Raw genomic sequence first — 72089 nt, 5'->3', positions numbered from 1 at the left:
ACAGCCTGGGTAACAAGAGTGAAACTCCGACTAAAAAAAAGACGACAACAACAACAACAGTAACAACAACAAAAACACAAACTCAAACTCCAGCCCTTTTTTTTTTTTTTTTTCTTTTTTAAGAGATAGATAGGGAATTCCTGTGTTGTTCAGCCTACAGTGCAGTGGTATAATCATAGCCCACTGCAGCCTCTTACTCCCAGGATCAAGCAGTCCTCCCACCTTAGCCTCCTGAGTAGCTGGGATTACAGGTGAATGCTACCATGCCCAACTAATATTTGTGTGTGTGTGTGTGGAGATGGGGTCTCACCATGTTGGCCAGGCTGGCCTCAAACTCTGAGCTTCAAGTGATCCTCCCATCTCAGCCTTCCAAAGTCCTGGGATTACAGGTATGAGCCTCTGCTCCTGGCCAAAACCTAATTACACATTCGGGAATGACAGAGAGCATGAGCTTCTGTGTCCTTTAACAATGAAATGCAAAATCCATCGGTATGCTGCATCCAGACCCATCTCACATGCAGGGATACACAAAGACTCAACATAAATGGATGGAGAAAGAATTACCAACCAACTTGAGAGCAAAAATAAGTTAATTAATAAAAAGCAGGAGTTGCAAATCTCGCCTCTGATAAAATAAACTTTAAAGCAACAAAGATCAAAAGAGGCAAAGAAGGACATTACATAATGGTCAAAGGATCAATGCAACGAGAAGAGCTAACGATCCTAAATATATACGCACCCAATACAGGAACACCCAGATTACGTAAGACTTATAAAGAGACAGACTCCCACACAATAATAGGGGGAGACTTCAACATCAATATTAGACAGATCAGCGAGACAGAAAATTAACAAGGATATCCAGGACTTGAACTCACATCCGGAACAAGTAAACTTAATAAACATTTATAGAACTCTCCATTTTAAATACACAAAAATATACACTCTTATCAGTACCACATCATACCTACTTACAGGTTTAAATGAATTATTGGTTGGCTGCTTGTTTGTTATTTTCTTTCCTCATTTTTTTCCTGTCTCCATTATTAAGCAAAACTACTGGCATAAAAGACGTTTTCAATACCCGTTTTTAGACTGCATTCTAGCCTGGGCAATAAAGCAACACTCCCGTTCTCTCTTCCTCTTCCTCTTTCTTCCTCTCCTTCATTCTTTTTAATTATTCTTTTTTCTTTCTTTCTTTCCTTTTTTTTTTTCCTTAAAAACAACAACAACGGCCGGGCGTGGTGTCTCAAGCCTGTAATCTCAGCACTTTGGGAGGCTGAGGCGGGTGGATCACGAGGTCAAGAGATCCAGACCATCCTGGTCAACATGGTGAAATCCCCTCTCTACTAAAAATACAAAAAATTAGCTGGGCATGGTGGTGCGTGCCTGTAATCCCAGCTACTGAGGAGGCTGAGGCAGGATAATTGCCTGAACCCAGGAGGCAGAGGTTGCGGTGAGCCGAGATCGTGCCATTGCACTCCAGCCTGGGTAACAAGAGCGAAACTCCGTTTCAAAAACAACAATAACCACAACCACAACAACAACAACAACAACAACAACAACAACAATGAAATGGATTATTCGTTGGATATAACTTTGCTGGGGATGCTGTAACAAAGTGCCACCAACTAAGTGGCTTAGAATAAGACAAATTTATTGTCTCAGGCCAGATGCCGTGGCTCATGTCTGTAATCCCTGTACTTTGGGAGCATGAGTGAGAGGATAACTTCAGGTCAGGAGTTCAATACCAGCCAGGCCAACAGGATGAAACCCCACCTGTACTAAAAACAATACAGCCGGGAGTGGTGGCTCACACCTGTAATCCTAGCACTTTGGGAGGCTGAGGTTGGCAGATCAAGAGGTCAGGAGTTTGAGACCAGCATAGCCAACATGGTGAAACCCCATCTCTACTAAAAATATAAAAATTAGCTGGCTGTGGTGGTGCACGCCTGCCATCCTAGCTACTCAGGAGGCTGAGGCAGGAGAACTGCTTGAACCCAGAGGTGGAGGTTGCAGTGAGCTGAGATTGCACCACTGCACTCCAGACTGGAGGAAAGAGCAAGAATCCATCTCGGGAAAAAAAAAAAAAAAAGCCAGGTATGGTTGCATGTACCTGTGTTCCCAAGCTACTCAGGAGGCTGAGGTTGGAGGATTGCTTGAGTCAGGGAGGATGAGGCTGCAGTGAGCTGAGATCACACCACTTCACTCCAGCCTGGGTGACAGAACAAGACCTGTCTCAAGGAAAAAATATTTTATTCTTTCTTTTTCTTTCACAGGCAACAAATTTTTCTTTTAGTAAGGACAACAGTTATATAGCATCAGGGCCCCACATTCATGACCCATTTTAACTTGATGACCTCTGTAATGACCCAGTCTCCAAATAAGTTCATGCTTGTAATTCCAGCACTTTGGAAGGCTGAAGCGGGAGGATTACTTGAGGCCAGAGCTCGAGACCAGCCTGAGCAACATAATGAGACTTCACCTCTACAAAACCAATTAAAAAAAAAATTAGCTGGGTATAGGAATATGCACCTGTAGTCCCAGCTCCTTGGGAGGCAGGAGCACAGAGCCAGTCCAGGAGGTCGAGGCTGCAGTCATCTGTGATTGTGTCACTGTACACCAGCTTGGGCAGCAGCAAGACCTAGTCTGTCTCAAGAGGGAAAAAAAAAAAAAAAAAAAGTTTGCTGATCCAATTTGGGGTAATTTTTAAAAACTTTAACTCTGTATTTTTTCATATTGCTTAGCTTTTCTACATGAACTCTGTGATTATAACCAGAAAATAGCAGTCGCATTACTTGTTTTTGTTTGTTTTTTGAGATGGAGTTCTGATCTTGTTGCCCAAGCTGGACTGCAGTGGCATGATCTCTTTTCACTGCAACCTCTGCCTCCTGGGTTAAGTGATTCTCCTGCCTCAGCCTCCTGAGTAGCTGGGACTGCAGGCGCACACCAGCCCACGTGGCTCATTTTTGTAGTTTTAGTAGAGAGGGGGATTCACCGTGTTGGTCAGGCTGGTCTCGAACTTCTGGCTTCCAGTGATGTTCCCGCCTCAGCCTCTCAAAGTGCTGGAATTACAGGCCTGAGCCACTACCCCTGGCCATACTTATCTTTTTGTCCACAAAAATGACCAGCATTTCAATTTTTGTTTTGTTTTTCTTAGATGAAAAAAACTGGTAGTTATAATTGGGGAGGACAATTTGCATTATGGGAATCTGGGCATCATGCCAAGTTCCATAATCTAAGTTGGTAAAAAGAAACTGGGGTTATAGGCTGGTGGGGTGGCACATGCCTATAATCCCAGCACTTTGGGAGGCCGAGGTGGATGGATTACGTGAGGTCAGGAGTCTGAGATCAGCCTGGCCAACATGGTGAAACCCCATCTGTACTAAAAATACAAAAATTAGCTGGGCCTAGTTGTGGGTACCTTTAATCCCAGTTACTCATGAGACTGAGCAGGAGAATCACTTGAGCCTGGGAGTGGGAGTGAGACTCTGTTTCCAAAAACACAAACAAACAAACAAAAAAAAAAAGCAAAAGAAAAATTGGGGTTATGAATCATTTGGTAAGGAATAATGGTCTTGTTCACAAACTTGTGATCCTTTTTTTTGCAGGCTAGAAATCAACCCAGTTAGTAAAATAGTAGCAACAGCAGCCAAAAGGGAAGAGTATTTAAAATGCAGGAGGTGCTGGTCTAAGCACGTTCATGGATTACATTATTTAGCCTTGAGCATCATCTTACGAGTACATCCTCATATGGTTCCTATTTGACAGGTGGAAAAACTGAGGCACGGAGACCTATGTCATCTGTCCGGACTCACAGTGGTACTAAGTGGTAGTGCACGTGTCACCTGACATTATCTTGTGCACTATGCCTATCTAATTATTGTTTTTGAGACACAGTTTCCTTCTTCTCGTCCATGCAGGAGTGCAATCTTGGCTCACTGCAACCTCCACTTCCCAGGTTCAAGCGATTCTCCTGCCTCAGCCTCCCAAATAGTTGGGATTACAGGCATGTGCCACCATGCTTGGCGAATTTTATATGTTTATTAGAGATGGGGTTTCTGCATGTTGGTCAGGCTGGTCTTGAACTCCTGACCTCAGGTGATCCACCTTCCTCTGCCTCCCAAAATGCTGGGTTTACAGGCATGAGCCACCACATCTGGCATTTTATTTTTTTGAGATGGAGTCTCACTCTGTCGTCCAGACTGGAGTGCCATGGGATGATCTCTGCTCACTACACCCTCCACCTCCCAGGTTCAAGCCATTCTCCTGCCTCAGCTTCCTGAGTAGCTGCGATTGTAGGCACGTGCCACCACGCTAGGCTAATTTTTGTAATTTTAGTGGAGTCAGGGTTTCACCATGGTGGCCAGGATGGTCTTGAACTCCTGACCTCAGGTGATCCACCTGCTTCAGGCTCCCAAAGTGCTGGGATTACAGGCATGAGCCACCTCACCTGGCCACTATGCCTATCTCATTGTATTTCTAAAAGGAAAGGGGAAAAAAATTGTACTTCCATCCTCACAGTAATTCCATGAAGGAGATAATATCATCCACCTTTAACAAATGAGAAAACAAAAGCTCCAGTTTTTTTGTTTTGTTTTGTTTTGTTTTTTCCCTCCTGAGACAGTGTCTCACTTTGAAGCCCAAGCTTGAGGGCAGTGGCATGATCTTGGCTCACTGCAGTCTTGACTTCTGGGACTCAAGTGATCCTCCCACTTTAGCCTCCTGAATAGCTGGGACTACAGGGTGACACCACCACACCGCAATAATTTTTTTGATTTTTTTTTTTGTAGAGATGGGGTCTTGCTATGTTGCCCAGGCTGCTGTCAAACTCCTGGGCTCAAGCAATCCTCCCACGTCGACCTCCCAAAGTGCTGGGATTACAGGCGTGGTTGCTCCAGCTTCTTTGTTTCCCAGAGCCACACTAAGTTGTTAGTGGCTGAGTCAAGAGAGTCCCGGGGGTCTACTTAGCGTTTTTCCAGCTAGACTACAGCCACTGTAATAACTGGAAGTTGTCTGACAGTGAAGTAAGATCGATTATTTGGGTGTGGAGCACAAACAGAGGAACCATCTCTTAGAAAACTTAACTCTCACATTCTGATGCGGCCAGGATGTTTTGTAGGAAGAGATTCCATAGCTCCCATCCACGACCAGTGAATAGGAATTAGGTACAAGGCGTGGTGGCTCATGCCTGCAATCCGAGCACTATCAGAGGCCAAGGTGGGCAGATCACCAGGTCAGTTCAAGACCAGACAGGCCAATATGGTGAAACACCATCTCTGGGCCGGGCACGGTGGCTCAAGCCTGTAATCCCAGCACTTTGGGAGGCCGAGGTGGGCGGATCAAAAAGTCAAGAGATCGAGGCCATCCTGGACAACATGGTGAAACCCCGTCTCTACGAAAAATACAAAAAATTAGCTAAGCATGGTGGCGCATGCCTGTAATCCCAGCTACACGGGAGGCAGAGGAAGGACAATTGCCTGAACCCAGAAGGCAGAGGTTGTGGTGAGCTGAGATCATGACACTGCACTCAAGCCTGGGTAACAAGAGAGAAACTCCGTCTCAAAGAAAAAGAAAAAAAGAAACCCCATCTCTATGAAAAATACAAAAATTAGCTGGGTGTGGTGGCAGGTGCCTGTAATCACAGATACTTGGATGGCTGAGGCAGGAGAATCCCTTGAACCAATGAGGCAGAGGTTGCAGCGAGCTATCATGCCACTGCACCCTAGCCTAGGTGACAGAGCAAGATTCAGTATATATATATATATAAAAAAAAAAAGACCGTTTTAGCTGAGTATTCTGAAAAACTTGTCTAGCATTCAAAGCACGGACAGTTTTAGCTGTGTATTTTCAAAAAGTTCTCTCTAGCTGCCAAAGCTCATGATGTTAAAACGAGTGATCTGTGTCCCCTTGAGTGGAGCAGGCACTGAGCTGGCAGAGGGATCTTTTCCCAGTGGGCGTTAAGGCCCACATAAATCCCTGTGAAGGAATCGGGAATCAGAGACAGAAAGGGACTCGCCTAATTCTTGTCACATGAAAGTGCCTGGCAGACTGACTGGCAGAGGGCTGGAAATCAAATCCAAATCTTCGGACGTGTAATTTCTCAGGGTGCACCGCCTCCCCTAGGCCCAATGTGACACTTCAATGGCTTAACGAGGGCTTGACGGGATGGATGTCAACATGAAAAGACATTCGATTCCATCGGACCTGTCTTTGGCTCATTGTCTCTAAGGAGAATGTGCCTGGTTCAAATTCTCACTTTGCTTCTCACCTGAGAGATGTGACCTCAGTGGTCAATGGGAAATGAGCTGGTTTCAGTCACCAACCTCTCACTCATCACCAAGAAAAATTACTTCAACCATACATAGATTGTGTTTTCAGGAGTGCTGGGCTTCATCCACAGTTCTCAGTAACATGCAAAAAGAGGAAAAAAGATTTGCTGATCAGGAATGGAGACAGAAATACAGACACACACACACAGACACACCTACACACACACACACACACACACACACGAACACGTGACACAAAAAACACCCAAACACAGGCCGCACACACAACTGCTCGTGTTCAGCAAAATACTTAGTGGTATGAGGTGGGCTTTGAACCCGTCCATGCTCCAAAGGAAGACACACCTTTCGCTATTTCACCCGTCTATTCTCGTAGGGAATGTGAATAATTCTTTCAGACATGGCTCATGATGACAGGGACCACTCTCATTTCACCCTCAGAGGCAGACAAGAGGACTGCAAAGGACTCAGGTGTCATCCCTGCTGACTGAAGAGGACTCCCATTTCCCCTCAAACCCAAAGGCACAGCAAAAGCAGCTTTCTCTTTGAAGAGCACACAACTTTTTCAAAATACACAACTAAAACGGTCCCCGCTTTAAGTGCTTTAGCCCTTAAAGCGGGGACCGTTTTAGCTGTGTATTCTGAAAAACATGTCTAGCATTCAAAGCACGGACAGTTTTAGCTGTGTATTTTCAAAAAGTTGTCTCTACCTTCCATAGCTCATGAAGTCAAAATGAGTGATCAGTGTCCCCTTGAGTTGAGCATTCTATTTGTAAGAAAGGATTAAGTTGGATTTGAATTCTGGAAAACGGCTTCTCATCTTGTCAATCAGCTCTCAGTTTGTGCGTTAATTTCTAGCAGAGGTAATAGAGTCAATCCAAAACCAAAGGTGTATTCAAGTCCAGATTGACAAGTCAAACCAAGAAAACAGGCACTGAGCTGGAAGAGGAAACTTTTCCCACTGGGCCTTAAAAACCACATAAATCCCTGTGAAGGAATCAGGAAACAGAGACAGAAAGGGACTCGCCTAAGGCTTGTCACATGAAAGTGCCTAACAGAGTGACTGGCAGAGGCCTGGAAATCAAATCCAAATCTTCGGACGTGTAATTTCACAGGGTGCACCGCCTCCCCCAGGCCCAATGTGACACTTCAATGGCTTAACGAGAGCTTGTCGGGATGGATGTCAACATGAAAAGACATTACATTCCATCGGACCTGTCTTTGGCCCATTGTCTCTAAGGAGAATGTGCCTGGTTCAAATTCTCACTTTGCTTCTCACCTGAGAGATGTGACCTCTTTGGTCAATGGGAAATGAGCTGGTTTCAGTCACCAACCCCTCACTCATCACCAAGAAAAATTCCTTCAACCATACATGGATTGTGTTTTCAGGAGTGCTGGGCTTCATCCACAGTTGTGAGTAACATGCTAAAAGAGGAAAAAAGATTTGCTGCTCAGGAATGGAGACAGAAATACAGACACACACACACAGACACACCCACACACACACATACACACACACACGAACACCTGACACAAAAAAACACCCAAACACAGGCCGCACACACAACTGCTCGTGTTCAGCAAAATACTGAGTGGTATGAGGTGGGCTTTGAACCCGTCCATGCTCCAAAGGAAGACAAACCTTTCGCTATTTCACCCGTCTATTCTCGTAGGGAATGTGAATAATTCTTTCAGACATGGCTCATGATGCCAGGGACCACTCTCATTTCACCCTCAGAGGCAGAAAAGAGGACTGCAAAGGAATCATGTGTCGTCCCTGCTGACTGAAGAGGACTCCCATTTCCGCTCGAACCCAAAGACACAGCAAAAGTAGCTTTCTCTTTGAAGAGCACACAAATATTTCAAAATACACAGCTAAAACGTCTCCGCTTTAAGTAATAAACCACGTAATGCGGGGACCGTTTTAGCTGTGTATTCTGAAAAACATGTCTCCCATTCAAATCACGGACAGTTTTAGCTGTGTATTTTCAAAAAGTTGTCTCTACCTGCCATAGCTCATGAAGTCAAAACGAGTGAGCTGTGCCCCCTTGAGTTGAGCATTCTTTTAGTAAGAAAGGATTAAGTTCAATTTGAATTTTGGAAAACTGCTTCTCATCTTGTCAATCAGCTGTCAGTTTTGTGTGTTAATTTCTAGGAGAGGTAATAGAGTCAATCCAAAACCAAAGGTGTATTCTAGTCCAGATTGACAAGTCAAACCAAGAAAGCAGGCACTGAGCAGGCAGAGGGATGTTTCCCCAGTGGGCGTTAAGGCCCACATAAATCCCTGTGAAGGAATCGGGAAACAGAGACAGAAAGGGACTCGCGTAAAGCTTGTCATATGAAAGTGCCTGGCAGACTGACTGGCAGAGGGCTGGAAATCAAATCCAAATCTTCGGACGTGTAATTTCACAGGGTGCACTGCCTCCCCCAGGCCCAGTGTGACACTTCAATGCCTTAACGAGGGCTTGACGGGATGGATGTCAACATGAAAAGACATTCGATTCCATCGGACCTGTCTTTGGCCCATTGTCTCTAAGGAGAATGTGTCTGGTTCAAATTCTCACTTTGCTTCTCACCTGAGAGATGTGACCTCAGTGGTCAATGGGAAATGAGCTGGTTTCAGTCACCAACCTCTCACTCATCACCAAGAAAATTTCCTTCAACCATACATGGACTATGTTTTCAGGAGTGCTGGGCTTCATCCACAGTTCGGAGTAACATGCTAAAAGAGGAAAAAAGATTTGCTGCTCAGGAATGGAGACAGAAATACAGACACACACACACAGACACAGACACACAAACACACACACACACACACACGACACAAAAAACACCCAAACACAGGCCGCACACACAAATGCTCGTGATCAGCAAAATACTTAGTGGTATGAGGTGGGCTCTGAACACGTCCATGCTCCAAAGGAAGACACACCTTTCGCTATTTCACCCGTCTATTCTCATAGGGAATGTGAATATTTCTTTCAGACATGGCTCATGATGACAGGGACCACTCTCATTTCACCCTCAGAGGCAGACAAGAGGACTGCAAAAGACTCAGGTGTCGTCCCTGCTCACTGAAGAGGACTCCCATTTCCCCTCGAACCCAAAGACACAGCAAAAGTAGCTTTCTCTTTGAAGAGCACACAACTTTTTCAAAATACACAGCTAAAACGGACCCGCTTTAAGTGCTAAAGCGGGGACCGTTTTAGCTGTGTATTCTGAAAAACATGTCTAGCATTCAAAGCACGGACAGTTTTAGCTGTGTATTTTCAAAAAGTTGTCTCTACCTGCCATAGCTCATGAAGTCAAAACGAGTGAGCTGTGTCCCCTTGATTTGAGCAGTCTTTTAGGAAGAAAGGATTAAGTTCAATTTGAATTTTGGAAAACTGCTTCTCATCTTGTCAATCAGCTGTCAGTTTTGTGTGTTAATTTCTAGGAGAGGTAATAGAGTCAATCGAAAACCAAAGGTGTATTCAAGTCCAGAGTGACAAGTCAAACCAAGAAAGCAGGCACTCAGCTGGCAGAGGGATCTTTTCCCAGTGGGCGTTAAGTCCCACATAAATCCCTGTGAAGGAATCGGGAATCAGAGAAAGAAAGGGACTCGCCTAAGGCTTGTCACATGAAAGTGCCTGGCAGACTGACTGGCAGAGGGCTGGAAATCAAATCCAAATCTTCGGACGTGTAATTTCACAGGGTGCACCGCCTCTCGCAGGCCCAATGTGACACTTCAATGGCTTAACGAGGGCTTGACGGGATGGATGTCAACATGAAAAGACATTCGATTCCATCGGACCTGTCTTTGGCCCATTGTCTCTAAGGAGAATGTGCCTGGTTCAAATTCTCACTTTGCTTCTCACCTGAGAGATGTGACCTCATTGGTCAATGGGAAAAGAGCTGGTTTCAGTCACCAACCTCTCACTCATCACCAAGAACATTTCCTTCAACCATACATGGATTGTGTTTTCAGGAGTGCTGGGCTTCATCCACAGTTGTGAGTAACATGCTAAAAGAGGAAAAAAGATTTGCTGCTCAGGAATGGAGACAGAAATACAGACACACACACACACAAACACACACACACACACACGCACATGACACAAAAATCACCCAAACACAGGCCGCACACACAACTGCTCGTGTTCAGCAAAATATTTAGTGGTATGACGTGGGCTTTGAACCCGTCCATGCTCCAAAGGAAGACACACCTTTTGCTATTTTACCCGTCTATTCTCGTAGGGAATGTGAATAATTCTTTAAGACATGGCTCATGATGACAGGGACCACTCTCATTTCACCCTCAGAGGCAGACAGGAGGACTGCAAAGGACTCAGGTGTTATCCCTGCTGACTGAAGAGGACTCCCAATTCCCCTCGAACCCAAAGACACAGCAAAAGTAGCTTTTTCTTTGAAGAGCACACAACTTTTTCAAAATACACAGCTAATAATGCACTTAAAGCGGGGACCGTTTTAGCTGTGTATTCTGAAAAACATGTCTAGCATTCAAAGCACGGACAGTTTTAGCTGTGTATTTTCAAAAAGTTGTCTCTACCTGCCATAGCTCATGAAGTCAAAACGAGTGGGCTGTGTCCCCTTGATTTGAGCATTCTTTTAGTAAGAAAGGATTAAGTTCAATTTGAATTTTGGAAAACTGCTTCTCATCTTGTCAATCAGCTGTCAGTTTTGTGTGTTAATTTCTAGGAGAGGTAATAGAGTCAATCCAAAACCAAAGGTGTATTCAAGTCCAGATTGACAAGTCAAACCAAGAAAGCAGGCACTGAGCTGGCAGAGGGATCTTTTCCCAGTGGGCGTTAAGGCCCACATAAATCCCAGTGAAGGAATCGGGAATCAGAGACAGAAAGGGACTCGCCTAAGGCTTGTCACATGAAAGTGCCTGGCAGACTGACTGGCAGAGGGCTGGAAATCAAATCCAAATCTTCGGACGTGTAATTTCACAGGGTGCACCGCCTCCCCCAGGCCCAATGTGACACTTCAATGGCTTAACGAGGGCTTGACGGGATGGATGTCAACATGAAAAGACATTCGATTCCATCGGACCTGTCTTTGGCCCATTGTCTCTAAGGAGAATGTGCCTGGTTCAAATTCTCACTTTGCTTCTCACCTGAGAGATGTGACCTCAGTGGTCAATGGGAAATGAGCTGGTTTCAGTCACCAACCTCTCACTCATCACCAAGAAAATTTCCTTCAACCATACATGGATTGTGTTTTCAGGAGTGCTGGACTTCATCCACAGTTGTGAGTAACATGCTAAAAGAGGAAAAAAGATTTGCTGCTCAGGAATGGAGACAGAAATACAGACACACACACACAGACACACACACACACACACACACACACGACACAAAAATCACCCAAACACAGGGCGCACACACAACTGCTCGTGTTCAGCAAAATACTTAGTGGTATGAGGTGGGCTTTGAACCCGTCCATGCTCCAAAGGAAGACACAACTTTCGCTATTTCACCCGTCTATTCTCGTAGGGAATGTGAATATTTCTTTCAGACATGGCTCATGATGACAGGGACCACTCTCATTTCACCCTCAGAGGCAGACAAGAGGACTGCAAAAGACTCAGGTGTCGTCCCTGCTCACTGAAGAGGACTCCCATTTCCCCTCGAACCCAAAGACACAGCAAAAGTAGCTTTCTCTTTGAAGAGCACACAACTTTTTCAAAATACACAGCTAACACGGACCCGCTTTAAGTGCTAAAGCGGGGACCGTTTTAGCTGTGTATTCTGAAAAACATGTCTAGCATTCAAAGCACGGACAGTTTTAGCTGTGTATTTTCAAAAAGTTGTCTCTACCTGCCATAGCTCATGAAGTCAAAACGAGTGAGCTGTGTCCCCTTGATTTGAGCATTCTTTTAGTAAGAAAGGATTAAGTTCAATTTGAATTTTGGAAAACTGCTTCTCATCTTGTCAATCAGCTGTCAGTTTTGTGTGTTAATTTCTAGGAGAGGTAATAGAGTCAATCCAAAACCAAAGGTGTATTCAAGTCCAGATTGACAAATCAAACCAAGAAAGCAGGCACTGAGCTGGCAGAGGGATCTTTTCCCAGTTGGCGTTAAGGCCCACATAAATCCCTGTGAAGGAATCGGGAATCAGAGACAGAAAGGGACTCGCCTAAGGCTTGTCACATGAAAGTGCCTGGCAGACTGACTGGCAGAGGGCTGGAAATCAAATCCAAATCTTCGGACGTGTAATTTCACAGGGTGCACCGCCTCCCCCAGGCCCAATGTGACACTTCAATGGCTTAACGAGGGCTTGACGGGATGGATGTCAACATGAAAAGACATTCGATTCCATCGGACCTGTCTTTGGCCCATTGTCTCTAAGGAGAATGTGCCTGGTTCAAATTCTCACTTTGCTTCTCACCTGAGAGATGTGCCCTCAGTGGTCAATGGGAAATGAGCTGGTTTCAGTCACCAATCTCTCACTCATCACCAAGAAAATTTCCTTCAACCATACATGGATTGTGTTTTCAGGAGTGCTGGGCTTCATCCACAGTTGTGAGTAACATGCTAAAAGAGGAAAAAAGATTTGCTGCTCAGGAATGGAGACAGAAATACAGACACACACACACAGACACACACACACACAAACACACACACACACACACGCACATGACACAAAAATCACCCAAACACAGGCCGCACACACAACTGCTCGTCTTCAGCAAAATACTTAGTGGTATGAGGTGGGCTTTGAACCCGTCCATGCTCCAAAGGAAGACACACATTTTGCTATTTCACCCGTCTATTCTCGTAGGGAATGTGAATAATTCTTTCAGACATGGCTCATGATGACAGTGACCACTCTCATTTCACCCTCAGAGGCAGACAAGAGGACTGCAAAGGACTCAGGTGTCATCCCTGCTGACTGAAGAGGACTCCAATTTCCCCTCGAACCCAAAGACACAGCAAAAGTAGCTTTCTCTTTGAAGAGCACACAACTTTTTCAAAATACACAGGTAATAAAGCACTTAAAGCAGGGACCGTTTTAGCTGTGTATTCTGAAAAACATGTCTAGCATTCAAAGCACGGACAGTTTTACCTATGTATTTTCAAAAAGTTGTCTCTACCTGCCATAGCTCATGAAGTCAAAACGAGTGAGCTGTGTCCCCTTGATTTGAGCATTCTTTTAGTAAGAAAGGATTAAGTTCAATTTGAATTTTGGAAAACTGCTTCTCATCTTGTCAATCAGCTGTCAGTTTTGTGTGTTAATTTCTAGGAGAGGTAATAGTGTCAATCCAAAACCAAAGGTGTATTCAAGTCCAGATTGACAAGTCAAACCAAGAAAGCAGGCACTGAGCTGGCAGAGGGATCTTTTCCCAGTGGGCGTTAAGGCCCACATAAATCCCTGTGAAGGAATCGGGAATCAGAGACAGAAAGGGACTCGCCTAAGGCTTGTCACATGGAAGTGCCTGGCAGACTGATGGCAGAGGGCTGGAAATCAAATCCAAATCTTCGGACGTGTAATTTCACAGGGTGCACCGCCTCCCCCAGGCCCAATGTGACACTTCAATGGCTTAACGAGGGCTTGACGGGATGGATGTCAACATCAAAAGACATTCGATTCCATCGGACCTGTCTTTGGCCCATTGTCTCTAAGGAGAATGTGCCTGGTTCAAATTCTCACTTTGCTTCTCACCTGAGAGATGTGACCTCAGTGGTCAATGGGAAATGAGCTGGTTTCAGTCACCAACCTCTCACTCATCACCAAGAAAATTTCCTTCAACCATACATGGATTGTGTTTTCAGGAGTGCTGGGCTTCATCCACAGTTGTGAGTAACATGCTAAAAGAGGAAAAAAGATTTGCTGCTCAGGAATGGAGACAGAAATACAGACACACACACACAGACACACACACACACAAACACACACACACACACACGCACATGACACAAAAATCACCCAAACACAGGCCGCACACACAACTGCTCGTGTTCAGCAAAATACTTAGTGGTATGAGGTGGGCTTTGAACCCGTCCATGCTCCAAAGGAAGACACATCTTTTGCTATTTCACCCGTCTGTTCTCGTAGGGAATGTGAATAATTCTTTCAGACATGGCTCATGATGACAGGGACCACTCTCATTTCACCCTCAGAGGCAGACAAGAGGACTGCAAAGGACTCAGGTGTCGTCCCTGCTGACTGAAGAGGACTCCCATTTCCCCTCGAACCCAAAGACACAGCAAAAGTAGCTTTCTCTTTGAAGAGCACACAACTTTTTCAAAATACACAGCTAATAAAGCACTTAAAGCGGGGACCGTTTTAGCTGTGTATTCTGAAAAACATGTCTAGCATTCAAACACGGACAGTTTTAGCTGTGTATTTTCAAAAAGTTGTCTCTACCTGCCATAGCTCATGAAGTCAAAACGAGTGAGCTGTGTCCCCTTGATTTGAGCATTCTTTTAGTAAGAAAGGATTAAGTTCAATTTGAATTTTGGAAAACTGCTTCTCATCTTGTCAATCAGCTGTCAGTTTTGTGTGTTAATTTCTAGGAGAGGTAATAGAGTCAATCCAAAACCAAAGGTGTATTCAAGTCCAGATTGACAAATCAAACCAAGAAAGCAGGCACTGAGCTGGCAGAGGGATCTTTTCCCAGTTGGCGTTAAGGCCCACATAAATCCCTGTGAAGGAATCGGGAATCAGAGACAGAAAGGGACTCGCCTAAGGCTTGTCACATGAAAGTGCCTGGCAGACTGACTGGCAGAGGGCTGGAAATCAAATCCAAATCTTCGGACGTGTAATTTCACAGGGTGCACCGCCTCCCACAGGCCCAATGTGACACTTCAATGGCTTAACGAGGGCTTGACGGGATGGATGTCAACATGAAAAGACATTCGATTCCATCGGACCTGTCTTTGGCCCATTGTCTCTAAGGAGAATGTGCCTGGTTCAAATTCTCACTTTGCTTCTCACCTGAGAGATGTGCCCTCAGTGGTCAATGGGAAATGAGCTGGTTTCAGTCACCAACCTCTCACTCATCACCAAGAAAATTTCCTTCAACCATACATGGATTGTGTTTTCAGGAGTGCTGGGCTTCATCCACAGTTGTGAGTAACATGCTAAAAGAGGAAAAAAGATTTGCTGCTCAGGAATGGAGACAGAAATACAGACACACACACACAGACACACACACACACAAACACACACACACACACACGCACATGACACAAAAATCACCCAAACACAGGCCGCACACACAACTGCTCGTCTTCAGCAAAATACTTAGTGGTATGAGGTGGGATTTGAACCCGTCCATGCTCCAAAGGAAGACACACCTTTTGCTATTTCACCCGTCTATTCTCGTAGGGAATGTGAATAATTCTTTCAGACATGGCTCATGATGACAGGGACCACTCTCATTTCACCCTCAGAGGCAGACAAGAGGACTGCAAAGGACTCAGGTGTCGTCCCTGCTGACTGAAGAGGACTCCCATTTCCCCTCGAACCCAAAGACACAGCAAAAGTAGCTTTCTCTTTGAGGAGCACACAACTTTTTCAAAATACACAGCTAATAAAGCACTTAAAGCGGGGACCGTTTTAGCTGTGTATTCTGAGAAACTTGTCTAGCATTCAAAGCACGGACAGTTTTAGCTGTGTATTTTCAAAAATTTGTCTCTACCTGCCATAGTTCATGAAGTCAAAACGAGTGAGCTGTGTCCCCTTGATTTGAGCATTCTTTTAGTAAGAAAGGATTAAGTTCAATTTGAATTTTGGAAAACTGCTTCTCATCTTGTCAATCAGCTGTCAGTTTTGTGTGTTAATTTCTAGGAGAGGTAATAGAGTCAATCAAAAACCAAAGGTGTATTCAAGTCCAGATTGACAAGTCAAACCAAGAAAGCAGGCACTGAGCTGGCAGAGGAATCTTTTCCCAGTGGGCGTTAAGGCCCACATAAATCCCTGTGAAGGAATCGGGAATCAGAGACAGAAAGGGACTCGCCTAAGGCTTGTCACATGAAAGTGCCTGGCAGACTGACTGGCAGAGGGCTGGAAATCAAATCCAAATCTTCGGACGTGTATTTTCACAGGGTACACCGGCTCCCCCGGCCCAATGTGACACTTCAATGGCTTAACGAGGGCTTGACGGGATGGATGTCAACATGAAAAGACATTCGATTCCATCGGACCTGTCTTTGGCCCATTGTCTCTAAGGAGAATGTGCCTGGTTCAAATTCTCACTTTGCTTCTCACCTGAGAGATGTGACCTCAGTGGTCAATGGGAAATGAGCTGGTTTCAGTCACCAACCTCTCACTCATCACCAAGAAAATTTCCTTCAACCATACATGGATTGTGTTTTCAGGAGTGCTGGGCTTCATCCACAGTTGTGAGTAACATGCTAAAAGAGGAAAAAAGATTTGCTGCTCAGGAATGGAGACAGAAATACAGACACACACACACAGACACTCACACACACACACACACACACACACACGACACAAAAATCACCCTAACACAGGCCGCACACACAACTGCTCGTGTTCAGCAAAATACTTAGTGGTATGAGGTGGGCTTTGAACCCGTCCATGCTCCAAAGAAAGACACATCTTTTGCTATTTCACCCGTCTATTCTCGTAGGGAATGTGAATAATTCTTTCAGACGTGGCTCATGATGACAGGGAACACTCTCATTTCACCCTCAGAGGCAGACAAGAGGACTGCAAAGGACTCAGGTGTCGTCCCTGCTGACTGAAGAGGACTCCCATTTCCCCTCGAACCCAAAGACACAGCAAAAGTAGCTTTCTCTTTGAAGAGCACACAACTTTTTCAAAATACACAGCTAATAAAGCACTTAAAGCGGGGACCGTTTTAGCTGTGTATTCTGAAAAACATGTCTAGCATTCAAACACGGACAGTTTTAGCTGTGTATTTTCAAAAAGTTGTCTCTACCTGCCATAGCTCATGAAGTCAAAACGAGTGAGCTGTGTCCCCTTGATTTGAGCATTCTTTTAGTAAGAAAGGAATAAGTTCAATTTGAATTTTGGAAAACTGCTTCTCATCTTGTCAATCAGCTGTCAGTTTTGTGTGTTAATTTCTAGGAGAGGTAATAGAGTCAATCCAAAACCAAAGGTGTATTCAAGTCCAGAGTGACAAGTCAAACCAAGAAAGCAGGCACTGAGCTGGCAGAGGGATCTTTTCCCAGTGGGCGTTAAGGCCCACATAAATCCCTGTGAAGGAATCGGGAATCAGAGACAGAAAGGGACTCGCCTAAGGCTTGTCACATGAAAGTGCCTGGCAGACTGACTGGCAGAGGGCTGGAAATCAAATCCAAATCTTCGGACGTGTAATTTCACAGGGTGCACCGCCTCTCGCAGGCCCAATGTGACACTTCAATGGCTTAACGAGGGCTTGACGGGATGGATGTCAACATGAAAAGACATTCGATTCCATCGGACCTGTCTTTGGCCCATTGTCTCTAAGGAGAATGTGCCTGGTTCAAATTCTCACTTTGCTTCTCACCTGAGAGATGTGACCTCAGTGGTCAATGGGAAAAGAGCTGGTTTCAGTCACCAACCTCTCACTCATCACCAAGAAAATTTCCTTCAACCATACATGGATTGTGTTTTCAGGAGTGCTGGGCTTCATCCACAGTTGTGAGTAACATGCTAAAAGAGGAAAAAAGATTTGCTGCTCAGGAATGGAGACAGAAATACAGACACACACACACAGACACACACCCACACAAACACACACACACACACGCACATAACACAAAAATCACCCAAACACAGGCCGCACACACAACTGCTCGTGTTCAGCAAAATATTTAGTGGTATGACGTGGGCTTTGAACCCGTCCATGCTCCAAAGGAAGACACACCTTTTGCTATTTCACCCGTCTATTCTCGTAGGGAATGTGAATAATTCTTTCAGACATGGCTCATGATGACAGGGACCACTCTCATTTCACCCTCAGAGGCAGACAGGAGGACTGCAAAGGACTCAGATGTTATCCCTGCTGACTGAAGAGGACTCCCAATTCCCCTCGAACCCAAAGACACAGCAAAAGTAGCTTTTTCTTTGAAGAGCACACAACTTTTTCAAAATACACAGCTAATAATGCACTTAAAGCGTGGACCGTTTTAGCTGTGTATTCTGAAAAACTTGTCTAGCATTCAAAGCACGGACAGTTTTAGCTGTGTATTTTCAAAAAGTTGTCTCTACCTGCCATAGCTCATGAAGTCAAAACGAGTGGGCTGTGTCCCCTTGATTTGAGCATTCTTTTAGTAAGAAAGTATTAAGTTCAATTTGAATTTTGGAAAACTGCTTCTCATCTTGTCAATCAGCTGTCAGTTTTGTGTGTTAATTTCTAGGAGAGGTAATAGAGTCAATCCAAAACCAAAGGTGTATTCAAGTCCAGATTGACAAGTCAAACCAAGAAAGCAGGCACTGAGCTGGCAGAGGGATCTTTTCCCAGTGGGCGTTAAGGCCCACATAAATCCCAGTGAAGGAATCGGGAATCAGAGACAGAAAGGGACTCGCCTAAGGCTTGTCACATGAAAGTGCCTGGCAGACTGACTGGCAGAGGGCTGGAAATCAAATCCAAATCTTCGGACGTGTAATTTCACAGGGTGCACCGCCTCCCCCAGGCCCAATGTGACACTTCAATGGCTTAACGAGGGCTTGACGGGATGGATGTCAACATGAAAAGACATTCGATTCCATCGGACCTGTCTTTGGCCCATTGTCTCTAAGGAGAATGTGCCTGGTTCAAATTCTCACTTTGCTTCTCACCTGAGAGATGTGACCTCAGTGGTCAATGGGAAATGAGCTGGTTTCAGTCACCAACCTCTCACTCATCACCAAGAAAATTTCCTTCAACCATACATGGATTGTGTTTTCAGGAGTGCTGGGCTTCATCCACAGTTGTGAGTAACATGCTAAAAGAGGAAAAAAGATTTGCTGCTCAGGAATGGAGACAGAAATACAGACACACACACACAGACACACACACACACAAACACACACACACACACACGCACATAACACAAAAATCACCCAAACACAGGCCGCACACGCAACTGCTCGTGTTCAGCAAAATATTTAGTGGTATGAGGTGGGCTTTGAACCCGTCCATGCTCCAAAGGAAGACACACCTTTTGCTATTTCAACCGTCTATTCTCGTAGGGAATGTGAATAATTCTTTCAGACATGGCTCATGATGACAGGGACCACTCTCATTTCACCCTCAGAGGCAGACAGGAGGACTGCAAAGGACTCAGGTGTTATCCCTGCTGACTGAAGAGGACTCCCAATTCCCCTCGAACCCAAAGACACAGCAAAAGTAGCTTTCTCTTTGAAGAGCACACAACTTTTTCAAAATACACAGCTAATAATGCACTTAAAGCGGGGACCGTTTTAGCTGTGTATTCTGAAAAACATGTCTAGCATTCAAAGCACGGACAGTTTTAGCTGTGTATTTTAAAAAGTTGTCTCTACCTGCCATAGCTCATGAAGTCAAAACGAGTGAGCTGTGTCCCCTTGATTTGAGCATTCTTTTAGGAAGAAAGGATTAAGTTCAATTTGAATTTTGGAAAACTGCTTCTCATCTTGTCAATCAGCTGTCAGTTTTGTGTGTTAATTTCTAGGAGAGGTAATAGAGTCAATCCAAAACCAAAGGTGTATTCAAGTCCAGAGTGACAAGTCAAACCAAGAAAGCAGGCACTGAGCTGGCAGAGGGATCTTTTCCCAGTGGGCGTTAAGGCCCACATAAATCCATGTGAAGGAATCGGGAATCAGAGACAGAAAGGGACTCGCCTAAGGCTTGTCACATGAAAGTGCCTGGCAGACTGACTGGCAGAGGGCTGGAAATCAAATCCAAATCTTCGGACGTGTAATTTCACAGGGTGCACCGCCTCCCCCAGGCCCAATGTGACACTTCAATGGCTTAACGAGGGCTTGACGGGATGGATGTCAACATGAAAAGACATTCGATTCCATCGGACCTGTCTTTGGCCCATTGTCTCTAAGGAGAATGTGCCTGGTTCAAATTCTCACTTTGCTTCTCACCTGAGAGATGTGACCTCAGTTGTCAATGGGAAATGAGCTGGTTTCAGTCACCAACCTCTCACTCATCACCAAGAAAATTTCCTTCAACCATACATGGATTGTGTTTTCAGGAGTGCTGGGCTTCATCCACAGTTGTGAGTAACATGCTAAAAGAGGAAAAAAGATTTGCTGCTCAGGAATGGAGACAGAAATACAGACACACACACACAGACACACACACACACAAACACACACACACACACACGCACATAACACAAAAATCACCCAAACACAGGCCGCACACGCAACTGCTCGTGTTCAGCAAAATATTTAGTGGTATGACGTGGGCTTTGAACCCGTCCATGCTCCAAAGGAAGACACACCTTTTGCTATTTCACCCGTCTATTCTCGTAGGGAATGTGAATAATTCTTTCAGACATGGCTCATGATGACAGGGACCACTCTCATTTCACCCTCAGAGGCAGACAGGAGGACTGCAAAGGACTCAGGTGTTATCCCTGCTGACTGAAGAGGACTCCCAATTCCCCTCGAAACCAAAGACACAGCAAAAGTAGATTTCTCTTTGAAGAGCACACAACTTTTTCAAAATACACAGCTAATAATGCACTTAAAGCGGGGACCGTTTTAGCTGTGTATTCTGAAAAACATGTCTAGCATTCAAAGCACGGACAGTTTTAGCTGTGTATTTTCAAAAAGTTGTCTCTACCTGCCATAGCTCATGAAGTCAAAACGAGTGAGCTGTGTCCCCTTGATTTGAGCATTCTTTTAGTAAGAAAGGATTAAGTTCAATTTGAATTTTGGAAAACTGCTTCTCATCTTGTCAATCAGCTGTCAGTTTTGTGTGTTAATTTCTAGGAGAGGTAATAGAGTCAATCCAAAACCAAAGGTGTATTCAAGTCCAGGTTGACAAGTCAAACCAAGAAAGCAGGTACTAAGCTGGCAGAGGGATCTTTTCCCAGTGGGCGTTAAGGCCCACATAAATCCCTGTGAAGGAATCGGGAATCAGAGACAGAAAGGGACTCGCCTAAGGCTTGTCACATGAAAGTGCCTGGCAGACTGACTGGCAGAGGGCTGGAAATCAAATCCAAATCTTCGGACGTGTAATTTCACAGGGTGCACCGCCTCCTTCAGGCCCAATGTGACACTTCAATGGCTTAACGAGGGCTTGACGGAATGGATGTCAACATGAAAAGACATTCGATTCCATCGGACCTGTCTTTGGCCCATTGTCTCTAAGGAGAATGTGCCTGGTTCAAATTCTCACTTTGCTTCTCACCTGAGAGATGTGACCTCAGTGGTCAATGGGAAATGAGCTGGATTCAGTCACCAACCTCTCACTCATCACCAAGAAAATTTCCTTCAACCATACATGGATTGTGTTTTCAGGAGTGCTGGGCTTCATCCACAGTTGTGAGTAACATGCTAAAAGAGGAAAAAAGATTTGCTGCTCAGGAATGGAGATAGAAATACAGACACACACACACAGACACACACACACACAAACACACACACACACGACACAAAAATCACCCAAACACAGGCCGCACACACAACTGCTCGTGTTCAGCAAAGTACTTAGTGGTATGAGGTGGGCTTTGAACCCGTCCATGCTCCAAAGGAAGACACACCTTTTGCTATTTCACCCGTCTATTCTCGTAGGGAATGTGAATAATTCTTTCAGACATGGCTCATGATGACAGGGACCACTCTCATTTCACCCTCAGAGGCAGACAAGAGGACTGCAGAGGACTCAGGTGTCGTCCCTGCTGACTGAAGAGGACTCCCATTTCCCCTCGAACCCAAAGACACAGCAAAAGTAGCTTTCTCTTTGAAGAGCACACAACTTTAAGTGCTTTAACACTTAAAGAGGGGACCGTTTTAGCTGTGTATTCTGAAAAACATGTCTAGCATTCAAAGCACGGACAGTTTTAGCTGTGTATTTTCAAAAAGTTGTCTCTACCTGCCATAGCTCATGAAGTCAAAACGAGTGAACTGTGTCCCCTTGATTTGAGCATTCTTTTAGTCAGAAAGGATTAAGTTCAATTTGAATTTTGGAAAACTGCTTCTCATCTTGTCAATCAGCTGTCAGTTTTGTGTGTTAATTTCTAGGAGAGGTAATAGAGTCAATCCAAAACCAAAGGTGTATTCAAGTCCAGATTGACAAGTCAAACCAAGAAAGCAGGCACTGAGCTGGCAGAGGGATCTTTTCCCAGTGGGTGTTAAGGCCCACATAAATCCCTGTGAAGGAATCGGGAATCAGAGACAGAAAGGGACTCGCCTAAGGCTTGTCACATGAAAGTGCCTGGCAGAGTGACAGGCAGTGGGCTGGAAATCAAATCCAAATCTTCGGACGTGTAATTTCACAGGGTGCACCGCCTCCCCCAGGCCCAATGTGACACTTCAATGGCTTAACGAGGGCTTGACCGGATGGATGTCGACATGAAAAGACATTCGATTCCATCGGACCAGTCTTTGGCCCATTGTCTCTAAGGAGAAGGTGCCTGGTTCAAATTCTCACTTTGCTTCTCACCTGAGAGATGTGACCTCAGTGGTCAATGGGAAATGAGCTGGTTTCAGTCACCAACCTCTCACTCATCACCAAGAAAATTTCCTTCAACCATACATGGATTGTGTTTTCAGGAGTGCTGGGCTTCATCCACAGTTGTGAGTAACATGCTAAAAGAGGAAAAAAGATTTGCTGCTCAGGAATGGAGACAGAAATACAGACACACAAACACAGACACACAGACACACACACACACAAACACACACACACACACAAACATCACACAAAAATCACCCAAACACAGGCCGCACACACAACTGCTCGTGTTCAGCAAAATACTTAGTGGTATGAGGTGGGCTTTGAACCCGTCCATGCTCCAAAGGAAGACACACCTTTTGCTATTTCACCCGTCTATTCTCGTAGGGAATGTGAATAATTCTTTCAGATGTGGCTCATGATGACTGGGACCACTCTCATTTCACCCTCAGAGGCAGACAAGAGGACTGCAAAGGACTCAGGTGTCGTCCCTGCTGACTGAAAAGGACTCCCATTTCCCCTCGAACCCAAAGACACAGCAAAAGTAGCTTTCTCTTTGAAGAGCACACAACTGTTTCAAAATACACAGCTAAAACGGTCCCCGCTTTAAGTGCTAAAGCGGGGACCGTTTTAGCTGTGTATTCTGAAAAACATGTCTAGCATTCAAAGCACGGACAGTTTTAGCTGTGTATTTTAAAAAAGTTGTCTCTACCTGCCATAGCTCATGAAGTCAAAACGAGTGAGCTGTGTCCCCTTGATTTGAGCATTCTTTTAGTAAGAAAGGATTAAGTTCAATTTGAGTTTTGGAAAACTGCTTCTCATCTTGACAATCAGCTCTCAGTTTTGTGTGTTAATTTCTAGGAGAGGTAATAGAGTCAATCCAAAACCAAAGGTGTATTCAAGTCCAGATTGACAAGTCAAACCAAGAAAGCAGGCACTGAGCTGGCAGAGGGATCTTTTCCCAGTGGGCGTTAAGGCCCACATAAATCCCTGTGAAGGAATCGGGAATCAGAGACAGAAAGGGACTCGCCTAAGGCTTGTCACATGAAAGTGCCTGGCAGACTGACTGGCAGAGGTCTGGAAATCAAATCTAAATCTTCGGACGTGTAATTTCAAAGGGTGCACCGCCTCCCCCAGGCCCAATGTGACACTTCAATGGCTTAACGAGGGCTTGACGGGATGGATGTCAACATGAAAAGACATTCGATTCCATCGGACCTGTCTTTGGCCCATTGTCTCTATGGAGAATGTGCCTGGTTCAAATTCTCACTTTGCTTCTCACCTGAGATATGTGACCTCAGTGGTCAATGGGAAATGAGCTGGTTTCAGTCACCAACCTCTCACTCATCACCAAGAAAATTTCCTTCAACCATACATGGATTGTGTTTTCAGGAGTGCTGGGCTTCATCCACAGTTGTGAGTAACATGCTAAAAGAGGAAAAAAGATTTGCTGCTCAGGAATGGAGAAAGAAATACAGACACACACACAGACACACAGACACCCACACACACACACACACACACACACACACGACACAAAAATCACCCAAACACAGGCCGCACACACAACTGCTCGTGTTCAGCAAAATACTTAGTGGTATGAGGTGGGCTTTGAACCCATCCATGCTCCAAAGGAAGACACACCTTTTGCTATTTCACCCGTCTGTTCTCGTAGGGAATGTGAATAATTCTTTCAGACATGGCTCATGATGACAGGGACCACTCTCATTTCACCCTCAGAGGCAGACAAGAGGACTGCAAAGGACTCAGGTGTCGTCCCTGCTGACTGAAGAGGACTCCCATTTCCCCTCGAACCCAATTACACAGCAAAAGTTGCTTTCTCTTTGAAGAGCACACAACTTTTTCAAAATACACAGCTAAAACGGTCCCCGCTTTAGCTGTGTATTCTGAAAAACATGTCTAGCATTCAAAGCACGGACAGTTTTAGCTGTGTATTTTCAAAAAGTTGTCTCTACCTGCCATAGCTCATGAAGTCAAAACGAGTGAGCTGTGTCCCCTTGATTTGAGCATTCTTTTAGTAAGAAAGGATTAAGTTCAATTTGAATTTTGGAAAACTGCTTCTCATCTTGTCAATCAGCTGTCAGTTTTGTGTGTTAATTTCTAGGAGAGGTAATAGAGTCAATCCAAAACCAAAGGTGTATTCAAGTCCAGATTGACAAGTCAAACCGAGAAAGCAGGCACTGAGCTGGCAGAGGGATCTTTTCCCAGTGGGCGTTAAGGCCCACATAAATCCCTGTGAAGGAATCGGGAATCAGAGACAGAAAGGGACTCGCCTAAGGCTTGTCACATGAAAGTGCCTGGCAGACTGACTGGCAGAGGGCTGGAAATCAAATCCAAATCTTCGGACGTGTAATTTCACAGGGTGCACCGCCTCCCCCAGGCCCAATGTGACACTTCAATGGCTTAACGAGGGCTTGACGGGATGGATGTCAACATGAAAAGACATTCGATTCCATCGGACCTGTCTTTGGCCCATTGTCTCTAAGGAGAATGTGCCTGATTCAAATTCTCACTTTGTTTCTCACCTGAGAGATGCGACCTCAGTGGTCAATGGGAAATGAGCTGGTTTCAGTCACCAACCTCTCACTCATCACCAAGAAATTTTCCTTCAACCATACATGGATTGTGTTTTCAGGAGTGCTGGGCTTCATCCACAGTTGTGAGTAACATGCTAAAATAGGAAAAAAGATTTGCTGCTCAGGAATGGAGACAGAAATACAGATACACACACACAGACACACACACACAGACACACACACACACACACACACACACACGACACAAAAATCACCCAAACACAGGCCGCACACACAACTGCTCGTGTTCAGCAAAATAATTAGTGGTATGAGGTGGGCTTTGTACCCGTCCATTCTCCAAAGGAAGACACACCTTTTGCTATTTCACCCGTCTATTCTCGTAGGGAATGTGAATAATTCTTTCAGATATGGCTCATGATGACAGGGACCACACTCATTTCACCCTCAGAGGCAGACAAGAGGACTGCAAAGGACTCAGGTGTCGTCCCTGCTGACTGAAGAGGACTCCCATTTCCCCTCGATCCCAAAGACACAGCAAAAGTACCTTTTTCTTTGAAGAGCACATAACTTTTTCAAAATACACAGCAAAAACGGTCCCCGCTTTAAGTGCTTTAGCACGTAAAGCGGGGACCGTTTTAGCTGTGTATTCTGAAAAACATGTCTAGCATTCAAAGCACGGACAGTTTTAGCTGTGTATTTTCAAAAAGTTGTCTCTACCTGCCATAGCTCATGAAGTCAAAACGAGTGAGCTGTGTCCCCTTGATTTGAGCATTCTTTTAGTAAGAAAGGATTAAGTTCAATTTGAATTTTGGAAAACTGCTTCTCATCTTGTCAATCAGCTGTCAGTTTTGTGTGTTAATTTCTAGGAGAGGTAATAGAGTCAATCCAAATCCAAAGGTGTATTCAAGTCCAGATTGACAAGTCAAACCGAGAAAGCAGGCACTGAGCTGGCAGAGGGATCTTTTCCCAGTGGGCGTTAAGGCCCACATAAATCCCTGTGAAGGAATCGGGAATCAGAGACAGAAAGGGACTCGCCTAAGGCTTGTCACATGAAAGTGCCTGGCAGACTGACTGGCAGAGGGCTGGAAATCAAATCCAAATCTTCGGACGTGTAATTTCACAGGGTGCACCGCCTCCCCCAGGCCCAATGTGACACTTCAATGGCTTAACGAGGGCTTGACGGGATGGATGTCAACATGAAAAGACATTCGATTCCATCGGACTTGTCTTTGGCCCATTGTCTCTAATGAGAATGTGCCTGATTCAAATTCTCACTTTGTTTCTCACCTGAGAGATGCGACCTCAGTGGTCAATGGGAAATGAGCTGGTTTCAGTCACCAACCTCTCACTCATCACCAAGAAATTTTCCTTCAACCATACATGGATTGTGTTTTCAGGAGTGCTGGGCTTCATCCACAGTTGTGAGTAACATGCTAAAAGAGGAAAAAATATTTGCTGCTCAGGAATGGAGACAGAAATACAGATACACACACACAGACACACACACACAGACACACACACACACACACACACACATGACACAAAAGTCACCCAAACACAGGCCGCACACACAACTGCTCGTGTTCAGCAAAATAATTAGTGGTATGAGGTGGGCTTTGAACCCGTCCATTCTCCAAAGGAAGACACACCTTTTGCTATTTCACCCGTCTATTCTCGTAGGGAATGTGAATAATTCTTTCAGATATGGCTCATGATGACAGGGACCACACTAATTTCACCCTCAGAGGCAGACAAGAGGACTGCAAAGGACTCAGGTGTCATCCCTGCTGACTGAAGAGGACTCCCATTTCCCCTCGAACCCAAAGACACAGCAAAAGTAGCTTTTTCTTTGAAGAGCACACAACTTTTTCAAAATACACAGCAAAAACGGTCCCCGCTTTAAGTGCTTTAGCACGGAAAGCGGGGACCGTTTTAGCTGTGTATTCTGAAAAACATGTCTAGCATTCAAAGCACGGACAGTTTTAGCTGTGTATTTTCAAAAAGTTGTCTCTACCTGCCATAGCTCATGAAGTCAAAACGAGTGAGCTGTGTCCCCTTGATTTGAGCATTCTTTTAGTAAGAATGGATTAAGTTCAATTTGAATTTTGGAAAACTGCTTCTCATCTTGTCAGTCAGCTGTCAGTTTTGTGTGTTAATTTCTAGGAGAGGTAATAGAGTCAACCCAAAACCAAAGGTGTATTCAAGTCCAGGTTGACAAGTCAAACCAAGAAAGCAGGCACTGAGCTGGCAGAGGGATCTTTTCTCAGTGGGCGTTAAGGCCCACATAAATACCTGTGAAGGAATCGGGAATCAGAGACAGAAAGGGACTCGCCTAAGGCTTGTCACATGAAAGTGCCTGGCACACTGACTGGCAGAGGGCTGGAAATCAAATCCAAATCTTCGGACGTGTAATTTCACAGGGTGCACCGCCTCCTCCAGGCCCAATGTGACACTTCAATGGCTTAACGAGGGCTTGACGGGATGGATGTCAACATGAAAAGACATTCGATTCCATCGGACCTGTCTTTGGCCCATTGTCTCTAAGGAGAATGTGCCTGGTTCAAATTCTCACTTTGCTTCTCACCTGAGAGATGTGACCTCAGTGGTCAATGGGAAATGAGCTGGATTCAGTCACCAACCTCTCACTCATCACCAAGAAAATTTCCTTCAACCATACATGGATTGTGTTTTCAGGAGTGCTGGGCTTCATCCACAGTTGTGAGTAACATGCTAAAAGAGGAAAAAAGATTTGCTGCTCAGGAATGGAGATAGAAATACAGACACACACACACAGACACACACACACACACACACACACACACACACACACACGGCACAAAAATCACCCAAACACAGGCCGCACACTCAACTGCTCGTGTTCAGCAAAGTACTTAGTGGTATGAGGTGGGCTTTGAACCCGTCCATGCTCCAAAGGAAGACACACCTTTTGCTATTTCACCCGTCTATTCTCGTAGGGAATGTGAATAATTCTTTCAGACATGGCTCATGATGACAGAGACCACTCTCATTTCACCCTCAGAGGCAGACAAGAGGACTGCAGAGGACTCAGGTGTCGTCCCTGCTGACTGAAGAGGACTCCCATTTCCCCTCGAACCCAAAGACACAGCAAAAGTAGCTTTCTCTTTGAAGAGCACACAACTTTAAGTGCTTTAGCACTTAAAGAGGGGACCGTTTTAGCTGTGTATTCTGAAAAACATGTCTAGCATTCAAAGCACGGACAGTTTTAGCTGTGTATTTTCAGAAAGTTGTCTCTACCTGCCATAGCTCATGAAGTCAAAACGAGTGAGCTGTGTCCCCTTGATTTGAGCATTCTGTTAGTAAGAAAGGATTAAGTTCAATTTGAATTTTGGAAAACTGCTTCTCATCTTGTCAATCAGCTGTCAGTTTTGTGTGTTAATTTCTAGGAGAGGTAATAGAGTCAATCCAAAACCAAAGGTGTATTCAAGTCCAGATTGACAAGTCAAAAAAAGAAAGCAGGCACTGAGCTGGCAGAGGGATCTTTTCCCAGTGGGCGTTAAGGCCCACATAATTCCCTGTGAAGGAATCGGGAATCAGAGACAGAAAGGGACTCGCCTAAGGCTTGTCACATGAAAGTGCCTGGCAGACTGACTGGCAGAGGGCTGGAAATCAAATCCAAATCTTCGGACGTGTAATTTCACAGGGTGCACCGCCTCCCCCAGGCCCAATGTGACACTTCAATGGCTTAACGAGGGCTTGATGGGATGGATGTCAACATGAAAAGACATTCGATTCCATCGGACCTGTCTTTGGCCCATTGTCTCTAAGGAGAATGTGCCTGGTTCAAATTCTCACTTTGCTTCTCACCTGAGAGATGTGACCTCAGTGGTCAATGGGAAATGAGCTGGATTCAGTCACCAACCTCTCACTCATCACCAAGAAAATTTCCTTCAACCATACATGGATTGTGTTTTCAGGAGTGCTGGGATTCATCCACAGTTGTGAGTAACATGCTAAAAGAGGAAAAAAGATTTGCTTCTCAGGAATGGAGACAGAAATACAGACACACACACAGACACACACACACACACACACACACACACACACACACACACACGACACCAAAATCACCCAAACACAGGCCGCACACACAACTGCTCGTTTTCAGCAAAATACTTAGTGGTATGAGGTGGGCTTTGAACCCGTCCATGCTCCAAAGGAAGACACACCTTTGGTTATTTCACCCGTCTATACTCGTAGGGAATGTGAATAATTCTTTCAGACATGGCTCATGATGACAGGGACCACTATCATTTCACCCTCAGAGGCAGACAAGAGGACTGCAAAGGACTCAGGTGTCGTCCCTGCGGACTGAAGAGGACTCCCATTTCCCCTCGAACCCAAAGACACAGCAAAAGTAGCTTTCTCTTTGAAGAGCACACAAATTTTTCAAAATACACAGCTAAAACGGTCCCCGCTTTAAGTGCTTTAGCACTTAAAGCGGGAACGGTTTAGCTGTGTATTCTGAAAAACATGTCTAGCATTCAAAGCACGGACAGTTTTAGCTGTGTATTTTCAAAAAGTTGTCTCTACCAGCCATAGCTCATGAAGTCAAAACGAGTGAGCTGTGTCCCCTTGATTTGAGCATTCTTTTAGTAAGAAAGGATGAAGTTCAATTTGAATTTTGGAAAACTGCTTCTCATCTTGTCAATCAGTTGTCAGTTTTGTGTGTTAATTTCTAGGAGAGGTAATAGAGTCAATCCAAAACCAAAGGTGTATTCAAGTCCAGATTGACAAGTCAAACCAAGAAAGCAGGCACTGAGCTGGCAGAGGGATCTTTTCCCAGTGGGCGTTAAGGCCCACATAAATCCCTGTGAAGGAATCGGGAATCAGAGACAGAAAGGGACTCGCCTAAGGCTTGTCACATGAAAGTGCCTGGCAGACTGACTGGCAGAGGGCTGGAAATCAAATACAAATCTTCGGACGTGTAATTTCACAGGGTGCACCGCCTCCCCCAGGCCCAATGTGACACTTCAATGGCTTAACGAGGGCTTGACGGGATGGATGTCAACATGAAAAGACATTCGATTCCATCGGAAATGTCTTTGGCCCATTGTCTCTAAGGAGAATGTGCCTGGTTCAAATTCTCACTTTGCTTCTCACCTGAGAGATGTGACCTCAGTGGTCAATGGGAAATGAGCTGGTTTCAGTCACCAACCTCTCACTCATCACCAAGAAAATTTCCTTCAACCATACATGGATTGTGTTTTCAGGAGTGCTGGGCTTCATCCACAGTTGTGAGTAACATGCTAAAAGAGGAAAAAAGATTTGCTGCTCAGGAATGGAGACAGAAATACAGACACACACACACAGACACACACACACACACACACACACATGACACAAAAATCACCCAAACATAGGCCGCACACACAACCGCTCGTGTTCAGCAAAATACTTAGTGGTATGAGGTGGGCTTTGAACCCGTCCATGCTCCAAAGGAAGACACACCTTTTGCTATTTCACCCGTCTATTCTCGTAGGGAATGTGAATTATTCTTTCAGATATGGCTCATGATGACAGGGACCACACTCATTTCACCCTCAGAGGCAGACAAGAGGACTGCAAAGGACTCAGGTGTCGTCCCTACTGACTGAAGAGGACTCCCATTTCCCCTCGAACCCAAAGACACAGCAAAAGTAGCTTTCTCTTTGAAGAGCACACAACTTTTTCAAAATACACAGCTAAAACGGTCCCGCTTTAAGTGCTAAAGCACTTAAAACTGAAAAACAGGTCTAGCATTCAAAACACGGAAAGTTTTAGCTGTGTATTTTCAAAAAGTTGTCTCTACCTGCCATAGCTCATGAAGTCAAAACGAGTGAGCTGTGTCCCCTTGATTTGAGCATTCTTTTAGTAAGAAAGTATTAAGTTCAATTTGAATTTTGGAAAACTGCTTCTCATCTTGTCAATCAGCTGTCAGTTTTGTGTGTTAATTTCTAGGAGAGGTAATAGAGTCAATCCAAAACCAAAGGTGTATTCAAGTCCAGATTGACAAGTCAAACCAAGAAAGCAGGCACTGAGCTGGCAGAGGGATCTTTTCCCAGTGGGCGTTAAGGCCCACATAAATCCCTGTGAAGGAATCGGGAATCAGAGACAGAAAGGGACTCGCCTAAGGCTTGTCACATGAAAGTGCCTGGCAGACTGACTGGCAGAGGGCTGGAAATCAAATCCAAATCTTCGGACGTGTAATTTTACAGGGGGCACCGCCTTCCCCAGGCCCAATGTGACACTTCAATGGCTTAACGAGGGCTTGACGGGATGGATGTCAACATGAAAAGACATTCGATTCCATCGGACCTGTCTTTGGCCCTTTGTCTCTAAGGAGAATGTGCCTGGTTCTAATTCTCACTTTGCTTCTCACCTGAGAGATGTGACCTCAGTGGTCAAGGGAAATGAGCTGGTTTCAGTCACCAACCTCTCACTCATCACCAAGAAAATTTCCTTCAACCATATATGGATTGTGTTTCCAGGAGTGCTTTGCTTCATCCACAGTCGTGAGTAACATGCTAAAAGAGGAAATAAGATTTGCTGCTCAGGAATGGAGACAGAAATACAGACACACACACACAGACACACACACACACACACAAATGACACAAAAATCACCCAAACACAGGCCGCACACACAACTGCTCGTGTTCAGCAAAATACTTAGTGGTATGAGGTGGGCTTTGAAGCCGTCCATGCTCCAAAGGAAGACACACCTTTTGCTATTTCACCCGTCTATTCTCGTAGGGAATGTGAATAATTCTTTCAGACATGGCTCATGATGACAGGGACCACTCTCATTTCACCCTCAGAGGCAGACAAGAGGACTGCAAAGGACTCAGGTTTCGTCCCTGCTGACTGAAGAGGACTCCCATTTACCCTCAAACACAAAGACACAGCAAAAGTAGCTTTCTCTTTGAAGAGCACACAACTTTTTCAAAATACACAGCTAAAACGGTCCCCGCTTTAAGTGCTTTAGCACTTAAAGCGGGGACCGTTTTAGCTGTGTATTCTGAAAAACATGTCTAGCATTCAAAGCACGGACAGTTTTAGCTGTGTATTTTCAAAAAGTTGTCTCTACCTGCCATAGCTCATGAAGTCAAAACGAGTGAGCTGTGTCCCCTTGATTTGAGCATTCTTTTAGTAAGAAAGGATTAAGTTCAATTTGAATTTTGGAAAACTGCTTCTCATCTTGTCAATCAGCTGTCAGTTTTGTGTGTTAATTTCTAGGAGAGGTAATAGAGTCAATCCAAAACCAAAGGTGTATTCAAGTCCAGATTGACAAGTCAAACCAAGAAAGCAGGCACTGAGCTGGCAGAGGGATCTTTTCCCAGTGGGCGTTAAGGCCCACATAAATCCCTGTGAAGGAATCGGGAATCAGAGACAGAAAGGGACTCGCCTAAGGCTTGTCACATGAAAGTGCCTGGCAGACTGACTGGCAGAGGGCTGGAAATCAAATCCAAATCTTCGGACGTGTAATTTTACAGGGGGCACCGCCTTCCCCAGGCCCAATGTGACACTTCAATGGCTTAACGAGGGCTTGACGGGATGGATGTCAACATGAAAAGACATTCGATTCCATCGGACCTGTCTTTGGCCCTTTGTCTCTAAGGAGAATGTGCCTGGTTCTAATTCTCACTTTGCTTCTCACCTGAGAGATGTGACCTCAGTGGTCAAGGGAAATGAGCTGGTTTCAGTCACCAACCTCTCACTCATCACCAAGAAAATTTCCTTCAACCATATATGGATTGTGTTTCCAGGAGTGCTTTGCTTCATCCACAGTCGTGAGTAACATGCTAAAAGAGGAAATAAGATTTGCTGCTCAGGAATGGAGACAGAAATACAGACACACACACACAGACACACACACACACACACAAATGACACAAAAATCACCCAAACACAGGCCGCACACACAACTGCTCGTGTTCAGCAAAATACTTAGTGGTATGAGGTGGGCTTTGAAGCCGTCCATGCTCCAAAGGAAGACACACCTTTTGCTATTTCACCCGTCTATTCTCGTAGGGAATGTGAATAATTCTTTCAGACATGGCTCATGATGACAGGGACCACTCTCATTTCACCCTCAGAGGCAGACAAGAGGACTGCAAAGGACTCAGGTTTCGTCCCTGCTGACTGAAGAGGACTCCCATTTACCCTCAAACACAAAGACACAGCAAAAGTAGCTTTCTCTTTGAAGAGCACACAACTTTTTCAAAATACACAGCTAAAACGATCCCCGCTTTAAGTGCTTTAGCACTTAAAGCGGGGACCGTTTTAGCTGTGTATTCTGAAAAACATGTCTAGCATTCAAAGCACGGACAGTTTTAGCTGTGTATTTTCAAAAAGTTGTCTCTACCTGCCATAGCTCATGAAGTCAAAACGAGTGAGCTGTGTCCCCTTGATTTGAGCATTCTTTTAGTAAGAAAGGATTAAGTTCAATTTGAATTTTGGAAAACTGCTTCTCATCTTGTCAATCAGCTGTCAGTTTTGTGTGTTAATTTCTAGGAGAGGTAATAGAGTCAATCCAAAACCAAAGGTGTATTCAAGTCCAGATTGACAAGTCAAACCAAGAAACAGGCACTGAGGTGGCAGAGGTAAGTTTTCCCAGTGGGCGTTAAGGCCCACATAAATCCCTGTGAAGGAATCGGGAATCAGAGACAGAAAGGGACTCGCCTAAGGCTTGTCACATGAAAGTGCCTGGCAGACTGACTGGCAGAGGGCTGGAAATCAAATCCAAATCTTCGGACGTGTAATTTCACAGGGGGCACCGCCTTCCCCAGGCCCAATGTGACACTTCAATGGCTTAACGAGGGCTTGACGGGATGGATGTCAACATGAAAAGACATTCGATTCCATCGGACCTGTCTTTGGCCCTTTGTCTCTAAGGAGAATGTGCCTGGTTCTAATTCTCACTTTGCTTCTCACCTGAGAGATGTGACCTCAGTGGTCAAGGGAAATGAGCTGGTTTCAGTCACCAACCTCTCACACATCACCAAGAAAATTTCCTTCAACCATATATGGATTGTGTTTTCAGGAGTGCTTTGCTTCATCCACAGTCGTGAGTAACATGCTAAAAGAGGAAATAAGATTTGCTGCTCAGGAATGGAGACAGAAATACAGACACACACACACAGACACACACACACACACACAAATGACACAAAAATCACCCAAACACAGGCCGCACACACAACTGCTCGTGTTCAGCAAAATACTTAGTGGTATGAGTTGGGCTTTGAACCCGTCCATGCTTCAAAGGAAGACACACCTTTTGCTATTTCACCCGTCTATTCTCGTAGGGAATGTGAATAATTCTTTCAGACATGGCTCATGATGACAGGGACCACTCTCATTTCACCCTCAGACGCAGACAGGAGGACTGCAAAGGACTCAGGTTTCGTCCCTGCTGACTGAAGAGGACTCCCATTTTACCTCGAACCCAAAGACACAGCAAAAGTAGCTTTCTCTTTGAAGAGCACACAACTTTTTCAAAATACACACCTAAAACGGTCCCCACTTTAAGTGCTTTAGTACTTAAAACGGGGACCGTTTTAGCTGTGTATTCTGAAAAACATGTCTAGCATTCAAAGCACGGACAGTTTTAGCTGTGTATTTTCAAAAAGTTGTCTCTACCTGCCATAGCTCATGAAGTCAAAACGAGTGAGCTGTGTCCCCTTGATTTGAGCATTCTCTTAGTAAGAAAGGATTAAGTTCAATTTGAAATTTGGAAAACTGCTTCTCATCTTGTCAATCAGCTGTCAGTTTTGTGTGTTAATTTCTAGGAGAGGTAATAGAGTCAATCCAAAACCAAAGGTGTATTCAAGTCCAGATTGACAAGTCAAACCAAGAAACAGGCACTGAGGTGGCAGAGGGATCTTTTCCCAGTGGGCGTTAAGGCCCACATAAATCCCTGTGAAGGAATCGGGAATCAGAGACAGAAAGGGACTCGCCTAAGGCTTGTCACATGAAAGTGCCTGGCAGACTGACTGGCAGAGGGCTGGAAATCAAATCCAAAACTTCGGACGTGTAATTTCACAGGGTGCACCGCCTCCCCCAGGCCCAATGTGACACTTCAATGGCTTAACGAGGGCTTGACGGGATGGATGTCAACATGAAAAGACATTCGATTCCATCGGACCTGTCTTTGGCCCATTGTCTCTAAGGAGAATGTGCCTGGTTCAAATTCTCACTTTGCTTCTCACCTGAGAGATGTGACCTCAGTGGTCAATGGGAAATGAGCTGGTTTCAGTCACCAACCTCTCACTCATCACCAAGAAAATTTCCTTCAACCATACATGGATTGTGTTTTCAGGAGTGCTGGGCTTCATCCACAGTTGTGAGTAACATGCTAAAAGAGGAAAAAAGATTTGCTGCTCAGGAATGGAGACAGAAATACAGACACACACACACAGACACACACACACACACTCACACACACACATGACACAAAAATCACCCAAACACAGGCCGTACACACAACTGCTCGTGTTCAGCAAAATACTTAGTGGTATGAGGTGGGCTTTGAACCCGTCCATGCTCCAAAGGAAGACACACCTTTTGCTATTTCACCCGTCTATTCTCGTAGGGAATGTGAATAATTATTTCAGACATGGCTCATGATGACAGGGACCACTCTCATTTCACCCTCAGAGGCAGACAAGAGGACTGCAAAGGACTCAGGTGTCGTCCCTGCTGACTGAAGAGGACTCCCATTTCCCCTCGAACCCAACGACACAGCAAAAGTAGCTTTCTCTTTGAAGAGCACACAACTTTTTCAAAATACACAGCTAAAACGGTCCCGCTTTAACTGCTAAAGCACTTAAAACTGAAAAACATGTCTAGCATTCAAAGCACGGACAGTTTTAGCTGTGTATTTTCAAAAAGTTTTCTCTACCTGCCATAGCTCATGAAGTCAAAACGAGTGAGCTGTGTCCCCTTGATTTGAGCATTCTTTTAGTAAGAAAGGATTAAGTTCAATTTGAATTTTGGAAAACTGCTTCTCATCTTGTCAATCAGCTGTCAGTTTTGTGTGTTAATTTCTAGGAGAGGTAATAGAGTCAATCCAAAACCAAAGGTGTATTCAAGTCCAGATTGACAAGTCAAACCAAGAAAGCAGGCACTGAGCTGGCAGAGGGATCTTTTCCCAGTGGGCGTTAAGGCCCACATAAATCCCTGTGAAGGAATCGGGAATCAGAGACAGAAAGGGACTCGCCTAAGGCTTGTCACATGAAAGTGCCTGGCAGACTGACTGGCAGAGGGCTGGAAATCAAATCCAAATCTTCGGACGTGTAATTTCACAGGGTGCACCGCCTCCCCCAGGCCCAATGTGACACTTCAATGGCTTAACGAGGGCTTGACGGGATGGATGTCAACATGAAAAGACATTCCATTCCATCGGACCTGTCTTTGGCCCATTGTCTCCAAGGAGAATGTGCCTGGTTCAAATTCTCACTTTGCTTCTCACCTGAGAGATGTGACCTCAGTGGTCAATGGGAAATGAGCTGGTTTCAGTCACCAACCTCTCACTCATCACCAAGAAAATTTCCTTCAACCATACATGGATTGTGTTTTCAGGAGTGCTGGGCTTCATCCACAGTTGTGAGTAACATGCTAAAAGAGGAAAAAAGATTTGCTGCTCAGGAATGGAGACAGAAATACAGACACACACACACAGACACACAGACACACACACACACACACACACACACACAAACATGACACAAAAATCACCCAAACACAAGCCGCACACACAACTGCTCGTGTTCAGCAAAATACTTAGTGGTATGAGGTGGGCTTTGAACCCGTCCATGCTCCAAAGGAAGACACACCTTTTGCTATTTCACCCGTCTATTCTCGTAGGGAATGTGAATAATTCTTTCAGACATGGCTCATGATGACAGGGACCACTCTCATTTCACCCTCAGAGGCAGACAAGAGGACTGCAAAGGACTCAGGTGTTGTCCCTGCTGACTGAAGAGGACTCCCATTTCCCCTCGAACCCAAAGACACAGCAAAAGTAGCTTTCTCTTTGAAGAGCACACAAATTTTTCAAAATACACAGCTAAAACGGTCCCCGCTTTAAGTGCTTTAGCACTTAAAGCGGGGACCGTTTTAGCTGTGTATTCTGAAAAACATGTCTAGCATTCAAAGCACGGACAGTTTTAGCTGTGTATTTTCAAAAAGTTGTCTCTACCTGCCATAGCTCATGAAGTCAAAACGAGTGAGCTGTGTCGCCTTGATTTGAGCATTCTTTTAGTAAGAAAGGATTAAGTTCAAATTGAATTTTGGAAAACTGCTTCTCATCTTGTCAATCAGCTGTCAGTTTTGTCTGTTAATTTCTAGGAGAGGTAATAGAGTCAATCCAAAACCAAAGGTGTATTCAAGTCCAGATTGACAAGTCAAACCAAGAAAGCAGGCACTGAGCTGGCAGAGGGATCTTTTCCCAGTGGGCCTTAATGCCCACATAAATCCATGTGAAGGAATCGGGAATCAGAGACAGAAAGGGACTCGCCAAAGGCTTGTCACATGAAATTGCCTGGCAGACTGACTGGCAGAGGGCTGGAAATCAAATCCAAATCTTCGGACGTGTAATTTCACAGGGTGCACCGCCTCCCCCAGGCCCAATGTGACACTTCAATGGCTTAACGAAGGCTTGACGTGATGGATGTCAACATGAAAAGACATTCGATTCCATCGGACCTGTCTTTGGCCCATTGTCTCTAAGGAGAATGTGCCTGGTTCAAATTCTCACTTTGCTTCTCACCTGAGAGATGTGACCTCAGTGGTCAATGGGAAATGAGCTGGTTTCAGTCACCAACATCTCACTCATCACCAAGAAAATTTCCTTCAACCATACACGGATTGTGTTTTCAGGAGTGCTGGGCTTCATCCACAGTTGTGAGTAACATGCTAAAAGAGGAAAAAAGATTTGCTGCTCAGGAATGGAGACAGAAATACAGACACACACACACACAGACACACACACACACACACACACACACATGACACAAAAATCACCCAAACACAGGCCGCACACACAACTGCTCGTGTTCAGCAAAATACTTAGTGGTATGAGGTGGGCTTTGAACCCGTCCATGCTCCAAAGGAAGACACACCTTTTGCTATTTCACCCGTCTATTCTCGTAGGGAATGTGAATAATTCTCTCAGACATGGCTAATGATGACAGGGACCACTCTCATTTCACCCTCAGAGGCAGACAAGAAAACTGCAAAGGACTCAGGTGTCGTCCCTGCTGACTGAAGAGAACTCCCATTTCCCCTCGAACACAAAGACACAGCAAAAGTAGCTTTCTGTTTGAAGAGCACACACCTTTTTCAAAATACACAGCTAAAACGGTCCCCGCTTTAGCTGTGTATTCTGAAAAACATGTCTAGCATTCAAAGCACGGACAGTTTTAGCTGTGTATTTTCAAAAAGTTGTCTCTACCTGCCATAGCTCATGAAGTCAAAACGAGTGAGCTGTGTCCCCTTGATTTGAGCATTCTTTTAGTAAGAAAGGATTAAGTTCAATTTGAATTTTGGAAAACTGCTTCTCATCTTGTCAATCAGCTGTCAGTTTTGTGTGTTAATTTCTAGGAGAGGTAATAGAGTCAATCCAAAACCAAAGGTGTATTCAAGTCCAGATTGACAAATCAAACCAAGAAAGCAGGCACTGAGCTGGCAGAGGGATCTTTTCCCAGTGGGCGTTAAGGCCCACATAAATCCCTGTGAAGGAATCGGGAATCAGAGACAGAAAGGGACTCGCCTAAGGCTTGTCACATGAAAGTGCCTGGCAGACTGACTGGCAGAGTACTGGAAATCAAATCCAAATCTTCGGACGTGTAATTTCACAGGGGGCACCGCCTCCCCCAGGCCCAATGTGACACTTCAATGGCTTAACGAGGGCTTGACGGGATGGATGTCAACATAAAAAGGCATTCGATTCCATCGGACCTGTCTTTGGCCCATTGTCTCTAAGGAGAATGTGCCTGGTTCAAATTCTCACTTTGCTTCTCACTTGAGAGATGTGACCTCAGTGGTCAATGGGAAATGAGCTGGTTTCAGTCACCAAACTCTCACTCATCACCAAGAAAATTTCCTTCAACCATACATGGATTGTGTTTTCAGGAGTGCTGGGCTTCATCCACAGTTGTGAGTAACATGCTAAAAGAGGAAAAAAGATTTGCTGCTCAGGAATGGAGACAGAAATACAGACACACACACACACAGACACACACACACACACACACACACACACACACACAAACACACTGGACACAAAAATCACCCAAACACAGGCCGCACACACAACTGCTCGTGTTCAGCAAAATACTTAGTGGTATGAGGTGGGCTTTGAACCAGTCCATGCTCCAAAGGAAGACACACCTTTTGCTATTTCACCTGTCTATTCTCGTAGGGAATGTGAATAATTTTTTCAGACATGGCTCATGATGACAGGGACCACTCTCATTTCACCCTCAGAGGCAGACAAGAGGACTGCAAAGGACTCAGGTGTCGTCCCTGCTGACTGAAGAGGACTCCCATTTCCCCTCGAACCCAAAGACACAGCAAAAGTAGCTTTCTCTTTGAAGAGCACACAACTTTTTCAAAATACACAGCTAAAACGGTCCCCGCTTTAAGTGCTTTAGCACATAAAGCGGGGACCGTTTTAGCTGTGTATTCTGAAAAACATGTCTAGCATTCAAAGCACGGACAGTTTTAGCTGTGTATTTTCAAAAAGTTGTCTCTACCTGCCATAGCTCATGAAGTCAAAACGAGTGAGCTGTGTCCCCTTGATTTGAGCATTCTTTTAGTAAGAAGGGATTAAGTTCAATTTGAATTTTGGAAAACTGCTTCTCATCTTGTCAATCAGCTGTCAGTTTTGTGTGTTAATTTCTAGGAGAGGTAATAGAGTCAATCCAAAACCAAAGGTGTATTCAAGTCCAGATTGACAAGTCAAACCAAGAAAGCAGGCACTGAGCTGGCAGAGGGATCTTTTCCCAGTGGGCGTTAAGGCCCACATAAATCCCTGTGACGGAATCGGGAATCAGAGACAGAAAGGGACTCGCCTAAGGCTTGTCACATGAAAGTGACTGGCAGACTGACGGGCAGAGGGCTGGAAATCAAATCCAAATCTTCGAACGTGTAATTTCACAGGGTGCACCGCCTCCCCCATGCCCAATGTGACACTTCAATGGCTTAACGAGGGCTTGACGGGATGGATGTCAACATGAAAAGACATTCGATTCCATCGGACCTGTCTTTGGCCCATTGTCTCTAAGGAGAATGTGCCTGGTTCAAATTCTCACTTTGCTTCTCACCTGAGAGATGTGACCTCAGTGGTCAATGGGAAATGAGCTGGTTTCAGTCACCAACCTCTCACTCATCACCAAGAACATTTTCTTCAACCATACATGGATTGTGTTTTCAGGAGTGCTGGGCTTCATCCACAGTTGTGAGTAACCTGCAAAAAAAGGAAAAAAGATTTGCTGCTCAGGAATGGAGACAGAAATACAGACACACACACACAGACAAACATACACACACACACACACACACTCACACACACACACACGACACAAAAATCACCCAAACACAGGCCGCACACACAACTGCTCGTGTTCAGCAAAATACTTAGTGGTATGAGGTGGGCTTTGAACCCGTCCATGCTCCAAAGGAAGACACACCTTTTGCTATTTCACCCGTCTATTCTCGTAGGGAATGTGAATAATTCTTTCAGACATGGCTCATGATGACAGGGACCACTCTCATTTCACCCTCAGAGGCACACAAGAGGACTGCAGAGGACTCAGGTGTCGTCCCTGCTGACTAAAGAGGACTCCCATTTCCCCTCGAACCCAAAGACACAGCAAAAGTAGCTTTCTCTTTGAAGAGCACACAACTTTTTCAAAATACACAGCTAAAACGGTCCCCGCTTTAAGTCCTTTGGCACTTAAAGCGGGGACCGTTTTAGCTGTGTATTCTGAAAAACATGTCTAGCATTCAAAGCACGGACAGTTTTAGCTGTGTATTTTCAAAAAGTTGTCTCTACCTGCCATAGCTCATGAAGTCAATACGAGTGAGCTGTGTCCCCTTGATTTGAGCATTCTTTTAGTAAGAAAGGATTAAGTTCAATTTGAATTTTGGAAAACTGCTTCTCATCTTGTCAATCAGCTGTCAGTTTTGTGTGTTAATTTCTAGGAGAGGTAATAGAGTCAATCCAAAACCAAAGGTGTATTCAAGTCCAGATTGACAAGTCAAACAAAGAAAGCAGGCACTGAGCTGGCAGAGGGATCTATTCCCAGTGGGCGTTAAGGCCCACATAAATCCCTGTGAAGGAATCGGGAATCAGAGACAGAAAGGGACTCGCCTAAGGCTTGTCACATGAAAGTGCCTGGCAGACTGTCTGGCAGAGGGCTGGAAATCAAATCCAAATCTTCGGACGTGTAATTTCACAGGGTGCCGCGCCTCCCCCAGGCCCAATGTGACACTTCAATGGCTTATCGAGGGCTTGACGGGATGGATGTCAACATGAAAAGACGTTCGATTCCATCGGACCTGTCTTTGTCCCATTGTCCTAAGGAGAATGTGCCTGGTTCAAATTCTCACTTTGCTTCTCACCTGAGAGATGTGACCTCAGTGGTAAATGGGAAATGAGCTGGTTTCAGTCACCAACCTCTCACTCATCACCAAGAAAATTTCCTTCAACCATACATGGATTGTGTTTTCAGGAGTGCTAGGCTTCATGCACAGTTGTGAGTAACATGCTAAAAGAGGAAAAAAGATTTGCTGCTCAGGCATGGAGACAGAAATACAGACACACACACAAAGACACACACACACACACACACAGTCACTCACACACACATGACACAAAAATCACCCAAACACAGGCCGCACACACAACTGCTCGTGTTCAGTAAAATACTTAGTGGTATGAGGTGTGCTTTGAACCCGTCCATGCTCCAAAGGAAGACACAACTTTTGCTATTTCACCCGTCTATTCTCGTAGGGAATGTGAATAATTCTTTAAGACATGGCACATGATGACAGGGACCACTCTCATTTCATCCTCAGAGGCAGACAAGAGGACTGCAAAGACTCAGGTGTCGTCCCTGCTGACTGAAGAGGACTCCCATTTCCCCTCGAACCCAAAGACACAGCAAAAGTAGATTTCTCTTTGAAGAACACACAACTTTTTCAAAATGCACAGGTAAAACGGTCCCGCTTTAAGTGCTAAAGCACTTTAAACTGAAAAGCATGTCTAGCATTCAAAGCACGGACAGTTTTAGCTGTGTATTTTCAAAAAGTTGTCTCTACCTGCCATAGCTCATGAAGTCAAAACGAGTGAGATGTGTCCCGTTGATTTGAGCATTCCTTTAGTAAGAAAGGATTAAGTTCAATTTGAATTTTGGAGAACTGCTTCTCATCTTGTCAATCAGTTGTCATTTTTGTGTGTTCATTTCTAGGAGAGGTAATAGAGTCAATCCAAAACCAAAGGTGTATTCAAGTCCAGATTGACTATTCAAACCAAGAAATCAGGCACTGAGCTGGCAGAGGGATCATTTCCCAGTGGGCGTTAAGGCCCACATAAATCCCTGTGAAGGATCGGGAATCAGAGACAGAAAGGGACTCGCCTAAGGCTTGTCACATGAAAGTGCCTGGCAGACTGACTGGCAGACGGCTGGAAATCAAATCTAAATTTTCGGACGTGTAATTTCACAGGGTGCACCGCCTCCCCCAGGCCCAATGTGACACTTCAATGGCTTAACGAGGGCTTGACGGGATGGATGTCAACATGAAAAGACATTCCATTCCATCGGACCTGTCTTTGGCCCATTGTCTCTAAGGAGAATGTGCCTGGTTCAAATTCTCACTTTGCTTCTCACCTGAGAGATGTGACCTCAGTGGTCAATGGGAAATGAGCTGGTTTCAGTCACCAACCTCTCACTCATCACCAAGAAAATTTCCTTCAACCATACATGGATTGTGTTTTCAGGAGTGCTGGGCTTCATCCACAGTTGTGAGTAACATGCTAAAAGAGGAAAAAAGATTTGCTGCTCAGGAATGGAGACAGAAATACACACACACATACACACACACACACACACCCACATGACACAAAAATCACCCAAACACAGGCCGCACACACAACAGCTCGTGTTCAGCAAAATACTTAGTGGTATGAAGTGGGCTTTGAACCCGTCCATGCTCCAAAGGAAGACACACCTTTTGCTATTTCACCCGTCTATTCTCGTAGGGAATGTGAATAATTCTTTCAGACATGGCTGATGATGACAGGGACCACTCTCATTTCACCCTCAGAGGCAGACAAGAGGACTGCAAAGGACTCAGGTGTCGTCCCTGCTGACTGAAGAGGACTCCCATTTCCCCTCGAACCCAAAGACACAGCAAAAGTAGCTTTCTCTTTGAAGAGCACACATCTTTTTCAAAATACACAGCTAAAACGGTCCCCACTTTAAGTGCTTTAGCACTTAAAGCGGGGACCGTTTTAGCTGTGTATTCGGAAAAACATGTCTAGCATTCAAAGCACGGACAGTTTTAGCTGTGTATTTTCAAAAAGTTGTCTCTACCTGCCATAGCTCATGAAGTCAAAACGAGTGAGCTGTGTCCCGTTGATTTGAGCATTCCTTTAGTAAGAAAGGATTAAGTTCAATTTGAATTTTGGAAAACTGCTTCTCATCTTGTCAATCAGCTGTCAGTTTTGTGTGTTAATTTCTAGGAGAGGTAATAGAGTCAATCCAAAACCAAATGTGTACTCAAGTCCAGATTCACAAGTCAAACAAAGAAAGCAGGCACTGAGCTGGAAGAGGGATCTTTTCCCAGTGGGCGTTAAGGCCCACATAAATCCCTGTGAAGGAATCGGGAATCAGAGACAGAAAGGGACTCGCCTAAGGCTTGTCACATGAAAGTGCCTGGCAGACTGACTGGCAGAGGGCTGGAAATCAAATACAAATCTTCGGACGTGTAATTTCACAGGGTGCACCGCCTCCCCCAGGCCCAATGTGACACTTCAATGGCTTAACGAGGGCTTGACGTGATGGATGTCAACATGAAAAGACATTCGATTCCATCGGACCTGTCTTTAGCCCATTGTCTCTAAGGAGAATGTGCCTGGTTCAAATTCTCACTTTGCTTCTCACCTGAGAGATGTGACATCAGTGTTCAATGGGAAATGAGCTGGGTTCAGTCACCAACCTCTCACTCATCACCAAGAAAATTTCCTTCAACCATACATGGATTGTGTTTTCAGGAGTGCTGGGCTTCATCCACAGTTGTGAGTAACATGCCAAAAGAGGAAAAAAGATTTGCTGCTCAGGAATGGAGAAAGAAATACAGACACACACACACAGACACACACACACACACACACACACACACACACACATGACACAAAAATCCCCCAAACACAGGCCGCACACACAACTGCTCGTGTTCAGCAAAATACTTAGTGGTATGAGGTGGGCTTTGAACCCGTCCATGCTCCAAAGGAAGACACACCTTTTGCTATTTCACCCGTCTATTCTCGTAGGGAATGTGAATAATTCTTTCAGACATGGCTCATGATGACAGGGACCACTCTCATTTCACCCTCAGAGGCAGACAAGAGGACTGCAAAGGACTCAGGTGTCGTCCCTGCTGACTGAAGAGGACTCCCATTTCCCCTCGAACCCAAAGACACAGCAAAAGTAGCTTTCTCTTTGAAGAGCACACAACTTTTTCAAAATACACAGCTAAAACGGTCCCCGCTTTAAGTGCTAAAGCACTTAAAACTGAAAAGCATGTCTAGCATTCAAAGCACGGACAGTTTTAGCTGTGTATTTTCAAAAAGTTGTCTCTACCTGCCATAGCTCGTGAAGTCAAAACGAGTGAGCTGTGTCCCCTTGATTTGAGCATTCTTTTAGTAAGAAAGGATTAAGTTCAATTTGAATTTTGGAAAACTGCTTCTCATCTTGTCAATCAGCTGTCAGTTTTGTGTGTTAATTTCTAGGAGAGGTAATAGAGTCAATCCAAAACCAAAGGTGTATTCAAGTCCAGATTGACAAGTCAAAGCAAGAAAGCAGGCACTGAGCTGGCAGAGGGATCTTTTCCCAGTGGGCGTTAAGGCCCACATAAATCCCTGTGAAGGAATCGGGAATCAGAGACAGAAAGGGACTCGCCAAAGGCTTGTCACATGAAATTGCCTGGCAGACTGACTGGCAGAGGGCTGGAAATCAAATCCAAATCTTCGGACGTGTAATTTCACAGGGTGCACCGCCTCCCCCAGGCCCAATGTGACACTTCAATGGCTTAACGAAGGCTTGACGTGATGGATGTCAACATGAAAAGACATTCGATTCCATCGGACCTGTCTTTGGCCCATTGTCTCTAAGGAGAATGTGCCTGGTTCAAATTCTCACTTTGCTTCTCACCTGAGAGATGTGACCTCAGTGGTCAATGGGAAATGAGCTGGTTTCAGTCACCAACATCTCACTCATCACCAAGAAAATTTCCTTCAACCATACACGGATTGTGTTTTCAGGAGTGCTGGGCTTCATCCACAGTTGTGAGTAACATGCTAAAAGAGGAAAAAAGATTTGCTGCTCAGGAATGGAGACAGAAATACAGACACACACACACACAGACACACACACACACACACACACACACATGACACAAAAATCACCCAAACACAGGCCGCACACACAACTGCTCGTGTTCAGCAAAATACTTAGTGGTATGAGGTGGGCTTTGAACCCGTCCATGCTCCAAAGGAAGACACACCTTTTGCTATTTCACCCGTCTATTCTCGTAGGGAATGTGAATAATTCTCTCAGACATGGCTAATGATGACAGGGACCACTCTCATTTCACCCTCAGAGGCAGACAAGAAAACTGCAAAGGACTCAGGTGTCGTCCCTGCTGACTGAAGAGAACTCCCATTTCCCCTCGAACACAAAGACACAGCAAAAGTAGCTTTCTGTTTGAAGAGCACACACCTTTTTCAAAATACACAGCTAAAACGGTCCCCGCTTTAGCTGTGTATTCTGAAAAACATGTCTAGCATTCAAAGCACGGACAGTTTTAGCTGTGTATTTTCAAAAAGTTGTCTCTACCTGCCATAGCTCATGAAGTCAAAACGAGTGAGCTGTGTCCCCTTGATTTGAGCATTCTTTTAGTAAGAAAGGATTAAGTTCAATTTGAATTTTGGAAAACTGCTTCTCATCTTGTCAATCAGCTGTCAGTTTTGTGTGTTAATTTCTAGGAGAGGTAATAGAGTCAATCCAAAACCAAAGGTGTATTCAAGTCCAGATTGACAAATCAAACCAAGAAAGCAGGCACTGAGCTGGCAGAGGGATCTTTTCCCAGTGGGCGTTAAGGCCCACATAAATCCCTGTGAAGGAATCGGGAATCAGAGACAGAAAGGGACTCGCCTAAGGCTTGTCACATGAAAGTGCCTGGCAGACTGACTGGCAGAGTACTGGAAATCAAATCCAAATCTTCGGACGTGTAATTTCACAGGGGGCACCGCCTCCCCCAGGCCCAATGTGACACTTCAATGGCTTAACGAGGGCTTGACGGGATGGATGTCAACATAAAAAGGCATTCGATTCCATCGGACCTGTCTTTGGCCCATTGTCTCTAAGGAGAATGTGCCTGGTTCAAATTCTCACTTTGCTTCTCACTTGAGAGATGTGACCTCAGTGGTCAATGGGAAATGAGCTGGTTTCAGTCACCAAACTCTCACTCATCACCAAGAAAATTTCCTTCAACCATACATGGATTGTGTTTTCAGGAGTGCTGGGCTTCATCCACAGTTGTGAGTAACATGCTAAAAGAGGAAAAAAGATTTGCTGCTCAGGAATGGAGACAGAAATACAGACACACACACACACAGACACACACACACACACACACACACACACACACACAAACACACTGGACACAAAAATCACCCAAACACAGGCCGCACACACAACTGCTCGTGTTCAGCAAAATACTTAGTGGTATGAGGTGGGCTTTGAACCAGTCCATGCTCCAAAGGAAGACACACCTTTTGCTATTTCACCTGTCTATTCTCGTAGGGAATGTGAATAATTTTTTCAGACATGGCTCATGATGACAGGGACCACTCTCATTTCACCCTCAGAGGCAGACAAGAGGACTGCAAAGGACTCAGGTGTCGTCCCTGCTGACTGAAGAGGACTCCCATTTCCCCTCGAACCCAAAGACACAGCAAAAGTAGCTTTCTCTTTGAAGAGCACACAACTTTTTCAAAATACACAGCTAAAACGGTCCCCGCTTTAAGTGCTTTAGCACATAAAGCGGGGACCGTTTTAGCTGTGTATTCTGAAAAACATGTCTAGCATTCAAAGCACGGACAGTTTTAGCTGTGTATTTTCAAAAAGTTGTCTCTACCTGCCATAGCTCATGAAGTCAAAACGAGTGAGCTGTGTCCCCTTGATTTGAGCATTCTTTTAGTAAGAAGGGATTAAGTTCAATTTGAATTTTGGAAAACTGCTTCTCATCTTGTCAATCAGCTGTCAGTTTTGTGTGTTAATTTCTAGGAGAGGTAATAGAGTCAATCCAAAACCAAAGGTGTATTCAAGTCCAGATTGACAAGTCAAACCAAGAAAGCAGGCACTGAGCTGGCAGAGGGATCTTTTCCCAGTGGGCGTTAAGGCCCACATAAATCCCTGTGACGGAATCGGGAATCAGAGACAGAAAGGGACTCGCCTAAGGCTTGTCACATGAAAGTGACTGGCAGACTGACGGGCAGAGGGCTGGAAATCAAATCCAAATCTTCGAACGTGTAATTTCACAGGGTGCACCGCCTCCCCCATGCCCAATGTGACACTTCAATGGCTTAACGAGGGCTTGACGGGATGGATGTCAACATGAAAAGACATTCGATTCCATCGGACCTGTCTTTGGCCCATTGTCTCTAAGGAGAATGTGCCTGGTTCAAATTCTCACTTTGCTTCTCACCTGAGAGATGTGACCTCAGTGGTCAATGGGAAATGAGCTGGTTTCAGTCACCAACCTCTCACTCATCACCAAGAACATTTTCTTCAACCATACATGGATTGTGTTTTCAGGAGTGCTGGGCTTCATCCACAGTTGTGAGTAACCTGCAAAAAAAGGAAAAAAGATTTGCTGCTCAGGAATGGAGACAGAAATACAGACACACACACACAGACAAACATACACACACACACACACACACTCACACACACACACACGACACAAAAATCACCCAAACACAGGCCGCACACACAACTGCTCGTGTTCAGCAAAATACTTAGTGGTATGAGGTGGGCTTTGAACCCGTCCATGCTCCAAAGGAAGACACACCTTTTGCTATTTCACCCGTCTATTCTCGTAGGGAATGTGAATAATTCTTTCAGACATGGCTCATGATGACAGGGACCACTCTCATTTCACCCTCAGAGGCACACAAGAGGACTGCAGAGGACTCAGGTGTCGTCCCTGCTGACTAAAGAGGACTCCCATTTCCCCTCGAACCCAAAGACACAGCAAAAGTAGCTTTCTCTTTGAAGAGCACACAACTTTTTCAAAATACACAGCTAAAACGGTCCCCGCTTTAAGTCCTTTGGCACTTAAAGCGGGGACCGTTTTAGCTGTGTATTCTGAAAAACATGTCTAGCATTCAAAGCACGGACAGTTTTAGCTGTGTATTTTCAAAAAGTTGTCTCTACCTGCCATAGCTCATGAAGTCAATACGAGTGAGCTGTGTCCCCTTGATTTGAGCATTCTTTTAGTAAGAAAGGATTAAGTTCAATTTGAATTTTGGAAAACTGCTTCTCATCTTGTCAATCAGCTGTCAGTTTTGTGTGTTAATTTCTAGGAGAGGTAATAGAGTCAATCCAAAACCAAAGGTGTATTCAAGTCCAGATTGACAAGTCAAACAAAGAAAGCAGGCACTGAGCTGGCAGAGGGATCTATTCCCAGTGGGCGTTAAGGCCCACATAAATCCCTGTGAAGGAATCGGGAATCAGAGACAGAAAGGGACTCGCCTAAGGCTTGTCACATGAAAGTGCCTGGCAGACTGTCTGGCAGAGGGCTGGAAATCAAATCCAAATCTTCGGACGTGTAATTTCACAGGGTGCCGCGCCTCCCCCAGGCCCAATGTGACACTTCAATGGCTTATCGAGGGCTTGACGGGATGGATGTCAACATGAAAAGACGTTCGATTCCATCGGACCTGTCTTTGTCCCATTGTCCTAAGGAGAATGTGCCTGGTTCAAATTCTCACTTTGCTTCTCACCTGAGAGATGTGACCTCAGTGGTAAATGGGAAATGAGCTGGTTTCAGTCACCAACCTCTCACTCATCACCAAGAAAATTTCCTTCAACCATACATGGATTGTGTTTTCAGGAGTGCTAGGCTTCATGCACAGTTGTGAGTAACATGCTAAAAGAGGAAAAAAGATTTGCTGCTCAGGCATGGAGACAGAAATACAGACACACACACAAAGACACACACACACACACACACAGTCACTCACACACACATGACACAAAAATCACCCAAACACAGGCCGCACACACAACTGCTCGTGTTCAGTAAAATACTTAGTGGTATGAGGTGTGCTTTGAACCCGTCCATGCTCCAAAGGAAGACACAACTTTTGCTATTTCACCCGTCTATTCTCGTAGGGAATGTGAATAATTCTTTAAGACATGGCACATGATGACAGGGACCACTCTCATTTCATCCTCAGAGGCAGACAAGAGGACTGCAAAGACTCAGGTGTCGTCCCTGCTGACTGAAGAGGACTCCCATTTCCCCTCGAACCCAAAGACACAGCAAAAGTAGATTTCTCTTTGAAGAACACACAACTTTTTCAAAATGCACAGGTAAAACGGTCCCGCTTTAAGTGCTAAAGCACTTTAAACTGAAAAGCATGTCTAGCATTCAAAGCACGGACAGTTTTAGCTGTGTATTTTCAAAAAGTTGTCTCTACCTGCCATAGCTCATGAAGTCAAAACGAGTGAGATGTGTCCCGTTGATTTGAGCATTCCTTTAGTAAGAAAGGATTAAGTTCAATTTGAATTTTGGAGAACTGCTTCTCATCTTGTCAATCAGTTGTCATTTTTGTGTGTTCATTTCTAGGAGAGGTAATAGAGTCAATCCAAAACCAAAGGTGTATTCAAGTCCAGATTGACTAGTCAAACCAAGAAATCAGGCACTGAGCTGGCAGAGGGATCATTTCCCAGTGGGCGTTAAGGCCCACATAAATCCCTGTGAAGGATCGGGAATCAGAGACAGAAAGGGACTCGCCTAAGGCTTGTCACATGAAAGTGCCTGGCAGACTGACTGGCAGACGGCTGGAAATCAAATCTAAATTTTCGGACGTGTAATTTCACAGGGTGCACCGCCTCCCCCAGGCCCAATGTGACACTTCAATGGCTTAACGAGGGCTTGACGGGATGGATGTCAACATGAAAAGACATTCCATTCCATCGGACCTGTCTTTGGCCCATTGTCTCTAAGGAGAATGTGCCTGGTTCAAATTCTCACTTTGCTTCTCACCTGAGAGATGTGACCTCAGTGGTCAATGGGAAATGAGCTGGTTTCAGTCACCAACCTCTCACTCATCACCAAGAAAATTTCCTTCAACCATACATGGATTGTGTTTTCAGGAGTGCTGGGCTTCATCCACAGTTGTGAGTAACATGCTAAAAGAGGAAAAAAGATTTGCTGCTCAGGAATGGAGACAGAAATACACACACACATACACACACACACACACACCCACATGACACAAAAATCACCCAAACACAGGCCGCACACACAACAGCTCGTGTTCAGCAAAATACTTAGTGGTATGAAGTGGGCTTTGAACCCGTCCATGCTCCAAAGGAAGACACACCTTTTGCTATTTCACCCGTCTATTCTCGTAGGGAATGTGAATAATTCTTTCAGACATGGCTGATGATGACAGGGACCACTCTCATTTCACCCTCAGAGGCAGACAAGAGGACTGCAAAGGACTCAGGTGTCGTCCCTGCTGACTGAAGAGGACTCCCATTTCCCCTCGAACCCAAAGACACAGCAAAAGTAGCTTTCTCTTTGAAGAGCACACATCTTTTTCAAAATACACAGCTAAAACGGTCCCCACTTTAAGTGCTTTAGCACTTAAAGCGGGGACCGTTTTAGCTGTGTATTCGGAAAAACATGTCTAGCATTCAAAGCACGGACAGTTTTAGCTGTGTATTTTCAAAAAGTTGTCTCTACCTGCCATAGCTCATGAAGTCAAAACGAGTGAGCTGTGTCCCGTTGATTTGAGCATTCCTTTAGTAAGAAAGGATTAAGTTCAATTTGAATTTTGGAAAACTGCTTCTCATCTTGTCAATCAGCTGTCAGTTTTGTGTGTTAATTTCTAGGAGAGGTAATAGAGTCAATCCAAAACCAAATGTGTACTCAAGTCCAGATTCACAAGTCAAACAAAGAAAGCAGGCACTGAGCTGGAAGAGGGATCTTTTCCCAGTGGGCGTTAAGGCCCACATAAATCCCTGTGAAGGAATCGGGAATCAGAGACAGAAAGGGACTCGCCTAAGGCTTGTCACATGAAAGTGCCTGGCAGACTGACTGGCAGAGGGCTGGAAATCAAATACAAATCTTCGGACGTGTAATTTCACAGGGTGCACCGCCTCCCCCAGGCCCAATGTGACACTTCAATGGCTTAACGAGGGCTTGACGTGATGGATGTCAACATGAAAAGACATTCGATTCCATCGGACCTGTCTTTAGCCCATTGTCTCTAAGGAGAATGTGCCTGGTTCAAATTCTCACTTTGCTTCTCACCTGAGAGATGTGACATCAGTGTTCAATGGGAAATGAGCTGGGTTCAGTCACCAACCTCTCACTCATCACCAAGAAAATTTCCTTCAACCATACATGGATTGTGTTTTCAGGAGTGCTGGGCTTCATCCACAGTTGTGAGTAACATGCCAAAAGAGGAAAAAAGATTTGCTGCTCAGGAATGGAGAAAGAAATACAGACACACACACACAGACACACACACACACACACACACACACACACACACATGACACAAAAATCCCCCAAACACAGGCCGCACACACAACTGCTCGTGTTCAGCAAAATACTTAGTGGTATGAGGTGGGCTTTGAACCCGTCCATGCTCCAAAGGAAGACACACCTTTTGCTATTTCACCCGTCTATTCTCGTAGGGAATGTGAATAATTCTTTCAGACATGGCTCATGATGACAGGGACCACTCTCATTTCACCCTCAGAGGCAGACAAGAGGACTGCAAAGGACTCAGGTGTCGTCCCTGCTGACTGAAGAGGACTCCCATTTCCCCTCGAACCCAAAGACACAGCAAAAGTAGCTTTCTCTTTGAAGAGCACACAACTTTTTCAAAATACACAGCTAAAACGGTCCCCGCTTTAAGTGCTAAAGCACTTAAAACTGAAAAGCATGTCTAGCATTCAAAGCACGGACAGTTTTAGCTGTGTATTTTCAAAAAGTTGTCTCTACCTGCCATAGCTCGTGAAGTCAAAACGAGTGAGCTGTGTCCCCTTGATTTGAGCATTCTTTTAGTAAGAAAGGATTAAGTTCAATTTGAATTTTGGAAAACTGCTTCTCATCTTGTCAATCAGCTGTCAGTTTTGTGTGTTAATTTCTAGGAGAGGTAATAGAGTCAATCCAAAACCAAAGGTGTATTCAAGTCCAGATTGACAAGTCAAAGCAAGAAAGCAGGCACTGAGCTGGCAGAGGGATCTTTTCCCAGTGGGCGTTAAGGCCCACATAAATCCCTGTGAAGGAATCGGGAATCAGAGACAGAAAGGGACTCGCCTAAGGCTTGTCACATGAAAGTGCCTGGCAGACTGACTGGCAGAGGGCTGGAAATCAAATCCAAATCTTCGGACGTGTAATTTCACAGGGTGCACCGCCTCCCCCAGGCCCAATGTGACACTTCAATGGCTTAACGAGGGCTTGACGGGATGGATGTCAACATGAAAAGACATTCGATTCCATCGGACTTGTCTTTGGCCCATTGTCTCTAAGGAGAATGTGCCTGGTTCAAATTCTCACTTTGCTTCTCACCTGAGAGATGTGACCTCAGTGGTCAATGGGAAATGAGCTGGTTTCAGTCACCAACCTCTCACTCATCACCAAGAAAATTTCCTTCAACCATACATGGATTGTGTTTTCAGGAGTGCTGGGCTTCATCCACAGTTGTGAGTAACATGCTAAAAGAGGAAAAAAGATTTGCTGCTCAGGAATGGAGACAGAAATAAAGACACACACACACAGACACACAGACACACACACACACACACACACACGACACAAAAATCACCCAAACACAGGCCGCACACACAACTGCTCGTGTTCAGCAAAATACTTAGTGGTATGAGGTGGGCTTTGAACCCGTCCATGCTCCAAAGGAAGACACACCTTTTGCTATTTCACCCGTCTATTCTCGTAGGGAATGTGAATAATTCTTTCAGACATGGCTCATGATGACAGGGACCACTCTCATTTCACCCTCAGAGGCAGACAAGAGGACTGCAAAGGACTCAGGTGTCGTCCCTGCTGACTGAGGAGGACTCCCATTTCCCCTCGAACCCAAAGACACAGCAAAAGTAGCTTTCTCTTTGAAGAGCACACAACTTTTTCAAAATACACAGCTAAAACGGTCCCCGTTTTTAAGTGCTTTAGCACTTAAAGCGGGGACCGTTTTAGCTGTGTATTCTGAAAAACACGTCTAGCATTCAAAGCACGGACAGTTTTAGCTGTGTATTTTCAAAAAGTTGTCTCTACCTGCCATAGCTCATGAAGTCAAAACGAGTGAGCTGTGTCCCCTTGATTTGAGCATTCTTTTAGGAAGAAAGTATTAAGTTCAATTTGAATTTTGGAAAACTGCTTCTCATCTTGTCAATCAGCTGTCAGTTTTGTGTGTTAATTTCTAGGAGAGGTAATAGAGTCAATCCAAAACCAAAGGTGTATTCAAGTCCAGATTGACAAGTCAAACCAAGAAAGCAGGCACTTAGCTGGCAGAGGGATCTTTTCCCAGTGGGCGTTAAGGCCCACATAAATCCCTGTGAAGGAATCGGGAATCAGAGACAGAAAGGGACTCGCCTAAGGCTTGTCACATGAAAGTGCCTGGCAGACTGACTGGCAGAGGGCTGGAAATCAAATCCAAATCTTCGGACGTGTAATTTCACAGGGTGCACCGCCTCCCCCAGGCCCAATGTGACACTTCAATGGCTTAACGAGGGCTTGACGGGATGGATGTCAACATGAAAAGACATTCGATTCCATCGGACCTGTCTTTGGCCCATTGTCTCTAAGGAGAATATGCGTGGTTCAAATTCTCACTTTGCTTCTCACCTGAGAGATATGACCTCAGTGGTCAATGGGAAATGAGCTGGTTTCAGTCACCAACCTCTCACTCATCACCAAGAAAATTTCCTTCAACCATACATGGATTGTGTTTTCAGGAGTGCTGGGCTTCATCCACAGTTGTGAGTAACAGGCTAAAAGAGGCAAAAAAATTTGCTGCTCAGGAATGGAGACAGAAATACAGACACACACACACAGAAACACACACTCACACACACACACGACACAAAAATCACCCAAACACAGGCCGCACACACAACTGCTCGTGTTCAGCAAAATACTTAGTGGTATGAGGTGGGCTTTGAACCCGTCCATGCTCCAAAGGAAGACACACCTTTTGCTATTTCACCCGTCTATTCTCGTAGGGAATGTGAATAATTCTTTCAGACATGTTTCATGATGACAGTGATCACTCTCATTTCACCCTCAGAGGCAGACAAGAGGACTGCAAAGGACTCAGGTGTCGTCCCTGCTGACAGAAGAGGACTCCCATTTCCCCTCTAACCCAAAGACACAGCAAAAGTAGCTTTCTCTATGAAGAGCACACAACTTTTTCAAAATACACAGCTAAAACGGTCCCCGCTAAAGCACTTAAAGCGGGGACCGTTTCAGCTGTGTATTCTGAAAAACATGTCTAGCATTCAAAGCACGGACAGTTTTAGCTGTGTATTTTCAAAAAGTTGTCTCTACCTGCCATAGCTCATGAAGTCAAAACGAGTGAGCTGTGTCCCCTTGATTTGAGCATTCTTTAGTAAGAAAGGATTAAGTTCAATTTGAATTTTAAAAAACTGCTTCTCATCTTGTCAATCAGCTGTCAGTTTTGTGTGTTAATTTCTAGGAGAGGTAATAGAGTCAATCCAAAACCAAAGGTGTATTCAAGTCCAGATTGACAAGTCAAACCAAGAAAGCAGGCACTGAGCTGGCAGAGGGATCTTTTCCCAGTGGGCGTTAAGGCCCACATAAATCCCTGTGAAGGAATCGGGAATCAGAGACAGAAAGGGACTCGCCTAAGGCTTGTCACATGAAAGTGCCTGGCAGACTGACTGGCAGAGGGCTGGAAATCAAATCCAAATCTTCGGACGTGTAATATCACAGGGTGCACCGCCTCCCCCAGGCCCAATGTGACACTTTAATGGCTTTACGAGGGCTTGACGGGATGGATGTCAACATGAAAAGACATTCCATTCCATCGGACCTGTCTTTGGCCCATTGTCTCTAAGGAGAATGTGCCTGGTTCAAATACTCACTTTGCTTCTCACCTGAGAGATGTGACCTCAGTGGTCAATGGGAAATGAGCTGGTTTCAGTCACCAACCTCTCACTCATCACCAAGAAAATTTCCTTCAACCATACATGGATTGTGTTTTCAGGAGTGCTGGGCTTCATCCACAGTTGTGAGTAACATGCTAAAAGAGGAAAAAAGATTTGCTGCTCAGGAATGGAGACAGAAATACAGACACACACACACAGACACACACACACACAGACACACACACACACACACACACATGACACAAAAATCACCCAAACACAGGCCGCACACACAACTGCTCGTGTTCAGCAAAATACTTAGTGGTATGAGGTGGGCTTTGAACCCGTCCATGCTCCAAAGGAAGACACACCTTTTGCTATTTCACCCGTCTATTCTCGTAGGGAATGTGAATAATTCTTTCAGACATGGCTCATGATGACAGGGACCGCTCTCATTTCACCCTCAGAGGCAGACAGGAGGACTGCAAAGGACTTAGGTGACGTCCCTGCTGACTGAAGAGGACTCCCATTTCCCCTCGAACCCAAAGACACAGCAAAAGTAGCTTTCTCTTTGAAGAGCACACAACTTTTTCAAAATACACAGCCAAAACGGTCCCCGCTTTAAGTGCTTTAGCACTTAAAGCGGGGACCGTTTTGGCTGTGTATTCTGAAAAACATGTCTAGCATTCAAAGCACGGACAGTTTTAGCTGTGTATTTTCAAAAAGTTGTCTCTACCTGCCATAGCTCATGAAGTCAAAACGAGTGAGCTGTGTCCCCTTGATTTGAGCATTCTTTTAGCAAGAAAGGATTAAGTTCAATTTGAATTTTGGAAAACTGCTTCTCATCTTGTCAATCAGCTGTCAGTTTTGTGTGTTAATTTCTAGGAGAGGTAATAGAGTCAATCCAAAACCAAAGGTGTATTCAAGTCCAGATTGACAAGTCAAACCAAGTAAGCAGGCACTGAGCTGGCAGAGGGATCTTTTCCCAGTGGGCGTTAAGGCCCACATAAATCCCTGTGAAGGAATCGGGAATCAGAGACAGAAAGGGACTCGCCTAAGGCTTGTCACATGAAAGTGCCTGGCAGAATGACTGGCAGAGGGCTGGAAATCAAATCCAAATCTTCGGACGTGTAATTTCACAGGGGGCACCGCCTCCCCCAGGCCCAATGTGACAATTCAATGGCTTAACGAGGGCTTGACGGGATGGATGTCAACACGAAAAGGCATTCGATTCCATCGGACCTGTCTTTGGCCCATTGTCTCTAAGGAGAATGTGCCTGGTTCAATTTCTCACTTTGCTTCTCACCTGAGAGATGTGACCTCAGTGGTCAATGGGAAATGAGCTGGTTTCAGTCACCAGCCTCTGACTCATCACCAAGAAAATTTCCTTCAACCATACATGGATTGTGTTTTCAGGAGTGCTGGGCTTCATCCACAGTTGTGAGTAACATGCTAAAAGAGGAAAAAAGATTTGCTGCTCAGGAATGGAGACAGAAATAAAGACACACACACACAGACACACACAGACACACACACATGACAAAAAAATCACCCAAACCCAGGCCACACACACAAATGCTCGTGTTCAGCAAAATACTTAGTGGTATGAGGTGGGCTTTGAACCCGTCCATGCTCCAAAGGAAGACACACCTTTTGCTATTTCACCCGTCTATTCTCGTAGGGAATGTGAATAATTCTTTCAGACATGGCTCATGATGACAGGGACCACTCTCATTTCACCCTCAGAGGCAGACAAGAGGACTGCAAAGGACTCAGGTGTCGTCCCTGCTGACTGAAGAGGACTCCCATTTCCCCTCGAACCCAAAGACACAGCAAAAGTAGCTTTCTCTTTGAAGAGCACACAACTTTTTCAAAATACACAGCTAAAACGGTCCCCGTTTTTAAGTGCTTTAGCACTTAAAGCGGGGACCGTTTTAGCTGTGTATTCTGAAAAACATGTCTAGCATTCAAAGCACGGACAGTTTTAGCTGTGTATTTTCAAAAAGTTGTCTCTACCTGCCATAGCTCATGAAGTCAAAACGAGTGAGCTGTGTCCCCTTGATTTGAGCATTCTTTTAGGAAGAAAGGATTAAGTTCAATTTGAATTTTGGAAAACTGCTTCTCATCTTGTCAATCAGCTGTCAGTTTTGTGTGTTAATTTCTAGGAGAGGTAATAGAGTCAATCCAAAACCAAAGGTGTATTCAAGTCCAGATTGACAAGTCAAACCAAGAAAGCAGGCACTGAGCTGGCAGAGGGATCTTTTCCCAGTGGGCGTTAAGGCCCACATAAATCCCTGTGAAGGAATCGGGAATCAGAGACAGAAAGGGACTCGCCTAAGGCTTGTCACATGAAAGTGCCTGGCAGACTGACTGGCAGAGGGCTGGAAATCAAATCCAAATCTTCGGACGTGTACTTTCACAGGGTGCACCGCCTCCCCCAGGCCCAATGTGACACTTTAATGGCTTAACGAGGGCTTGACGGGATGGATGTCAACATGAAAAGACATTAGATTCCATCGGACCTGTCTTTGGCCCATTGTCTCTAAGGAGAATGTGCCTGGTTCAAATTCTCACTTTGCTTCTCACCTGAGAGATGTGACCTCAGTGGTCAATGGGAAATGAGCTGGTTTCAGTCACCAACCTCTCACTCATCACCAAGAAAATTTCCTTCAACCATACATGGATTGTGTTTTCAGGAGTGCTGGGCTTCATCCACAGTTGTGAGTAACATGCTAAAAGAGGAAAAAAGATTTGCTGCTCAGGCATGGAGACAGAAATACAGACACACACACACAGACACACAGACACACACACACACACACACACACATGACACAAAAATCACCCAAACACAGGCCGCACACACAACTGCTCGTGTTCAGCAAAATACTTAGTGGTATGAGGTGGGCTTTGAACCCGTCCATGCTCCAAAGGAAGACACACCTTTTGCTATTTCACCCGTCTATTCTCGTAGGGAATGTGAATAATTCTTTCAGACATGGCTCATGATGACAGGGACCACTCTCATTTCACCCTCAGAGGCAGACAAGAGGACTGCAAAGGACTCAGGTGTCGTCCCTGCTGACTGAGGAGGACTCCCATTTCCCCTCGAACCCAAAGACACAGCAAAAGTAGCTTTCTCTTTGAAGAGCACACAACTTTTTCAAAATACACAGCTAAAACGGTCCCCGTTTTTAAGTGCTTTAGCACTTAAAGCGGGGACCGTTTTAGCTGTGTATTCTGAAAAACATGTCTAGCATTCAAAGCACGGACAGTTTTAGCTGTGTATTTTCAAAAATTTGTCTCTACCTGCCATAGCTCATGAAGTCAAAACGAGTGAGCTGTGTCCCCTTGATTTGAGCATTCTTTTAGGAAGAAAGTATTAAGTTCAATTTGAATTTTGGAAAACTGCTTCTCTTCTTGTCAATCAGCTGTCAGTTTTGTGTGTTAATTTCTAGGAGAGGTAATAGAGTCAATCCAAAACCAAAGGTGTATTCAAGTCCAGATTGACAAGTCAAACCAAGAAAGCAGGCACTTAGCTGGCAGAGGGATCTTTTCCCAGTGGGCGTTAAGGCCCACATAAATCCCTGTGAAGGAATCGGGAATCAGAGACAGAAAGGGACTCGCCTAAGGCTTGTCACATGAAAGTGCCTGGCAGACTGACTGGCAGAGGGCTGGAAATCAAATCCAAATCTTCGGACGTGTAATTTCACAGGGTGCACCGCCTCCCCCAGGCCCAATGTGACACTTCAATGGCTTAACGAGGGCTTGACGGGATGGATGTCAACATGAAAAGACATTCGATTCCATCGGACCTGTCTTTGGCCCATTGTCTCTAAGGAGAATATGCGTGGTTCAAATTCTCACTTTGCTTCTCACCTGAGAGATATGACCTCAGTGGTCAATGGGAAATGAGCTGGTTTCAGTCACCAACCTCTCACTCATCACCAAGAAAATTTCCTTCAACCATACATGGATTGTGTTTTCAGGAGTGCTGGGCTTCATCCACAGTTGTGAGTAACAGGCTAAAAGAGGCAAAAAGATTTGCTGCTCAGGAATGGAGACAGAAATACAGACACACACACACAGAAACACACACTCACACACACACACGACACAAAAATCACCCAAACACAGGCCGCACACACAACTGCTCGTGTTCAGCAAAATACTTAGTGGTATGAGGTGGGCTTTGAACCCGTCCATGCTCCAAAGGAAGACACACCTTTTGCTATTTCACCCGTCTATTCTCGTACGGAATGTGAATAATTCTTTCAGACATGGCTCATGATGACAGGGACCACTCTCATTTCACCCTCAGAGGCAGACAAGAGGACTGCAAAGGACTCAGGTGTCGTCCCTGCTGACTGAAGAGGACTCCCATTTCCCCTCGAACCCAAAGACACAGCAAAAGTAGCTTTCTCTTTGAAGAGCACACAACTTTTTCAAAATACACAGCTAAAACGGTCCCCGCTTTAAGTGCTTTAGCACTTAAAGCGGGGACCGTTTTAGCTGTGTATTCTGAAAAACATGTCTAGCATTCAAAGCACGGACAGTTTTAGCTGTGTATTTTCAAAAAGTTGTCTCTACCTGCCATAGCTCATGAAGTCAAAACGAGTGAGCTGTGTCCCCTTGATTTGAGCATTCTTTTAGGAAGAAAGGATTAAGTTCAATTTGAATTTTGGAAAACTGCTTCTCATCTTGTCAATCAGCTGTCAGTTTTGTGTGTTAATTTCTAGGAGAGGTAATAGAGTCAATCCAAAACCAAAGGTGTATTCAAGTCCAGATTGACAAGTCAAACCAAGAAAGCAGGCACTGAGCTGGCAGAGGGATCTTTTCCAGTGGGCGTTAAGGCCCACATAAATCCGTGTGATGGAATCGAGAATCAGAGACAGTAAGGGACTCGCCTAAGGCTTGTCACATGAAAGTGCCTGGCAGACTGACTGGCAGAGGGCTGGAAATCAAATCCAAATCTTCGGACGTGTAATTTCACAGGGTGCACCGCCTCCCCCAGGCCCAATGTGACACTTCAATGGCTTAAGGATGACTTGACGGGATGGATGTCAACACGAAAAGACATTCGATTCCGTCGGACCTGTCTTTGGCCCATTGTCTCTAAGGAGAATGTGCCTGGTTCAAATTCTCACTTTGCTTCTCACCTGAGAGATGTGACCTCAGTGGTCAATGGGAAATGAGCTGGTTTCAGTCACCAACCTCTCACTCATCACCAAGAAAATTTCCTTCAACCATACATGGATTGTGTTTTCAGGAGTGCTGGGCTTCATCCACAGTTGTGAGTAACATGCTAAAAGAGGAAAAAAGATTTGCTGCTCAGGAATGGAGACAGAAATACAGACACACACACACAGACACACACACACACACACACACACACACATGACACAAAAATCACCCAAACACAGGCCGCACACACAACTGCTCGTGTTCAGCAAAATACTTAGTGGTATGAGGTGGGCTTTGAACCCGTCCATGCTCCAAAGGAAGACACACCTTTTCCTATTTCACCCGTCTATTCTCGTAGGGAATGTGAATAATTCTTTCAGACATGGTTCATGATGACAGTGATCACTCTCATTTCACCCTCAGAGGCAGACAAGAGGACTGCAAAGGACTCAGGTGTCGTCCCTGCTGACAGAAGAGGACTCCCATTTCCCCTCTAACCCAAAGACACAGCAAAAGTAGCTTTCTCTATGAAGAGCACACAACTTTTTCAAAATACACATCTAAAACGGTCCCCGCTAAAGCACTTAAAGCGGGGACCGTTTCAGCTGTGTATTCTGAAAAACATGTCTAGCATTCAAAGCACGGACAGTTTTAGCTGTGTATTTTCAAAAAGTTGTCTCTACCTGCCATAGCTCATGAAGTCAAAACGAGTGAGCTGTGTCCCCTTGATTTGAGCATTCTTTAGTAAGAAAGGATTAAGTTCAATTTGAATTTTAAAAAACTGCTTCTCTTCTTGTCAATCAGCTGTCAGTTTTGTGTGTTAATTTCTAGGAGAGGTAATAGAGTCAATCCAAAACCAAAGGTGTATTCAAGTCCAGATTGACAAGTCAAACCAAGTAAGCAGGCACTGAGCTGGCAGAGGGATCTTTTCCCAGTGGGCGTTAAGGCCCACATAAATCCCTGTGAAGGAATCGGGAATCAGAGACAGAAAGGGACTCGCCTAAGGCTTGTCACATGAAAGTGCCTGGCAGAATGACTGGCAGAGGGCTGGAAATCAAATCCAAATCTTCGGACGTGTAATTTCACAGGGGGCACCGCCTCCCCCAGGCCCAATGTGACACTTCAATGGCTTAACGAGGGCTTGACGGGATGGATGTCAACACGAAAAGGCATTCGATTCCATCGGACCTGTCTTTGGCCCATTGTCTCTAAGGAGAATGTGCCTGGTTCAATTTCTCACTTTGCTTCTCACCTGAGAGATGTGACCTCAGTGGTCAATGGGAAATGAGCTGGTTTCAGTCACCAGCCTCTGACACATCACCAAGAAAATTTCCTTCAACCATACATGGATTGTGTTTTCAGGAGTGCTGGGCTTCATCCACAGTTGTGAGTAACATGCTAAAAGAGGAAAAAAGATTTGCTGCTCAGGAATGGAGACAGAAATACAGACACACACACACAGACACACACACACACACACACACACACACTCACAAACACACACATGACACAAAAATCACCCAAACACAGGCCGCACACACAACTGCTCGTGTTCAGCAAAATACTTAGTGGTATGAGGTGGGCTTTGAACCCGTCCATGCTCCAAAGGAAGACACACCTTTTGCTATTTCACCCGTCTATTCTCGTAGGGAATGTGAATAATTCTTTCAGACATGGCTGATGATGACAGGGACCACTCTCATTTCACCCTCAGAGGCAGACAAGAGGACTGCAAAGGACTCAGGTGTCGTCCCTGCTGACTGAAGAGGACTCCCATTTCCCCTCGAACGCAAAGACACAGCAAAAGTAGCTTTCTCTTTGAAGAGCACACAACTTTTTCAAAATACACAGCTAAAACTGTCCCCGTTTTACATGCTTTAGCACATAAAGCGGGGACAGTTTTAGCTGTGTATTCTGAAAAACATGTCTAGCATTCAAAGCACGGACAGTTTTAGCTGTGTATTTTCAAAAAGTTGTCTCTACCTGCCATAGCTCATGAAGTCAAAACGAGTGAAATGTGTCCCCTTGATTTGAGCATTCTTTTAGTCAGAAAGGATTAAGTTCAATTTGAATTTTGGAAAACTGCTTCTCATCTTGTCAATCAGCTGTCAGTTTTGTGTGTTAATTTCTAGGAGAGGTAATAGAGTCAATCCAAAACCAAAGGTGTATTCAAGTCCAGATTGACAAGTCAAACCAAGAAAGCAGGCACTGAGCTGGCAGAGGGATCTTTTCCCAGTGGGCGTTAAGGCCCACATAAATCCCTGTGAAGGAATCGGGAATCAGAGACAGAAAGGGACTCGCCTAAGGCTTGTCACATGAAAGTGCCTGGCAGACTGACTGGCAGAGGGCTGGAAATCAAATCCAAATCTTCGGACGTGTAATTTCACAGGGTGCACCGCCTCCCCCAGGCCCAATGTGACACTTCAGTGGCTTAACGAGGGCTTGACGGGATGGATGTCAACATGAAAAGACATTCGATTCCATCGGACCAGTCTTTTGCCCATTGTCTTTAAGGAGAATGTGCCTGGTTCAAATTCTGACTTGTTTCTCACCTGAGAGATGTGACCTCAGTGGTCAATGGGAAATGAGCTGGTTTCAGTCACCAACCTCTCACTCATCACCAAGAAAATTTCCTTCAACCATACATGGATTGTGTTTCAGGAGTGCTGGGCTTCATCCACAGTTGTCAGTAACATGCTAAAAGAGGAAAAAAGATTTGCTGCTCAGGAATGGAGACAGAAATACAGACACACACACACACAGACACACACACACACACACACACACACATGACACAAAAATCACCCAAACACAGGCCGCACACACAACTGCTCGTGTTCAGCAAAATACTTAGTGGTATGAGGTGGGCTTTGAACCCGTCCATGCTCCAAAAAAGACACACCTTTTGCTATTTCACCCGTCTATTCTCGTAGGGAATGTGAATAATTCTTTCAGACATGGCTCATGATGACAGGGACCACTCTCATTTCACCCTCAGAGGCAGACAAGAGGACTGCAAAGGACTCAGGTGTCGTCCCTGGTGACTGAAGAGGACTCCCATTTCCCCTCGAACCCAAAGACACAGCAAAAGTAGCTTTCTCTTTGAAGAGCACACAACTTTTTCAAAATACACAGCTAAAACTGTCCCCGCTTTAGCTGTGTATTCTGAAAAACATGTCTAGCATTCAAAGCACGGACAGTTTTAGCTGTGTATTTTCAAAAAGTTGTCTCTACCTGCCATAGCTCATGAAGTCAAAACGAGTGAGCTGTGTCCCCTTGATTTGAGCATTCTTTTAGTAAGAAAGGATTAAGTTCAATTTGAATTTTGGAAAACTGCTTCTCATCTTGTCAATCAGCTGTCAGTTTTGTGTGTTAATTTCTAGGAGAGGTAATAGAGTCAATCCAAAACCAAAGGTGTATTCAAGTCCAGATTGACAAGTCAAACCAAGAAAGCAGGCACTGAGCTGGCAGAGGGATCTTTTCCCAGTGGGCGTTAAGGCCCACATAAATCCCTGTGAAGGAATCGGGAATCAGAGACAGAAAGGGACTCGCCTAAGGCTTGTCACATGAAAGTGCCTGGCAGAATGACTGGCAGAGGGCTGGAAATCAAATCCAAATCTTCGGACGTGTAATTTCACAGGGGGCACCGCCTCCCCCAGGCCCAATGTGACACTTCAATGGCTTAACGAGGGCTTGACGGGATGGATGTCAACACGAAAAGGCATTCGATTCCATCGGACCTGTTTTTGGCCCATTGTCTCTAAGGAGAATGTGCCTGGTTCAATTTCTCACTTTGCTTCTCACCTGAGAGATGTGACCTCAGTGGTCAATGGGAAATGAGCTGGTTTCAGTCACCAACCTCTCACTCATCACCATGAAAATTTCCTTCAACCATACATGGATTGTGTTTTCAGGAGTGCTGGGCTTCATCCACAGTTGTGAGTAACATGCTAAAAGAGGAAAAAAGATTTGCTGCTCAGGAATGGAGACAGAAATACAGACACACACACACAGACACACACACACACACACACACACACTCACAAACACACACATGACACAAAAATCACCCAAACACAGGCCGCACACACAACTGCTCGTGTTCAGCAAAATACTTAGTGGTATGAGGTGGGCTTTCAACCCGTCCATGCTCCAAAGGAAGACACACCTTTTGCTATTTCACCCGTCTATTCTCGTAGGGAATGTGAATAATTATTTCAGACATGGCTCATGATGACAGGGACCACTCTCATTTAACCCTCAGAGGCAGACAAGAGGACTGCAAAGGACTCAGGTGTCGTCCCTGCTGACTGAAGAGGACTCCCATTTCCCCTCGAACCCAAAGACACAGCAAAAGTAGCTTTTTCTTTGAAGAGCACACAACTTTTTCAAAATACACAGCCAAAACGGTCCCGCTTTAATTTCTAAAGCACTTAAAACTGAAAAACATGTCTAGCATTCAAAGCACGGACAGTTTTAGCTGTGTATTTTCAAAAAGTTGTCTCTACCTGCCATAGCTCATGAAGTCAAAACGAGTGAGCTGTGTCCCCTTGATTTGAGCATTCTTTTAGTAAGAAAGGATTACGTTCAATTTGAATTTTGGAAAACTGCTTCTCATCTTGTCAATCAGCTGTCAGTTTTGTGTGTTAATTTCTCGGAGAGCTAATAGAGTCAATCCAAAACCAAAGGTGAATTCAAGTCCAGATTGACAAGTCAAACCACGAAAGCAGGCACTGAGCTGGCAGAGGGATCTTTTCCCAGTGGGCGTTAAGGCCCACATAAATCCCTGTGAAGGAATCGGGAATCAGAGACAGAAAGGGAGTCGCCTAAGGCTTGTCACATGAAAGTGCCTGGCAGACTGACTGGCAGAGGGCTGGAAATCAAATCCAAATCTTCGGACGTGTAATTTCACAGGGTGCACCGCCTCCCCCAGGCCCAATGTGACACTTCAGTGGCTTAACGAGGGCTTGACGGGATGGATGTCAACATGAAAAGACATTCGATTCCATCGGACCAGTCTTTTGCCCATTGTCTCTAAGGAGAATGTGCCTGGTTCAAATTCTCACTTTGCTTTTCACCTGAGAGATGTGTCCTCAGTGGTCAATGGGAAATGAGCTGGTTTCAGCCACCAACCTCTCACACATCACCAAGAAAATTTCCTTCAACCATACATGGATTGTGTTTTCAGGAGTGCTGGGCTTCATCCACAGTTGTGAGTAACATGCTAAAAGAGGAAAAAAGATTTGCTGCTCAGGAATGGAGACAGAAATACAGACACACACACACAGACACACACACACACACATACACACACGACACAAAAATCACCCAAACACAGGCCGCACACACAAATGCTCGTGTTCAGCAAAATACTTAGTGGTATGAGGTGGGCGTTGAACCCGTCCATGCTCCAAAGGAAGACACACCTTTTGCTATTTCACCCGTCTATTCTCGTAGGGAATGTGAATAATTCCTTCAGACATGGCTCATGATGACAGGGACCACTCTCATTTCACCCTCAGAGGAAGACAAGAGGACTGCAAATAAAACCCTTAGCTGTATCGTGTAAAATAATACAAATACACCCACAAAATGTGTTATTTTCAAAAATACAAATACAACCATTAGGTGTATCGTGGAAAATAATGCAAATGCACACCCAAGCTCTGTTGTTTTCAAAAACACAAATACAAGCCTTAGCTGTATCTTGGAAAATAATACAAATACACCCCAAAGCTGTGTTATTTTCAAAACTAAAAATACAACACTTAGCTGTGTCTTTGAAAATAATAAAAATACACCTCCAAGCTGTGTTAGCGTCAAAAATACAAATACACCCAAAGATGTATCTTGAAAAATAATACAAATACACCTCAAGCTGTGTTATTTTCAACAATACAAATACAAACATTAGCTATACCTTGGAAAATAATACAAATACACCCACAGGCTTTGGTATTGTCAAAAATACAAATACAACCCTTAGCTGTATTTGTAAAATAATACAAATACACCTTCAAGCTGTGTTATTTTCAAAAATACAAATAGAACCCATAGCTTTGTCTTGGAAAATAATATAAATACACCACCAAGCTGTGTTATTTTCAAAAAAAAAATACAACCCTTAGCTGTATCTCAGAAAATAATACAAATACACCCCCAAACCGTGTTATTTTCAAAAATACAAATACAACCCATAGTTGTATCTCGGAAAAAAATACAAATACTCTCCCAAGCTGTACTTTTTTCAAAAATACAAATACAACCCTTAGCTGTATCTTGGAAAATAATACAAATACACCCCCAAGCTGTGTTATTTTCAAAAAGACAAATAAAACCCTTAGCTGTATCTCGGAAAATAATACAAATACACCCCCAAGCTGTGCTATTTTCAAAAATACAAATACAACCCATAGCTGTATCTGGCAAAATAATACAAATACAACACCAAGCTGTGTTATTTTCAAAAATACAAATAGAACCCATAGCTTTGTCTTGGAAAATAATATCAATACACCCCCAAGCTGTGTTATTTTCAAAAATACAAATACAACACCTAGCTGTTTCTCAGAAAATAATACAAATACACCCCCAAGCTGTGTTATTTTCAAAAATACAAATACAATCCTTAGCTGTATCTCGGACAAAAATACAAATACTCTCCCAAGCTGTGTTATTTTCAAAAATACAAATACAACCCTTAGCTTTATCTCGGAAAATAATAGAAATACACCCCCAAGCTGTGCTATTTTCAAAAAACAAATACAACCCTTAGCTGTATCTTGGAAAATAATACAAATACAGCCACAAGCTGTGTTATTTTCAAAGAAGCAAACACAACCCTTAGCTGTATCTTGGAAAATAATACAAACACACCCCCATCTGTGTTATTTTCAAAAACACTAATACAACCCTTAGCTGTATCTTGGAATATAATACAAATACACACCCAAGCTGTGTTATTTTCAAAAATACAAATAAAACCCTAAGCTGTATCTCGGAAAATAATACAAATACACCTCCAAGCTGTGTTAATTTCAAAAATACAAATACAACCCATAGCTGTATCTGGCAAAATAATACAAATACAACCCCAAGCTGTGTTATTTTCAAAAATACAAATAGAACCCATAGCTTTGTCTTGGAAAATAATATAAATACAGCCCCAAGCTGTGTTATTTTCAAAAAAGCAAAAACAACCCTTAGCTGTATCCTGGAAAATAATACAAATAAACCCCCAAGCAGTGTTATTTGCAAAAATACAAATACAATCCTTAGCTGTATCTTGGAAAATAATTCAAATACACCACCGGCTTTCTTATTGTCAAAAATAAAAATACAACCCTTAGCTGTATCTTGTAAAATAATTCAGATACACACCCAAGCTGTGTTTTTTTGAAAAAAAAAAATACAACCATTAGCTGTATCTTGGAAAATAATACAAATACACCCCCAGGCTGTGTTATTTTAAAAAAGAACAATACAACCCTTAGCTGTATCTCAGAAAATAATACAAATACAGCCACAAGCTGTGTTATTTTCAAAAATACAAACACAACCCTTAGCTGTATCTCGGAAAATAATACAAATACACCCCCAAGCTGTGAGATTTTCAAAAATACAAATACAACCCTTAGCTGTATCTCGGAAAATAATACAAATACACCCCCAAACTGTGTTATTTTCAAAAATACAAATACAACCCTTAGCTGTATCTAGGAAAATGATAGAAATACACCTCCAAGCTGTGTTATTTCCAAAAATACAAATACAACCCTTAGCTGTTTCTTGGAAAGTAATATAAATACACCCCCAAGAAGTGTTATTTTCCGAAATACAAATACAACCCTTAGCTGTATCACAGAAAATAATACAAATACACCCCGAATCGGTGTTATTTTCAAAAATACAAGTGCAAACCTTAGCTGTATTTCGGGAAATAATAAAAATACACCCCCAAGCTGGGTTATTTTCAAAAATACAAACACAACCCTTAGCTGTATCTAGGAAAAAAATACATATACACCCCCAAGCGCTGTTATTTTAAAAAATACAAATACAACAATTAGCTGTATCTCGGAAAATAATACAAATACAACCCCAAGCCGTTTTATTGTCAAAAATACAAATAAAAACCTTAGCTGTATCTTGTAAAGTAATACAAATACACTCCCAAGCTGTGTTATTTTCAAAAATACAAATAAAACCCTTAGTTGTATCTTGGAATATAATACAAATAAACCCCAAGCTGTGTTATTTTCAAAAATACAAAAATACAGAACTTAGCCGTAATTCAGAAAATAAGACAAATACACACCCAAGCTGTGTTAATTTGAAAAATACAAATACAACCCTTAGCTGTATCTCGGAAAATAATACAAATACACCCCCAAGCTGTGTTATTGTCAAAAATACAAATACAACCCTTAGCTGTATCTCGGAAAATAATACAAATACACCCTCAAGCTGTGTTATTTTCAAAAATTCAAAAAAATCCTTAGCTGTATATAGGAAAATAATACCAATACACCTCCAAGCTTTGTTATTCCCAAAAATACAAATACAACCCTTAGCTGTATCTCGGAAAATAATACAAATACACACCCAAGCTGTGTTATTTTCAAAAATACAAATACAACCCTTAGCTGTATCGCAGAAAATAATACAAATACACCCCCAAGCGGTGTTATTTTAAAAAATACAAGTACAACCCTTTGCTGTATGTAGGAAAATAATACAAATACACCCCCAAGCTGTGTTATTTTCAAAAATACAAACACAGCCCTTAGTTGTATCTAGGAAAATAATACAAATACACCCCCAAGCGCTGTTAGTTTCAAAAATACAAATACAACCCTTAGCTTTATCTTGGAAAATAATACAAATTCAACCCCAAGCGGTGTTATTTTCAAAAATACGAAAATACAGCCCTTAGCCGTAATTCAGAAAATAATACAAATACACACACAAGCTGTGTTATTTTCAAAATACAAATACAACCCTTAGCTGTAAATCGAAAAATAATACAAATACACACCCATGCTGTGTTATTTTCAAAAATACAAATACAACTCTTAGGTGTATCTAGGAAAATAACACAAATACACCCCCAAGCTGTGTTATTTCTCAAAAATACAAATACAAACCTTAGCTGTATCGCGAAAAATAATACAAATACAGCCCCATGCTGTGTTATTTTCAAAAATACAAATACAACCCTTAGCCTTATATTGGAAAATAATACAAATACACCCCCAAGCTTTGTTATTGTCAAAAATACAAATACAATCCTTAGCTGTATCTTGGAAAGTAATACAAATACACTCACAAGGTATGTTATTTTCAAAAATACAAATACAACCCTTAGCTGTGTCTTGGAAAATAATACAAATACACCCCCAAGCTGTGTTATTTTCAAAAATACAAATACAACCCTTAGCTGTATCTTTGAAAATAATACAAATACACCCACCTGCTGTGCTATTTTCAAAAACAAAAATACAACCCTTAGCTGTATCTCGGAAAATAATTCAAATAAACCCGCAATCTATGTTATTTTCAAAAATACAAATACAACCCTTAGCTGTATCTTGGAAAATAATACAAATACACCCACAAGCTGTGTTATTTTCAAAAATACAAATACAACCCTTAGCTGTATCTCGGAAAATAATACAAATACAGACCCAAGCTGTGTTATTGCCAAAAATTCAGATACAACCCTAAGCTGTATCTCGGAAAATAATACAAATACACCCCCAAGCTGTGTTATTTTCAAAACTACAGATACAACCCTTAGCTTTATCTCGCAAATTAATACAAATACACGAACAAGCTGTGTTATAGTCAAAAATACGTATACAACCCTTAGCTGTAACTTGGAAAATACTACAAATACACCACCAAGCAGTGTTATTTTCAAAAATACAAATACAACCCCTAGCTGTATTTTGGAAAATAATACAAATACAGCCCCAAGCTGTGTTATTTTCAAAAATACAAACACAGCCCTTAGTTGTATCTAGGAAAATAATACAAATACACCCCCAAGCGCTGTTAGTTTCAAAAATACAAATACAACCCTTAGCTTTATCTTGGAAAATAATACAAATTCAACCCCAAGCGGTGTTATTTTCATAAATACGAAAATACAGCCCTTAGCCGTAATTCAGAAAATAATACAAATACACACACAAGCTGTGTTATTTTCAAAATACAAATACAACACTTAGCTGTAAATCGAAAAATAATACAAATACACACCCATGCTGTGTTATTTTCAAAAATACAAATACAACTCTTAGGTGTATCTAGGAAAATAACACAAATACACCCCCAAGCTGTGTTATTTCTCAAAAATACAAATACAAACCTTAGCTGTATCTCGAAAAATAATACAAATACAGCCCCATGCTGTGTTATTTTCAAAAATACAAATACAACCCTTAGCCTTATATTGGAAAATAATACAAATACACCCCCAAGCTTTGTTATTGTCAAAAATACAAATACAATCCTTAGCTGTATCTTGGAAAGTAATACAAATACACTCACAAGCTATGTTATTTTCAAAAATACAAATACAACCCTTAGCTGTGTCTTGGAAAATAATACAAATACACCCCCAAGCTGTGTTATTTTCGAAAATACAAATACAACCCTTAGCTGTATCTTTGAAAATAATACAAATACACCCACCTGCTGTGCTATTTTCAAAAACAAAAATACAACCCTTAGCTGTATCTCGGAAAATAATTCAAATAAACCCGCAATCTATGTTATTTTCAAAAATACAAATAC

The sequence above is a fragment of the Saimiri boliviensis genome, chromosome 5 (genome assembly GCF_048565385.1).
Source record: "Saimiri boliviensis isolate mSaiBol1 chromosome 5, mSaiBol1.pri, whole genome shotgun sequence".
Lineage (NCBI taxonomy): Eukaryota > Metazoa > Chordata > Mammalia > Primates > Cebidae > Saimiri > Saimiri boliviensis.
Note: the sequence above shows the minus strand (reverse complement) of the source record.